Below are 59213 nucleotides of genomic sequence, written 5' to 3' on the forward strand. Positions count from 1 at the left end.
TGTGATGTAAATATTCTTTACAAAAACCTCTTACCGCAACCACCTTCAGGGCTTCCCCTCGGGGTCCAGTGCCCCAGCCCCCCCACACACACACACACACACACATACACACATCCAGTCATGGTAGAGGTCTGGACCCGGCCAGGCCTGGCCAGTGTCTTGGGATCGACGGAGTGGAACTACCTACCATAAGGTTGAGAAGCCTGAGGGCGGTAGTGGGTAAACCGCCATCATCAACATCACTTGGGTGTTGAGGCAAGATAACGGGTCGGCCCAGTAGTTGTGGTGGACCAGCAACTTGCTTCCTGCTACTGCTCCTCCTCCTCCTCCTGCTGCTCCTCCTGCTCCTCCTCCTCCTGCTGCTGCTCCTCCTCCTCCTCCTGCTGCTGCTCCTCCTACTGCTGCTGCTCCTGCTGCTCCTCCTGCTGCTGCTCCTCCTCCTACTGCTCCTGCTCCTGCTCCTGCTGCTCCTCCTACTGCTGCTCCTCCTCCTACTGCTCCTGCTACTGCTCCTAATATAACGCTACTGTTGCTGATTTGATAACCTGCCGGTCTGTATCTCCAGTATTTGTATAACATCCATGAAGTGCCTCCACTAACCACCTCATCAACTCGTTCGAACCACGAACTACCTCGTGAGCTTGCTCTACCCCCTCGTCATCATTCCTCAAACCACCTGTTTCAATACGCCCTCCTGGCAACTTTCACACTTGAGGAGATTTCTTCTGTAAATTCAAACAAATGTAGTTTATTTTGTGGTGATCAATGAAGTGGCTGATGTTCACAGAGAACCTTCTAAATCGTGTGTGTGTGTGTGTGTGTGTGTGTGTGTGTGTGTAATTACCAGTTTGTACAGTACAGGGAGGAGGTTTTGTGGAGGCACTGACTCTCTCTGTAACAGCCTGTACTGTCATATAACTCTGTAATCTTATGTATGTCCCGAGTTACTGTAGTTATTCAGCGTATTCTGTTCATTCACTAATCTACTACAAAAGTCTATATACTTCTAACAAGTTTCTCTTTTCTATTTTCATGCTATGTTCTGTGGTTGTCTTATCCTTCTGTCTTTTGGAGAACTGTTCACAATGTGCGCCGTCAAACTGATCTAAAAATTCAAGCACTGGGCACATACAAAGGCTTTAACATTTCCTATTACTCTGCACTCTTAACTCTAGCACTATCTTTGTCCTCCTCTGGACCTCTATGTGTCACGCCAACGTGAAGTCTGTCTAGGTTCCCTCGTGGGTCGAGACAATCCCCTGGCTTTTAACCTCGGCATCACCTCCACACTAATCCTGGCAGGTCATCATCATCACAGACCAAGAGTAATCGTTCCACGACGAACCTCTGCCTCGTTCTTCTGATAACCTCAGCCACATGTAACCACCAGGACACTTAGTTCTACACACCAGTCTGTCTCCAGCCAGAGGACACGGCTGATGGCCACATCTCACCAGACAGCCGTCACACCCCATCGCTCAGATCCTGACCCCCATCCCTGGGTCATCCAGAGTCCTCCCATCCTGACCCCCATCCCTGGGTCATCCAGAGTCCTCCCATCCTGACCCCCATCCCTGGGTCATCCAGAGTCCTCCCATCCTGACCCCCATCCCTGGGTCATCCAGAGTCCTCCCATCCTGACCCCCATCCCTGGGTCATCCAGAGTCCTCTCCACTTCTACCTCTGCCCCGGATCCCCCCCCCCCCAACACCACCACCAGCGGCGGACAGTAACAGGTCAGTGGATGACACCAGCGTCGGCCTTGGGGGAAGGAGTTCCATGTGTACTGTTAGGTCCGGGGGCAGACCTGCCTGGCTGCCTGCTTCCACGTTACGTGCCTTATCCATGGTCACCATCACCACCATCATCACCATCATTACCACCATCACCATCACCACCATCATCACCATCATTACCACTATCATCATCACCATCATCATCACCATCCTGAGTTCACCATATAATCTTCCGCCATGTTGTACGTCGAGGAACAGTAACAAATGTGTGAGTCTTGTCATCGAAATCATCGTAGTTTTTCACAACTGTAGAAGGCACTACAGAAGCTCTCATTATCAACAAATTAGCCATGTATCAAAGTACATATTCTGTGACTCACATCCTAAATTAATCATTTCAAATTATTACTTCAGATTAACTTTTATGAGTGCGACTTTGATAATTACTAACTTAAAATCAAAACGTGAACGAACCCTTTTAAGTCAAAGAATGATTCAATGTTCGTTGAATCAATTTGAATTACATACGCTAGAGCGCGCAACCGTTGCGATCAACGCCATCTATTGAGTGGTTACGGCTGCTGGAAGCGGTACTGGGACCTCTTGCAGCTGGGTCTGGCACACACGCTCCAGCGAAGCTCACCGCTGACCACAGTTGAGCAGAGAAGGGTTACAGCTTCCCTAGTTGGAGAAGATACCTTCTTTGAATCAGCTTTCTTACTAAGAAGATCCTCTGTTGGTGTTATAGATTGGATTAGTGTTACTGGGTTCAGTGTCGCTTCTGTGTTTATTATTTTGGTTTACAAGGTCAACAAGGCGTTTACTGTGGACGATAGTCATTACAAGTGTTCCTGTACATTAAAAGTTCTTCGTTGTTCTGCAGTAAGAAGGACGGAAAATGGCGGACGGTAAGATAAAACTGTATTGTTAATTATACTTTTGTGTCGGTAAAGGTGTATATATGTGTTTATTGTATAGGATAAGATCATATTTATGGTGTTTTGGAAATTATTATACAGAAATGTCCCTCACATTTCTTCATGTTTCCCTACCTACCGCCTCCTCCTCTTCCTCTACTTAATCGTCTTCCTGTCATTCACTGTCATCATGATCTTCATTTCTCGTCATCATCATCATCATCACCACCCGTCATATTCATGTCTTCCTTGTGTCACCATCACCACCACCAACTTCTTGTGCTCTGACTTGCCCGGTTCTGAGATCGCTCTCACCCGACCTCTCCTACGGCACGGCGCTTGGCCTCCCCCTACGGTACACCCCGTCTCACCCGTGCTCTCTCTCCCTACGGTACACCCGCTCTCACCCGTGCTCTCTCTCCCTACGGTACACCCGCTTTCACCCGTGCTCTCTCCCACAGGGTACGGCAGCTTAGCTCTGGCGGCCAGCCAGTATGGAGGGTACGGCGCACTGGACGGGTGAGTCGACCATACCATACTCCACCATACCATACTCCACTGTACCATACTCCACCATACCATACTCCACCATACCATACTCCACTCTACCATACTCCACCATACCATACTCCACTGTACCATACTCCACTGTACCATACTCCACCATATCATACTCCACCATACCATACTCCACTGTACCATACTCCACCATACCATACTCCACCACACCATACTCCACCATACCATACTCCACTGTACCATACTCCACCATACCATACTCCACCATACCATACTCCACCATACCATACTCCACTTTACCAAAGTAGCTGGCAACGGTTCTCTGGTGCTTGGTTATATTGTATATATCAATTTCCTGGCTAAATAGATAGATAGATAGATGGATTGATTGATTGACAGATAGTGATTAATAAAAACAAAGAAGGACAGAAATATGAATAGATTTATATATATGAATAGATAGATAGACAGCCAGATACGTAGAGAGATTCTCCTGTTCAGAGACAAGAGATGTGGTTATGACCTGAGTTTCCTTCACCCGTACAGGTACGAGAAGACAATAGACTGCAATTCAGCGCTTGGTCTGCTTGGTCTGCTGGGTCTGATAGAACTGCTCAGGGTAAGATGAATAGATGTCCCTTGACTGTACCACGGCCCCTACTGTACAGGCAGGGGTCCTTGTTGGTGTCACCGTCAATTAGTATTCTGTCTCCATCTATAGTGGTGGGTGGGGAGGAGGCTCCTGCTGTACTGTCCTGTCTCCATCTATAGTGGTGTGTGGGGAGGAGCCTCCTGCTGTACTATCCTGTCTCCATCTATAGTGGTGGGTGGGGAGGAGCCTCCTGCTGTACTATCCTGTCTCCATCTATAGTGGTGGGTGGGGAGGAGGCTCCTGCTGTACTGTCCTGTCTCCATCTATAGTGGTGTGTGGGGAGGAGCCTCCTGCTGTACTATCCTGTCTCCATCTATAGTGGTGGGTGGGGAGGAGCCTCCTGCTGTACTATCCTGTCTCCATCTATAGTGGTGGGTGGGGAGGAGCCTCCTGCTGTACTGTCCTGTCTCCATCTATAGTGGTGTGTGGGGAGGAGCCTCCTGCCGTACTATCCTGTCTCCATCTATAGTGGTGGGTGGGGAGGAGCCTCCAGCTGTACTATCCTGTCTCCATCTATAGTGGTGGGTGGGGAGGAGCCTCCAGCTGTACTATCCTGTCTCCATCTATAGTGGTGGGTGGGGAGGAGCCTCCTGCTGTACTGTCCTGTCTCCATCTATAGTGGTGGGTGGGGAGGAGGCTCCTGCTGTACTATCCTGTCTCCATCTATAGTGGTGGGTGGGGAGGAGGCTCCTGCTGTACTATCCTGTCTCCATCTATAGTGGTGGGTGGGGAGGAGGCTCCTGCTGTACTATCCTGTCTCCATCTATAGTGGTGGGTGGGGAGGAGCCTCCAGCTGTACTATCCTGTCTCCATCTATAGTGGTGGGTGGGGAGGAGCCTCCTGCTGTACTGTCCTGTCTCCATCTATAGTGGTGGGTGGGGAGGAGCCTCCTGCTGTACTGTCCTGTCTCCATCTATAGTGGTGGGTGGGGAGGAGCCTCCAGCTGTACTATCCTGTCTCCATCTATAGTGGTGGGTGGGGAGGAGGCTCCTGCTGTACTATCCTGTCTCCATCTATAGTGGTGGGTGGGGAGGAGCCTCCAGCTGTACTATCCTGTCTCCATCTATAGTGGTGGGTGGGGAGGAGCCTCCTGCTGTACTGTCCTGTCTCCATCTATAGTGGTGGGTGGGGAGGAGCCTCCTGCTGTACTGTCCTGTCTCCATCTATAGTGGTGGGTGGGGAGGAGCCTCCAGCTGTACTATCCTGTCTCCATCTATAGTGGTGGGTGGGGAGGAGCCTCCTGCTGTACTGTCCTGTCTCCATCTATAGTGGTGGGTGGGGAGGAGCCTCCTGCTGTACTATCCTGTCTCCATCTATAGTGGTGGGTGGGGAGGAGGCTCCTGCTGTACTATCCTGTCTCCATCTATAGTGGTGGGTGGGGAGGAGCCTCCTGCTGTACTGTCCTGTCTCCATCTATAGTGGTGGGTAGGGAGGAGCCTCCTGCTGTACTATCCTGTCAGGTCTTCCTTTACTTATCTTTTTCATGCGTTTCTATCACAGTGAGTTAACATCATTTATTTAATATTAATAGTAATGATAAAGTTGATAATAGTTAACTATTTCCACAATAAGTGAATACTAAATTTTTCATGATTCAAGAACCAGTCGGGGGTTACACAGGTCAGGTGGTTCTTACCTGAGCGCCACGAACAGTGTGCCTAAATTTCCCTCTGACCAACAGCCAAACATCAGAAAATGGAGTGTCACAGGGATCAGTCATAGGTTAAAAGAAACAGACAATTTAGTTATCATTGGTTTAAGATTAATGATTCTCCCCCTTGCTTAAATTATGTGTTCGCCAAATCAATTGTCCCCAGCACCAGCTGAGCCTCCTCTCCTCCACCAGGATGTGGTGGAGAACGTGGTGGAGGAGGAGGAGGAAGAACGCCGGAAGCGTAGTACAAACAGCGGCGGACCCAGCAACTTCCTTGTAGGCTTCTTCAGAGACGGTGGCGCCGGTCGTCTCCTGCATACGCTGCCTCTTACCCTGCTGCCTCTCCTTGTGGGTACTTCCCCTTCCCTCCCTCTGGTGGCCACTTCCCCTTCCCTCCCTCTGGTGGCCACTTCCCCTTCCCTCCCTCATGATAAATGTTTAAATACATATATATATATATCTATAAAGTCAGGTCAAAGGTCACACCATGATACGGTCCCTGTCCCCCGCAGCATAACTTCGTGGATGTGAACGACGGTTTGGAGAGCCCAGCGTGTCTCGAAAGAAGTATCTGCGAGGCCAACCATGCCCTCGTCAGCGAATCCTCCTCCAGCGACGGCGATGACGCCCTTGGGAGCGCCGTGGGGAGTTTGGTGTCCTCCCTGATGAGCCAGGTGGTCGCTAAGTCCTTCACGAGCGACCGTAAGACCTACCTGAAGGCGATGAAAGCGGCCGAAGTGGGGCGTCGTCGAGCAGCAGCGTGTAGGGAGGTGTTCCACGAGTGTTCAGAGTTGAAACCCCAGCACTCACCATCACCAGGGGCCAACATTACTGATATCCTCCACACTCGCCTCGCACACGCCACTTGAGGGAGAGACACAGAGACCACATGGTCCATGCGAGGTGGTCCGCATTCAACAATACTCAAAAAGATGCAGTAGAAGAAAAGGACAGAAAAGCAAAGGTCTTCACCTGAACATGTAGCGGTAGGGAATAAAGTCTTCAGCAATTTACTCGAGGTTTCTTGATACCTTCAGTCAGACACTACGCATCTTTCACTGTCAAGCCTACTTCAAGACTTGTATGAAACAGAAATTGTTTTCACGAGGATTTAGATTCTTTAACAAATACTTGGAGTAATATACATACATAGGAAAGGGAGCATAAACAAGTTGATGTACCCACATAACATACTGAAGCAAATTCCCACGTGTATCTGTAAGAACATACACGGGACTGTATAGTGACATACAAAAATATCTGAGCATGCCAAGACGGATTCATAAGTACCTACATGGCTTACTTGCACATACATTCATGTATGTTTATACAGAAACAGACACATGCATACATATACAAACATCCGGAGGAAAACGATAATCTCTCTAACTGTACATGAGGTTGACTTCCTAACTCTAACTGAGGTTGATATCCTCCCTAACTTCACATGAATTTCATAACCTCCCTTAACTCCACCTGAGGTTGCTAACCTCCCTCACTCCACCTGAGGTTGCTAACCTCCCTAACTCCACCTGAGGTTGCTAACCTCCCTAACTCCACCTGAGGTTGATGACCTCCCTAACTCTCCCTGAAGTTAATAAAGACAAGAAGTATAATGTCAACACCAGATGGTTTGCCTCACTTGCTCCTGCCAGATCTGCAGATCTCATCATAACACCTCACGTCGAGCTTAGTGCACATGTAAACAGATTAATGGAACAAACGAGGACAAGAGACCTGCCGTGTGCGAGTGATACATTCTGGAAATGTTGAATGAAATGAAAGTTTTCTGAAAATGAGTCTTGGGGGAAAATTATTATTTCATAGGAGGGTGAAAGGAGTGCAAAAAATAGAGTGAATTGGAGCGATGTGGTATACCGGGGTTGACGTGCTGTCAGTGGATTGAATCAAGGCATGTGTATGGGGGTGGGTTGGGCCATTTCTTTCGTCTGTTTCCTCGCGCTACCTCGCAAACGCGGGAGACAGCGACAAAGCAAAAAAAAAAAAAAAAAAAGACAAAGAGAAGAATTGGTACAGATTACTGTGGACATTTTCGGTTACATTCTCTCTCTCTCTCTCTCTCTCTCTCTCTCTCTCTCTCTCTCTCTCTCTCTCTCTCTCTCTCTCTCTCTCAGGTGTAGTGCTGAAGGTTAAGACATGGGGGGCAGGAGGACAGTTACTTGAACCGTTAATTTCTCGTCCTGAGGGCGAGACACGGTTTGAGCAGACCCTCTTCTCTCGTCCTCAGGGTTAAGCGCAGGTCAGGTCGACCCACAACCCCCCCTCCCCCCCCCATCCCCCACCCTCCCACATTAACATAGTTCTCCATTTTCCTTATCATTCAAGCACAATATGTTCTTCCACTAGTCTATAACAACTAACGTTTATTTCTGTCTTCATTTTTTTCAGATAACTTGTGTTTTCTTCCTTTGCTCATCTTCATCTCGATTACTGATATTATGATTACTACTATGATGATTACGACTATATGATTACTACTATATTGATTACTACTATAATGATTACTAATATAATGGTTACTACTATCATTTGGTCATAATTTTCTTTTTCTTGATTCATGTCCTCTGGATTGCGACACAAGGTGCACTGACCTACACCCCGGCCACCTCACTCCTCTGTTGCTTCTGGCTGTGGCAGTCCGTTCTGTGGCTCATCTGTGGTCCAGTGTAGCCTATCTATGGCTCGCCTCGGTACAGTGGCTTGCCTCCGGTCCATTTCCGTTATGTAGCTCTTCTCCAACAGTGGCAGATGGTACCTCTCCTCTCCAACAGTAACTGATCGTACCTCCCTCTCCAACAGTAACAGACGGTACAAGACTCCACCCAAAGAGAAGATACATACGACTGTACATCCTCGCCATCATGTAGCACAACGGTACATCCCAACCACAGTGCCATACAACGGCGCATCCCAGGCACAGTACCGTCAGCAGTACATCCCGACCACGACAAACACTACATAATACAGACAAAATCACTCCCGAAACTCAGCCTCGTCATTTCTTTCACCGTTCCCGACGCTCACAGGTGTCCAGTGTTACCGAGCGTGTAGGCGGGACAGCAGCCTGTGTGCGTGTCACCCTGACACAACACAATGGTGAAGCCCATCAGACACCAACACTGAAATGTTCACACTGTTGATTAACATGAGGGACTTTCCCCAGGGGGAGGAACAGTATGTACTCAAATGCCAGGTTATTTGTGTTTTCTTTTTTCATTTCTTTCCTGATATGTACCGTGTAGTGTGGTGTGTGTACGTATGTACCGTGTAGTGTGGTGTGTGTATGTACCGTGTAGTGTGGTGTGTATATACTGTGTAGTGTGGTGTGTGTATGTACCGTGTAGTGTAGTGTGTGTATGTACCGTGTAGTGTGGTGTGTATATGCTGTGTAGTGTGGTGTGTGTACGTATGTACCGTGTAGTGTGGTGTGTGTATGTACCGTGTAGTGTGGTGTGTATATACCGTGTAGTGTGGTGTGTATATACCGTGTAGTGTGGTGTGTGTATGTACCGTGTAGTGTGGTGTGTATATACCGTGTAGTGTGGTGTGTGTATGTACCGTGTAGTGTGGTGTGTATATACCGTGTAGTGTGGTGTGTATATACTGTGTAGTGTGGTGTGTGTATGTACCGTGTAGTGTGGTGTGTATATACCGTGTAGTGTGGTGTGTGTATGTACCGTGTAGTGTGGTGTGTATATACCGTGTAGTGTGGTGTGTATATACTGTGTAGTGTAGCTTGTGTATGTTCAATGTATGTTTTTCTCGCTCCCAAGAACTAGCTGCTTATTTGCTGCCAGTAGTTTGATAGACCACGTAACAGCGGTTCATAATTACTGTGTGGCGCTTGGCAACACGAGGATGGACCATGTGGTGTTTGCTTCTTGCCCTACACGACTAAGCCACAGAGCTCCTCACCTTCTTGTGTCTCTACCTCTACCTCTATCTCCAGACCTCTCTACCTCTACCTCTATCTCCAGACCTCTCTACCTCTACCTCTATCTCCAGACCTCTCTACCTCTTCCTCTATCTCCAGACCTCTCTACCTCTACCTCTATCTACCTCCTTAGTGTTACTTCGTAATACAACTCTTCTAACGTGTTTACACATTCTATTTCCTAAGACAAGACAAACAGCAACGTATTTCCCGATGTGAGAACTAAACCAAATGTGAATATTTACTCAGCAGAAATTTTCAGTTCTGCCATTAGACTGATGAAGAGGTCAAGATGGTCACTGGAACTACCGTGGGCTACGGACGGGACCACAAGTGCCAGTACTTTTGCTTAAGATATACTTTGCTCAATACTGTTCACTGGCTTAGTATATCTCTTCTAGCGCCATGAACTTGGCTGAGCTCCGCTAGACCTTCTCCAGGAGATCTGTAGTCTTCCCCAAAGTGAGGATAAAAAGCTTTTGAGGTATATTTCAGCTTGGGTCGTATATATGTCGTCTCTTTGGTTGTTTAACACACGACCATAGAGCTCGAAGAAACGACCCTTAAGGACGACGATAGGACGACCCTGGAATACACTGGTAGTGTCCATGGGTATGATGGCCTGGCCTTTGACCTGAGAAAGGCTGGGCCATCATACTCAAGGGTCGTGCCGTCCGTCGTGCTCAAGGTTCATACAGTCGTGCTCACAGATCATAACGTTGTGGTGTTAGTTCGTACCGTTGTGTTCAGTGGTCGTACGGTACGTCGTGCTTGAGGGTTGTACTGTCATGCTCAAGGGTCGTATCGTTATGCTTCGTGGAGTTCATTAAAGACGTGAACAGAGCGAGCAGCATCAGGAACGTCTCAGTCGTTTTCTTTTGAATATTCATCTTTTTTTTTTTCTGTCATGAGAGTTTGCCACGCGTGGGTGGGAGCCGGACACTATGCATCACCTCAACCATTGTGTCGAGAAGAAGAACTCTCCCAGATACTGAACCCGGGAGATACATGACGCTGCACACCTAACATGAGAACACATTTGTGTCTCTCCCAAGCTCGTAACTTTGAGAAGTTCATGGTTGGTCCACACGAGAGAAAAAAGAACTTATATTTCTATCTGCTACCAGCAGAACCAGTTCCTTTACCATGATAATTTTGCATCTTATGATAAAGACAGTAGCAGAGCCTCATCCCACAGTTATATAATTAGATAAGAGACAATAATACAGTTTGTTTCACAAATTGTTAGTTTGAGTTCATGATGACACTCATAACTGTGATAGCAGGGGAGCTGCTGGTCTCAACTTTCATTCTGTCTGTAAATTACTTCTGCCTCTCGTAACTTTTATCATTTTACCTGTGTCCTTGTCTCAGAATTGTTGGATTGTTTAACAGCCAACAGTTATGTTTACTTCATAATAAGATGTGGTTTCTATCCATTCTAAAATTCTGATACATGTTCATGAGCCTTTGGCTGATGACACCGCCAGCTGCACCTGTGGGAGTTACGTACAACTCGCAGCTTCTTCAGGCAGGTATCCGACCAACCAAACGGTATAATCACTGTTTATGGTATGTTTGCATTCGTACTCTTACCTCTACTCTTTCTTCTTTACTTTCATCCATAAATTCATTATTGTCTGGTCTTTTGAATGAGAATACAAAGAAATGTCACCCTATTGTGTTTCTCATTACTTCGTTATTATCTTTTTATTTTCATCTTGCAAAACTCAGTAATAAATCACCCAGGGTAATGTGGTAAAAACTTTACTGTTGCCAGACGTATGATGTAAAAAGCTTTAAAGTTGCCAGACGTATGATCAGGGAAAATCATGATATTCGGTTGTGAATCTGGTAATGATGAATAGATAGTGCTAACTTAAACCAGAATTCTTAAGATGGATATTAGAGATTATTGTGCGAATGAAATGACTTAACAAGCAGTCGGCACTCCAGTACATACAGCATCATATGGTATCATGAAGCTGGCAGCGTCGGGAAGAAAGAGGATATCGTACGGATTAAGCAGCGCTGCCACTACACTCTACCAATCGCAACCACAACAGGCACTTGTCTGGATGACTCGCGCTAAACAACCGTAGTTGAGTCATTAGCACCAATTCACGCTAGTGCGTCGAGCAACGTCACCCTGTGATAAGTGGAGCCTATCATTTTACAAGCAATTGTTGTGGAAGACGTGGCCAAGATGTCTTATGGTAAGGTATTTCTTTTTTTATTTTCCTTTTTAAAGTGATTTAGTATTTTATCTAATGTGATCGTTAGCCTTTTCACCTAAGTCATCTTTCTGCATGATACTGAGGTCACTTTATGTTATTCTGAATATTGATGAGCCCAAAATTCTCGTGGAAAATCATTGTTGTAGTTTTGAATATGGCCATCATCTTACATAGTCAAAGCATCAAGCATTTCTGACTATTTTATTAGCAATTATGCGTTCAGATATGTATCCCAGAAATATGTGTGTGTGTGTGTGTGTGTGTGTGTGTGTGTGTGATCATCGTACAACCAAAACATGGGTGATGTAAAAGGAGTAGCGTCTGGATTTTCTTCATATTATTATTGACTTCAGTGTGAGTATTTTAGTGAACTGCTCATTGTTTAGAATTGCATATTAATGATCTATGTATAAGTACGGTGTGTCGTGTGTGTCGGGGGAGGGGGGGGGCGGCATCGTACCAGACAAGCCTGTCCTGGAACTGGTATAGCGGTCGTGTGTGGCGCTAACGGCAGAACCATCCGTTGTTGCTAGAGGTTGTGTAACCGCACCACTTGCTTACCCATCCTGCTCAACGCCGAGGGCTGAGCTACCTCTCCTGTGTGGTACTGTTAACGGTACCGTTACTGTAGCCCACTGTTCCTCTTTGAGGTTGATCACTCGGCTGTAGAAATACACCTCCTCGCCCTCTTCCCGTTCTCTAGTGTGTGCTAGATTTTCAGTGACACTTTTTCGCCTGCTTCATGTTGACGGAAGGGTCGTAGTACAATAGTTTAACCTTTATGATGTAGTGAAGAAATTATTTACATTTCCTGTTTTATTCTTCAACAACATTGCCAAAGTTAATGGTTTGTAGCGGAGGGGGGGGGAGGGTTACCTCACAGTGAAAAAGGTGAGAGACAATAAGGGAACTTCTTCATGGTTTACGTTCGGAATGACGCACTTTCCAAAGTGGATGTATGTTGATTCAGACCTATTTCGCCGTAGAAATTTCATCAAACGGCCAGTACCGACCGTATGTGTACGTGTCAGGAGGGAGGGAAACAAGATGAAAGACCAAGGACAGCATGGAAAGATGGAGTGAAAGATGCTTTGAGGTCTCGAGGCATGACATGCAGGAGGGTGTGAGACGTGCATAGGACAGCGAATTTGACCGATGTAGTGTACAGGGGGCGTCGTGCTGTCAGTGAGCCTTCAGGTCATGGAAAAGATTTGCGGAGCTTGGCTGGCTCTGGGGTGTCGGTGAAGTAGACATGACTGTTAGACAATATGAGCAAATGAGCCTGATTTTTGCTCCTGGCGCTACTTCGCCAACGGGTGAAACGACAAAAAAGTGTTATAGTTATAATTATTAACATAGATAATGATAATCACGATAATAATGATAATTCCGTGCGTTAGATTTGATATTTTCATAGATGCTCAGAACATAAGACTTTTTCCAAGTTGTTTATACAGGATATGAGAAACACACAAATGATTTCTTCCCTTTACAGAAATGTATTCTAAAAAGATACTAAAAAATCTCCTTCTATATACTTACCAGGACCAATGTGGAGCTACAGGGAAAGCACTTCTTCAGCCAGCGGTTACGGGTCAGTCTTGGTCACGGGTCAGTCTTGGTCACAGGTCAGTCTTGGTCACGGGTCAGTCTTGGTCACGGGTCAATCTTGGACGGAAGTACAAATCGTCCCAGTTTGTTTTGGTAATGTTATTACTAGTTATTCAGGTGCTGTTAGTACCAGATGTTCTCATGACGTAAGTAGAAGACGTTTTATTGGTGAGAATGCCGGATGTTGTAATGATGTAAGTACACGAGGTTCTCGTGTTGTAAGTACCAGATGTCTTCGTATTGTACTTACCGTATATTTAGTAGTGTTTGTACTGAATGTTTCGTTGGTGAAAGTAACATGTTATGGTGACGTAACTACCTGAAGCTTTAATACTGTGTTGTCCTTCTTTATGGACTAAGTACCTGGTTCAGAAATACTGTAAATATTTGATATTTACCTGGTGTTTTGGTAGCGTAAGTACCTGATATTTTTCTGTTTTGATGACTTAAGTACGTGATATATCCTGATGTTTTGATGGCGTAAGTACCTGATGTATTCTGATGTTTTGATGACGTAAGTACCTGACATATCCTGATGCTTTGATGACGTAAGTATTTTGCTTTGATACTGTTTGTACCTGACTTTACCCTAGTGTTAAGGTGGCGTAAGTACTGATTTATTGCCACATTGTGTAAGTACTCCAGTAAACTGTGCAGAGCTCATATCAAGGAGTAGAACAGTTTGTGCGATATGTTCACATATAGGAATAACTATGTTTCATGGAGGGGTTCGAACCTATGTACTAGGGTTACTAGTACACCTAGGCAGTTGGCCTAGTCTACAGTGCTACGTGACTGTACAAGGACCACTTAGTGAGCGGATCAAACACCATCTTTACTTGTACAAGGAACAGATACTGTCTAGACCAGCGCAAACTCGAGGCTCAGCTGGCTTTCACTCGAGGCCCAACCAGCTTACACTCAAAGCCTGGCTACTGACACTCGAGGCAGGTAATCATCTACTCCTCCTCCTCCAACAGGTACTCCAGGTACGTCGACTGCAACTCAGCCTTGGCTCTCCTCGGCTTCATCCTCTTCGTCGACATCTTGAGGGTAAGTAAGACGTGTATATAAGTATTTTCTTGGTGTTGTTTGTTTAGTTTGTGTTGGCGTTTGTAACAATAGTTTCAGATTCATCTGAAATCTTGGCCTGTCTCGGGCATGTGGGGAGGGAGTGGGGGTTAGCTCCCACGTACCTTAATAAAGTGACTTTCCCATGTCAGAACTAATACGTTTGTAAATCTAGTTCTTGTGATTTTGTTTATCATATAAAGATATTCTTAAAGATTTTTAGCGACTCTTCCAGAGGGATAGAAAGACACATGGAAAGTGTATAAGAACAATGAAATCATCTTGATCCTCTTTCTCTTATCGCAACCAGTTGTATGACTTTATAGTATCACTTGACTGTGCGAACCACCTTCCTCAGGACATAGTGGAATACGTAGTCGAGGGCAAAGGCAGGAAGAAGCGCTGGGTGGCGAGAGACGGTTCGTGGGCGGCAGGAGGAGGGCGGCCTGAACCAGATATTCTAACCTTTGTCAGTGAGGGCGGCGTGGAACATTTGTATGACGCCCTACCACACATCCTGGTACCCCTGCTGGTGAGCCTCCAACCACATCTGTACGTATACTGCTGTAATATCTGTACCTCTGTAACATTTGTACCCACAGACCCGAGTAACACAATGTGTTGCTTCTGGTCTCTTGTGTTGCTGACGGTCTCGTGTGTTGCTGACGGTCTCATGTGTTGCTGACGGTCTCGTGTGTTGCTGACGGTCTCATGTGTTGCTGACGGTCTCGTGTGTTGCTGACGGTCTCTTGTGTTGCTGACGGTCTCATGTGTTGCTGACGGTCTCATGTGTTGCTGCCCTCGCGCCCGCACGGAGACCTCTGCCGAGGTTTCTCCTGGGTGGGCACGTGGGTTCAGGCCACCTCTGCCCCACCACACACACGGCGACGTCTGTCGCTTCTGTATAGGTCGACCTCTAGCAACTTCAGTACCCGGGACCTGTGAGCCTGGGGACGCACCCGGGACCTGTGAGCCTGGGGACGCACCCGGGACCTGTGAGCCTGGGGACGCACCCGGGACCTGTGGGCCTGGGGACGCACCCGGGACCTGTGGGCCTGGGGACGCACCCGGGACCTGTGGGCCTGGGGACGCACCCGGGACCTGTGGGCCTGGGGACGCACCCGGGACCTGTGGGCCTGGGGATGCACCCGGGACCTGTGGGCCTGGGGACGCACCCGGGACCTGGGGACGCACCCGGGACCTGGGGACGCACCCGGGGCCTGTGGACTTGGGGAAGGATCTTACCTGGGGAGTTATCCTCCTTGTCTAGGGAATTCTGTAGCATCGCATTCTTGAGTCCCATGGTTCGATTCCCTCCCACTTTATAGGTCATTGTCATTTCATTTATTGTCATAGGTGGAGTTAATGTCCAGTTTGGTGTGTCCACATTACCTGACTCATAACAAGTAGTTCATGTTAACCAGACGAGGGAGATCAATCCACATTAATGTCATTACATAAACTGACCAACATTCCTGTGTTTAGTTCATACAGTAAGACACATCACCAAACCTCACCTCCAGCAATCACGAACACAAAAAAGCAAACCTCAAATATCTGCAATACGGATCACTGAATCTTCAGTATCGGGAATACATAACACAAGACTCTTACTATCTGCAATATGAGACGCCAAACATCCATTGTCTGGACTATATGTTAGTGAACCTCGTTATGTTATAAATTTCACTTCACATGGCCCCATCAGGACTGGAATCTTTCATATTCTAAATACAAGTTCGGAATGTAGATCAAAGACCTCATATCCGGAATTTCAGCGGACATCATTGACCTCGTATGATTAAGTTGATAGTAATTCTACTTACCGTCGTACACTTGAGTGAGGTGCCAAGTCTCCTGCAGGAGGGCTGGTGGGAGCTGAGCGGGCAGGGTCGCCCCCGTCAGTGCCTACAGCAGAGTGTGTGTCAAGCCAACTGGGTCCTGGCCAGGGATTATGGCGTTGCTGGTAGAGTCTTAGCAACGCTGCTTAGGTAAGTTTCCTTCATTTTTGTTATTCATTATTTACTTATACTTATAGCACTATCATAACACTATCTATATACCATAACTCTGTATATCATAACGCTATCAATATATCATAACACAATATATCATAACATGTTAATGTATTTATACTATATATCTCTAACTTCATTATCTCTGGATAAATGTTGATAATTCTACTTTTTTCTGGGGTTCGGTTGGCGATGGTCGATATTATTATGACAAATTTATCAAATTGACCAATATTTCATGTCAAAATTTCAGAGAAGTCTACAGATTTAACATAGCGGTTTTTTTTTTTTTTAACTGTGTAACGTGGAGGAAGTACAAAGATAGAATTACGGTCCACGGCTGGATAGATAGATCTGGATATTATGAAGTAGATAAAGATGTAAACAGGCAAATAACATTAACAAGCTTATGCAGAAAGACAGATAGGATGGTTAGTCTGTAGGTAGGCAACAAAAAATAACTAACGTATTTATAGCTATATCTACCTTAGAGAGAGAGAGAGAGAGAGAGAGAGAGAGAGAGAGAGAGAGAGAGAGTTACCGGTATCCTCCTGCAAGAAGTTACATCGCAATAGAAAAGTCATGTTTAACAAGGCTTTATCACTGGGATCACAGATTCTTGAAAGTATTTCTCACTCCAAAGTAGTCCACATTTCCCTGCTGCTGTAAGTAGATAACGCTAGGCTGCTGGAGCCTCCGGAAAGAGATCCAGGATGATACTGGAACTCTGTGTTTAGAAAGAGGTTCCTGAGGTCATGATAGATGAGGATGAAGTGATAGATGATGAATATATACGTGATATTATTGCATTTCCCGCCTTCACAAGGTAGCATCAGTAACCAATAACGGCACACATCCACTCTCTGGCAGTAATGTACATGTACAAAATGTATATGTGATGTACAGAATCACAGGGTTTACCTGGATTGCTTCACAAGCCCTGGTTCAGTCCACTGACAGCACGTCATCCACCTATATATCACATCACTCCAGTTCATTCTATCCCATTCTTGCTTCTTGCCTACTTGGAAGTTTCGGTCCCGATACCCCAAAGCTTCCCACAGTCTGTCCTTCTATCTCCTTTTCAACCTTCCCCTTGCCCGTGTTCCATATTTTTGTGACAGTTCCCCTAATCAGTCTCTTCACTCATCCTCTCCACATGCCCAAACCATTTCAGAACACACTAATTAACGCTGACAGTCATCCTGCGGTTAGTGCCACACACTTCCCTCACAGTATCATTCTTTACATGATGAACCCACCGCACACAACAGACTGGTCGACAGAAGTAACCAGGCGGGCAGGTGGGCGAGATGATTAACTAGATGTTACTTGTACTGCAGCAACGTAGGAAGTCGGGCCTTCCCTGGGGAGGAGGACGACCTGACGGAGGAGGCTCTGGTGGCGGCCAGGACGGGGCGCCGAGGACAGGTGTGTGAGGCTGCCTTCCCTGCATGCCCCAACCTCCACCCCAGCCACAGCCAACCTCTCTACCACAACGCCTCCCATGTTGACGCCGTCCACAACCCTGCCCACAACCCCGCTTATAAAATCCAGGATCAGCACCACAGACACGACGCTGTCTCTGTGGAGGCAACAGTCCAGGAAAGGCTTCACAGTAATGACGTGTCAGATGATGTATAAAGGTTTACCCTGACCCTTTATAAACATCTAGACTGACAAGCTACGAATTATCTGTGATAAGTTTTTATCTTAGATTATCTGTGATAAGGAAGTTTATATCTTAGGTTATTAAGATTTACATTTAAGTTCGACTGTACTTATCTCAAAGTTGATCATTTATGGAGCTGTCCCCATCTATGCCATCGTGTTTCCTGTACATAAATGATTTAGTTTTCCTGTGGTAGACTCTCCATGATTTATGTATATACGTTCTATCTTCTTCTCTCTGAAAGGAATTCTACAGTAATTTGGTGAAACACTGATTTTGTTTAATCCCAGCACGGTACAGCTTGAACAGTGGTATTCAATTGCTGACCTTCGTGTTTCCCATACAGAAACATCACCATTCACGTTAAGTGTAGATGAAAGTATATCTGAATCGTAACAATAGCATACACACGGCACTGGCTACAATGTGTGAGTAACTGACAATAAACTCAGGCCAGCATGTATACACGCATGATTCACAGGTACCTGGCGTCTTCTGACTAAGAGCAAAAGTTTCTTCCTGGTATCCAGAGTGTACACATACAAGGTTGCTAATGGCTCAGTAGTGTGCAAGATGCTGATGATGCAACACGTATATGTGTTGACCAAGACAATAAGATATTGTATTAAATAGTGTAAGTAAACACTCATATAATGTTTGCAGACATTCGTGCGTGAAAGATTGGCATTAGTTAAGAATAAGATTAGTGTTTGTTGAAATGTTTACAGTCGTCTTTAGACAACACTATATATAATGTGACTGAGAGCAAAACATGTCATGTCTAAGTTTTAAGGTGATTACGGTTTGAGAATTTATAATCATTCTTAGGATTTCCATTCATCCTTATGTTTTCCATAAGTTTATCATGTCTTTTCGAATAATGTATCAAAACACAGCTGGGAGATGGGTAAGACATGATGACATACAAGTTCAACCCAATAGATAGCGGCACACTGGAAAGTAATTCGTCTCTTATTCCACTTTAAGTCGTCCCTGGGGTGTTGCAGTACACTGGAAACTGATTCCTATGCTGCAGTACCAATGTCAAAATGCTGCACTTTATGATGGAACAAACATGAGAGGAAACTGGGCTGGTTATTTTCCTGCCTTGGTACATCCAGTAACGGATTGCTCCACCAATAAAACTGGTTCATTATTGTTCATGTTTCATTTTCCCTGGCAGAAAACACAGCAATATTAAACACGTTTGGTGTGTTCGCATTTCCTTTTATGCCGGAATTCTTGGTCTTCCACTCCTGGGCACATTAGGTCTTCAAACCGCTCTGATATTTTCCTCCATAGGTGGCACTACTCAGGCAATCTATTTAGTTTCGATGGTTTTCCTGTACAGAAGAGACCATTTCCAAGATCTATTTACCTATTGTTCTGATGGAGATTTTCTTCAATGGATGACATTACCCAGGAGACTGTTCAGTTTTTGTGTTGATGTAGGATCTCAACATATGGCACAACTCGAGGATGTGTTTAGTTACTCTTCTGATGTAAATTCTCCCCAACACTTGGAAACTACTTTAGTGATCTCATCGACTGATAACATGGACAACCAGTAAGTGTTAGACATTTGGGTTTTTGAGTATATCTTTTTCTACCTGTGCTTTGTCTGTCTGTCTATATTTTCATTGTGTATGTGATATGTATTACAAGGAGAGTTTTACACTCATAACCCCATCTCTTAACCTTGATTATATACCAAGTCTACTTCTATGTGTGTATACACAGAAGCACAGCCTGAGCCACGTGCCCATTTATCAAACACCTGGTTTGGGTGTTGGCTGACTGCCCTGCTTCCCATTCGAACCGTTGCACTAGACCACGGAGGCCCGTGTCTGTATATGTCTGTGTGAAGGGCACACTTAAAGACAGATGTATGGATTACATAGAATTAGTAAATCATAGCAACGGACAGACATACACATTCAGAGAGACAGTATGTATATCGCCGGAATTACAGAATGAAACTTACATATAAAGAAACAATATGACAGTTTATATCAATATCCGTCTACATGACACAGACAACAGAACCCGACTCCTGCAAGCCCATGGAAGCATGAATTCTGGGTTCACATTCCCTATAACGGCTTGCGGCCCTAATACAGGAGGGGGAGACTCTGGCCCACGGGGGGAGGAGGTGGGGTGTGCGTGACTTGCTGGACCCTCTGGTGGTAGGTGTGAGTGAGGATCTTGACAGTGACAGTACCGCAGCGGATGCTCTCTGGTCCACACCACACAGCCCTCGAGGGAGTCGTAACACTGTCAAAGTGTGGTGGGTGGTAACTTTGTGTTCATCTCTGTTTGTAACACTGTTTGGCGGTTTGGTGGTAACAGTGGTGTGGTAGATGGTGACGCAGTGTTATAATGAATGGTAGGTCGGTAACGTTGTGGTGGTTTTTGAGCTTGGTAACATTGTTTTTGGTAAGCTGTGATGTGGTAAGGCTGTGTTATGGCTGTTGATGAGGTGGTAACATTGTGCTATGGCGAGTAGTGATGTGGTAACACTGTTCTATGGTGGTAGGTGAGGTGTTAACTCTATTATGGAGGGTGGTGAGGTAGCAACACTGCTATGGTGCGTAACACCGTGCTATGGTAGGTGATAAGGTGATAACACTGTGCTCTATTGGGTGGTGATACGGTAACATTGTGCTATGTTAGATGGTGAGGTCATAACGCTGTGCTATATTGGGTGGTGAGATGTTAACACTGTGCTATGTTAGGTGGTGGGGTGATAACATTGCTATGGTGGGGTGAGTTGGTAACATTGTACTATGGTGTATGGTAATATAGTAAACTTTGCTATGGTGGGTGGTGAGTTTGTAACACTGTGCTATGGTGGGTAGTGAGTTTGTAACACTGTGCTATGGTGGGTGGTGAATTTGTAACACTGTGCTGTGGTGGGTGGTGAGTTGGTAATACTACATATTGATAAGTATTTGTTTTTCCCTTATCTCCAGGGATTTATTAAGGGATGACTTTCCCTTATCTCCAGGGATTTATTAAGGGATGACTTGAAATACTTTAAGTGAAACTCAAATTCAGTTAATTGCCATTGATTAAGGAACACTGATACAAAGGGCACAGATGAAAAAGCTAATTGCTTGATTTTTCTGTTCAGCAAAGTAGTGGTGGACGCACACACATAAACCTTGGATTCTACCTGATGATAAAGAAGAGGAGGGTTTAAAGTTTCTGAAGATTAAGATGTTTAGGAATGATACAATTTCAGCCACTGCTCGTGATGGGTAAGTTAAAAATTATTCTGACTTGTTTCAGATAAAAATTTGTATGAAGCATGAATATGATGAATTATGACTAATTCATATCTACTCTATATCTCTTCGGCCCTCCTCTTGAAAATAACTGTAGGTACGGTCATTTATCCTGAAAATATAAAGAAAGAGGCAGGGGGTCAAGAGAAAGGTGCAAGAGGTGAAAAAGAGGGCAAACGAGAGTTGGGGTGAGAGAGTATCATTAAATTTTAGGGAGAATAAAAAGATGTTTTGGAAGGAGGTAAATAAAGTGCGTAAGACGAGGGAACAAATGGGAACTTCAGTGAAGGGGGCTAATGGGGAGGTGATAACAAGTAGTGGTGATGTGAGAAGGAGATGGAGTGAGTATTTTGAAGGTTTGTTGAATGTGTTTGATGATAGAGTGATGATAGGGTTTTATGGTCGAGGTGGTGTGCAAAGTGAGAGGGTTAGGGAAAATGATTTGGTAAACAGAGAAGAGGTAGTAAAAGCTTTGCGGAAGATGAAAGCCGGCAAGGCAGCAGGTTTGGATGGTATTGCAGTGGAATCTATTTAAAAAAGGGGGTGACTGTATTGTTGACTGGTTGGTAAGGTTATTTAATGTATGTATGACTCACGGTGAGGTGCCTGAGGATTGGCGGAATGCTTGCATAGTGCCATTGTACAAAGGCAAAGGGGATAAGAGTGAGTGCTCAAATTACATAGGTATAAGTTTGTTGAGTATTCCTGGTGAATTATATAGGAGGGTATTGATTGAGAGGGTGAAGGCATGTACAGAGCATCAGATTGGGGAAGAGCAGTGTGGTTTCAGAAGTGGTAGAGGATGTGTGGATCAGGTGTTTGCTTTGAAGAGTGTATGTGAGAAATACTTAGAAAAGCAAATGGATTTGTATGTAGCATTTATGGATCTGGAGAAGGCATATGATAAGAGTTGATAGAGATGCTCTGTGGAAGGTATTAAGAGTATATGGTGTGGGAGGCAAGTTGTTAGAAGCAGTGAAAAGCTTTTATCGAGGATGTAAGGCATGTGTACGCGTAAGAAGAGAGGAAAGTGATTGGTTCTCAGTGAATGTAGGTTTGCGGCAGGGGTGTGTGATGTATCCATGGTTGTTTAATTTGTTTATGGATGGGGTTGTTAGGGAGGTGAATGCAAGAGTTTTGGAAAGAGGGGCAAGTATGCAGTCTGTTGTGGATGAGAGCTTGGGAAGTGAGTCAGTTGTTGTTTGCTGATGATACAGCGCTGGTGGCTGATTCATTTGAGAAACTGCAGAAGCTAGTGATTGGGGTTGGTAAACTGTGTGAAAGAAGAAAGTTGAGAGTAAATGTGAATAAGAGTAAGGTTATTAGGTACAGTAGGGTTGAGGGTCAAGTAAATTGGGAGGTAAGTTTGAATGGAGAAAAACTGGAGGAAGTGAAGTGTTTTAGATATCTGTGAGTGGATTTGGCAGCGGATGGAACCATGGAAGCGGAAGTGAATCATAGTGTGGGGGAGGGGGCAAAAGTTCTGGGAGCCTTGAAGAATGTTTGGAAGTCGAGAACATTATCTCGGAAAGCAAAAATGGGTATGTTTGAAGGAATAGTGGTTCCAACAATGTTGTATGGTTGCGAGGCGTGGGCTATGGATAGAGTTGTGCGCAGGAGGGTGGATGTGCTGGAAATGAGATGTTTGAGGACAATATGTGGTGTGAGGTGGTTTGATCGAGTAAGTAATGATAGGGTAAGAGAGATATGTGGTAATAAAAAGAGTGTGGTTGAGAAAGCAGAAGAGGGTGTTTTGAAATGGTTTGGTCACATGGAGAGGATGAGTGAGGAAAGATTGACCAAGAGGATATATGTGTCAGAGGTGGAGGGGGGGGGAACGAGGAGAAGTGAGAGACCAAATTGGAGGTGGAAAGATGGAGTGAAAAAGATTTTGAGTGATCGGAGCCTGAACAAGCAGGAGGGTGAAAGGCATGCAAGGAATAGAGTGAATTGGAACGATGTCGTATACCAGGGTTGACATGCTGTCAATGGATTGAACCAGGGCATGTGAAGCGTCTGGGGTAAACCACGGAAATTTCTTTGGGGCCTGGATGTGGAAAGGGAGCTGTGGTTTTGGTGCATTATTACATGACAGCTAGAGACTGAGTGTGAACAAATTGGGCCTTTGTTGGTTTTTTTCTAGCGCTACCTCGCACACATGAGGGGGAGGGTGTTGTTATTCCATGTGTGGCGGGATGGCGATGGGAATGAATAAAGGCAGACAGTATGAGTTATGTACATGGGTATATATGTATATGTCTGTGTGTGTATATATATGTATACATTGAGATGTATAGGTATGTGTATGTGCTGTGTGTGGATGTGTATGTATATACATGTGTATGTGGGTGGGTTGGGCCATTCTTTCGTCTGTTTCCTTGCGCTACCTCGCTAACACGGGAGACAGCGACAAACCAAAATAGAAAATAAAATAAAATAAAGAAACATTAAGGTTCACTTAAGTTGTTTTGGAAATTATCATAAAAATTATCACTATCTTCATTAATAGTACTTATCACTCAGGTCACATTTGTTCCTGCTGAGGTTTATCTTCTCTAATCAATGCTGTGTATGTGTATCTGACAAGGTCCACATTCAGTTCAAGATATGGCTGTCCAATATAGTTCTCATGAGTTCAGATTCTCTATAGATTTCCATACCTAAAAATGCCTCAAGCTATGCTAAATATTCAGTAAAAAGTTCTCTATAAGCATCCCTGGGCTGAATGTCCTGCATGGAATGAGCTCTCAACATTATTTCCTACCTTGAGCTATACTAATATATTTATATGGGAAAATCATACATTCTGTCCTACCAAGGCCTGTCTTAACTAATTTGCAGGAGGAAACTCAAAATTTTAGCCTTTCTAGGGATGCACAGCCATGCCTTACCAGGCATTACACTGTACTCCTGTACACAGCTTACACGCTCACGGGAATGTCTCCTATAAATTTCTACTGTTTTCAGGTATGAGAAATTTGACTGTGCCCATGCAGTGGCTCTCATTGCCTTCATTGGACTCTTATCTAACTTTCAGGTTGGTCATCTCAAGTTTCTGTCTTATGCTGAACATAGTGTTGTCAGTCAAACTGGTTAAGCACTAGTAGAGCTTAATATCAAAACCTCTGGAGTACACATGTTTCTCCTACCCAATGTACAAATTATGAGACATCTAACAGTGAACAAAAAAAATCCATAGAATACATAGTCTCATGTTATAACAAAACCCATTACCTTTATACCAGGACATCATAGATGAATTCACCAACATTAGGAAAAAACGACGCAGGCGCAGAAGTGATATTGGTGAAGTTCCATACCTCCATCTGCCTCAGTACTTTCACTTGGCTGATTTAATGAGTGGAGCCCAGTGGTAGGTGAATCATGTTATCATTATTTATTATTGCCCCAGAACTCCTTTTTAAGAGAGGGTCCTGGTGCTATCCAGGATCTCTCTTCCAGAGGCTCCTGCAGCCTAAAGCTGTGCTATTTGCAGTAAAAGGGAAATGATGAATTCCTTTGGAGTAAGAAGTTCTTTTATTAGACTGAACTCTCAGCGATAAAGCCTCCTTAATGGTAACTTTCCACTGGCAGTGTGATAACACCTGTGAATCATTTTTTTTTTTTTTTTTTTTATACCTCGTCGCTGTCTCCCGCGGTTGCGAGGTAGCGCAAGGAAACAGACGAAAGAAATGGCCCAACCCCCCCCATACACATGTACATACACACGTCCACACACGCAAATATACATACCTACACAGCTTTCCATGGTTTACCCCGGACGCTTCACATGCCTTGATTCAATCCACTGACAGCACGTCAACCCCTGTATACCACATCGCTCCAATTCACTCTATTCCTTGCCCTCCTTTCACCCTCCTGCATGTTCAGGCCCCGATCACACAAAATCCTTTTCACTCCATCTTTCCACCTCCAATTTGGTCTCCCTCTTCTCCTCGTTCCCTCCACCTCCGACACATATATCCTCTTGGTCAATCTTTCCTCACTCATTCTCTCCATGTGCCCAAACCATTTCAAAACACCCTCTTCTGCTCTCTCAACCACGCTCTTTTTATTTCCACACATCTCTCTTACCCTTACGTTACTTACTCGATCAAACCACCTCACACCACACATTGTCCTCAAACATCTCATTTCCAGCACATCCATCCTCCTGCGCACAACTCTATCCATAGCCCACGCCTCGCAACCATACAACATTGTTGGAACCACTATTCCTTCAAACATACCCATTTTTGCTTTCCGAGATAATGTTCTCGACTTCCACACATTTTTCAAGGCTCCCAAAATTTTCGCCCCCTCCCCCACCCTATGATCCACTTCCGCTTCCATGGTTCCATCCGCTGACAGATCCACTCCCAGATATCTAAAACACTTCACTTCCTCCAGTTTTTCTCCATTCAAACTCACCTCCCAATTGACTTGACCCTCAACCCTACTGTACCTAATAACCTTGCTCTTATTCACATTTACTCTTAACTTTCTTCTTCCACACACTTTACCAAACTCCGTCACCAGCTTCTGCAGTTTCTCACATGAATCCGCCACCAGCGCTGTATCATCAGCGAACAACAACTGACTCACTTCCCAAGCTCTCTCATCCCCAACAGACTTCATACTTGCCCCTCTTTCCAAGACTCTTGCATTTACCTCCCTAACAACCCCGTCCATAAACAAATTAAACAACCATGGAGACATCACACACCCCTGCCGCAAACCTACATTCACTGAGAACCAATCACTTTCCTCTCTTCCTACACGTACACATGCCTTACATCCTCGATAAAAACTTTTCACTGCTTCTAACAACTTGCCTCCCACACCATATATTCTTAATACCTTCCACAGAGCATCTCTATCAACTCTATCATATGCCTTCTCCAGATCCATAAATGCTACATACAAATCCATTTGCTTTTCTAAGTATTTCTCACATACATTCTTCAAAGCAAACACCTGATCCACACATCCTCTACCACTTCTGAAACCACACTGCTCTTCCCCAATCTGATGCTCTGTGCCTGCCTTCACCCTCTCAATCAATACCCTCCCATATAATTTACCAGGAATACTCAACAAACTTGTACCTCTGTAATTTGAGCACTCACTCTTATCCCCTTTGCCTTTGTACAATGGCACTATGCACGCATTCCGCCAATCCTCAGGCACCTCACCATGAGTCATACATACATTAAATAACCTTACCAACCAGTCAACAATACAGTCACCCCCTTTTTTAATAAATTCCACTGCAATACCATCCAAACCTGCTGCCTTGCCGGCTTTCATCTTCCGCAAAGCTTTTACTACCTCTTCTCTGTTTACCAAATCATTTTCCCTAACCCTCTCACTTTGCACACCACCTCGACCCAAACACCCTATATCTGCCACTCTGTCATCAGACACATTCAACAAACCTTCAAAATACTCATTCCATCTCCTTCTCACATCACCACTACTTGTTATCACCTCCCCATTTACGCTCTTCACTGAAGTTCCCATTTGCTCCCTTGTCTTACGCACCTTATTTACCTCCTTCCAGAACATCTTTTTATTCTCCCTAAAATTTACTGATAGTCTCTCACCCCAACTCTCATTTGCCCTTTTTTTCACCTCTTGCACCTTTCTCTTGACCTCCTGTCTCTTTCTTTTATACTTCTCCCACTCAATTGCATTTTTTCCCTGCAAAAATCGTCCAAATGCCTCTCTCTTCTCTTTCACTAATACTCTTACTTCTTCATCCCACCACTCACTACCCTTTCTAAACAGCCCACCTCCCACTCTTCTCATGCCACAAGCATCTTTTGCGCAATCCATCACTGATTCCCTAAATACATCCCATTCCTCCCCCACTCCCCTTACTTCCATTGTTCTCACCTTTTTCCATTCTGTACACAGTCTCTCCTGATACTTCCTCACACAGGTCTCCTTCCCAAGCTCACTTACTCTCACCACCTTCTTCACCCCAACATTCACTCTTCTTTTCTGAAAACCCATACTAATCTTCACCTTAGCCTCCACAAGATAATGATCAGACATCCCTCCAGTTGCACCTCTCAGCACATTGACATCCAAAAGTCTCTCTTTCTCACGCCTGTCAATTAACACGTAATCCAATAACGCTCTCTGGCCATCTCTCCTACTTACATAAGTATACTTATGTATATCTCGCTTTTTAAACCAGGTATTCCCAATCATCAGTCCTTTTTCAGCACATAAATCTACAAGCTCCTCACCATTTCCATTTACAACACTGAACACCCCATGCACACCAATTATTCCCTCAACTGCCACATTACTCACCTTTGCATTCAAATCACCCATCACTATAACCCGGTCTCGTGCATCAAAACCGCTAACACACTCATTTAGCTGCTCCCAAAACACTTGCCTCTCATGATCTTTCTTCTCATGCCCAGGTGCATATGCACCAATAATCACCCACCTCTCTCCATCAACTTTCAATTTTACCCATATTAATCGAGAATTTACTTTCTTACATTCTATCACATACTCCCACAACTCCTGTTTCAGGAGTATTGCTACTCCTTCCCTTGCTCTTGTCCTCTCACTAACCCCTGACTTCACTCCCCAGACATTTCCAAACCACTCTTCCCCTTTACCCTTGAGCTTCGTTTCACTCAGAGCCAAAACATCCAGGTTCCTTTCCTCAAACATACTACCTATCTCTCCTTTTTTCACATCTTGGTTACATCCACACACATTTAGGCACCCCACTCTGAGCCTTCGAGGAGGATGAGCACTCCCCGCGTGACTCCTTCTTCTGTTTCCCATTTTAGAAAGTTAATACAAGGAGGGGAGGATTTCCGGCCCCCCGCTCCCGTCCCCTCTAGTCGCTTTCTACGACACGCGAGGAATACGTGGGAAGTATTCTTCATATTAACACCAATTTGCCTTTCCATCAGTTATCAATATAATTAAATAATGTGGCATCACCAAGTTCAAATTTAGCAGAGACTGACCTTGTCATACTAAAGTCAAGCTGTACTGTTCAGGTCAAGCAGTCACATAAGGTCAATTAAATCAGTCAGGTGTAAGTATACTGAAGATTTTAGATGAATGCAGGCTGAAATAGCTAGTGATTTCAAAAAAAAATTTCTTTATTCATCTTTTTGTGTGAATTAATCTTTTGAAGTCTCTAAGTATATAGTACAGCTTGCTGAGTACTGTACACAAGAAGCATCATCAAAACTGCGTAAATGGTAACAGTAGAAATATTAATCAGAATACATGAAAATGTGTTCTGTTTTGAATAACAATGTGATCATACTGTAATTGGGTTTAACTGTGTTATGTTGCAAGGTGACAACCATTACCCAGCTGATGTTTGAAGGATCAATTATCAAGGCATAATTTCATATGGTTTTTATTGCCTAAGTATGCATTTCACTGTAAATAAGATGTTGCCATTTCTCCATAAAACAATTACACAAATTTTAGAATTAGTTGTACTTTCAAGTTTTGGACCTTAACAAAAATTCTACTTGTGAATGTGACTGTGGTTCACAAATACATCCAGGGGGTTTCCCAATATCATGGAACATCTTTTTTGGTGAAGATGGCCAAGCTATTCGTAGTCTTCATATGAAAAGTGATCAGCTTTGAAAACAACAGGTAAAAATACCTTAATAACCCTGCCAAGTCAGAGGATAAAACAGACCTAAAACACTCATATATTCATCCCCAATCCACAACTGGCTCTCTAGCAAACAATGAAATAAACCTAAATTGGAGCTGTGCACAATGGTTATGCTTACATTGTATCATTTAAATCTCTATCTACCTAAAGATAAATAACTAATGACTAAAGGTTGCTAAAAAAAATTTGCAACTGTACAAAATGGTACGTTCCTCAAATTCTCAACTACAAAACACAGAAGCGTTTTAAAACCATTTGCTGCAAGGTAACAAAACATACTACACAAAAGGAAAAGGCCCTCATAGATCTTATTCTTCAAACATTGTCACAAGTTTCTAGTATGAAAGTAAACAATAATTACAACCCCCTACTCCATACACTTATCCTCTTACTAATAAACTAAATGGTTGTTAATGCAAGACAAAACATTCACTGACCAAAGAGATTTAGATGCCATGTCACTCAAGAAAAACTACCATGTGACTTGCAATGTTTTATTATTGCCTGTAGCACTGTGCCAGTAATTAACACCTTAAACAGATGATTTTTAAATCATCATAAGTATTTTTTGATGAAAGATAGTGAGTAAATATGAGTATTTATGGAAAGGAAGCAAGTATATAGGAATGAAATGTGGCATGATATCTGGGCTATTCATTGTTCTGGATGATGGAAGTATACTAAAAAGAGATGGACAATGAGACATATTTTTATTTAGGTTAAATTTTCTTTGAGTAGGGAGGACATGGTCCATCCTACACCAAAAACACTTCAATGGGCAGCAGAAGGAATGCAAGCAACAGCAGAAGAGGATATAACTGGAGAAGATGTCACGAATGAAAGCAATGAGACAGGTGATACAGTGGAAGACACAGCTAGAAAGAGAAGTGGAACAAAATATGAAAATCTTGAAGAAGACAGTGATGAGATTTTCATTACACAAAACCTCACAGGTATGAGAAAAGCATCTTGTGTAAATTTATTGAAAGCCTCTACATAAATATTGCCCAGATCATTAAATATAAAACTCCTGAATCACATGATATTATTGAAATTTTTTAAGTTTAATTCTTACAAGCAGGCAGCGTCATGATACAAAGTAATTATTATGTATAAAAGAAAATCTTGAACCACCTTGAGTGATGTGACTTTTTTATTATGATACACTGACTTCTAATTGATTCTGTATGTGACCCCAGGTGATTCAAACTATGGCCTTGCAGAGGACAGTAATCTGAGCTCTGATGTGGGAAGGAAATCAAGCCTCTTGACTGACTTAGCCCACATTGGTCTTCAATTAGCGGTTAGTAACACTCCCATTTCTTAATCCTGTGGCTTGCAAAAATTGGTCACAATGTGCCAACTATCCACATACTCTATAAACTGAATCTTTCTCAATAAATCATGGATGTACTCTTAATTCTCAAAAGTTGTACAATCCAATCAGCCAATGCTTTTCACTATGATCTTGTAACTATGACCTCTGATACAGCTAGAGCAAATTACAAGGCTAATCACTGCTACAAGTTATAGTTTTTTAAACAATGTTACTAACATAGGAACAGATTAAAAGATAGACTTAAGAGACTAATGTTATGCTCATGGCAGAGCAAAAGTTACATGAGATAGCATTCAAAAGAACATTCATTCATTGCAACCAATAATTATAAATATTCAGGCACATGAGCCATAGGATAGTGTTTTAATGATCAGAAAGGGGTTTATTTCAGATGTGGTTAGTTGACACCAGTGATGGTAGAGTGTCATTTGAAGCTGGGCATTCAGGTATATGCAGGGCCACCCAAACCCTGGCCAAAAGCCATGGCTGGATTGGATCTGTTGCTGCAAATCTCCTAAGGTATGAAAATCACTACCACAGTTAATTTTGCTGGCCTCAGAAGACCAAACTTTGGAACTCTTTATGCATCTTCCATGTCCAACATTGTTTTCTTTTGAAGTGGTAAGAATATCACTCACGTAGTCACTTAAGTGAATTTAGCAATCAAGCTTTAATAATGGAAGGAGTGCACGTGTGTTTGAAGATAGGTGATAGTGCAAGCAGTTTGAAACAAATGTGAGAATGTGTCAAGACTGTTTTATGTCACCTTTATTATCTAATGATTTCATAGATGGGGCATTTCATAAGAATGGAATTTACCACAATTACTATATGCAGTTCATGCTGTCTTGTTAGCTAAACTACAGGAAGATTTAGATAGAATGGTGAATTTCAGTAAGATATGAGTGAGGATCCTCAAAGTACATGCAAATAAAACTAAGAGTAATTTGTGAAAAGGAATTTTTTTTTTTTTTTTGCTGTCTCCCGCGTTTGCGAGGTAGCGCAAGGAAACAGACGAAAGAAATGGCCCAACCCACCCCCATACACATGTATATACATACGTCCACACACGCAAATATACATACCTCCACAGCTTTCCATGGTTTACCCCAGGCGCTTCACATGCCTTGATTCAGTCCGCTGACAGCACGTCAACCCCGGTATACCACATCGCTCCAATTCACTCTATTCCTTGCCCTCCTTTCACCCTCCTGCATGTTCAGGCCCCGATCACACAAAATCTTTTTCACTCCATCTTTCCACCTCCAATTTGGTCTCCCTCTTCTCCTCGTTCCCTCCACCTCCGACATATATATCCTCTTGGTCAATCTTTCCTCACTCATTCTCTCCATGTGCCCAAACCATTTCAAAACACCCTCTTCTGCTCTCTCAACCACGCTCATTTTATTTCCACACATCTCTCTTACCCTTACGTTACTTACTCGATCAAACCACCTCACACCACACATTGTCCTCAAACATCTCATTTCCAGCACATCCATCCTCCTGCGCACAACTCTATCCATAGCCCACGCCTCGCAACCATACAACATTGTTGGAACCACTATTCCTTGTGAAAGGGATGAGAAACCATATTAGATATTTAGGAGTGAAGTTCAGCAGGGATGACAGTAGTAAAAGCTTAAGTTGTGAGTAGCATCAGAGAAAAATTGATAGTACCCAGAAAGTTCTAACGAATACAAAAATCAAGCAAAAAAAAAACAAGAGGCTTATGTAAAGAAGGTGTCCAAGCTCTGATGTGTGGATGTGAAACCCAAGGTGTTTATACATCAGGATTAGTAAAATAAAAATATTACCAACACAAATGATGTAATCTGCATAGTAAACGTGGAATTCAGATGATAGATAGTCCAAAGAGTAATCATATGAGAAGGACATGTGATGCAAAGAAATAAAAACAAATGTACATGGATGAAAGTTTGTTATGATGGTCTGGCCATGTAAAACATATAGCAAATGACAGGAATTTCAAAATGTATATAGTGGTATAGTCAAAGATACACAAAGGGGGGAATACAATTGAGGAGATGGATAAACACAGCAAAAGTACTGACTAGGGGTAGGGATATTCTGAATGAAGATACTAAAGGAGTGATTGGGGATAGAATGTAAATGAAGCACTTGTGTGTAAATGTCATGAGAAAGAAGTCACTGGTCTTTGCAAATTAATCAACTATGGCAATTTTATAGTGGAAACTCAGAATGAAGAGGTTTACATGTAATTTCAGAGGCTGTATATACTGGATCCATGTCAGAAAATTGATGTGATATATTGATAGTCAGATAAAGAGAAATCTATCATCTGATGACTGAAAACACATCTTAATTTTTTCACCAGGCCCATTCTTCATTTGAGCAATAATGCCTTACGTTAAGGCTTCTTGTGGAAAGAAGGGAGAGTATGCAATCTGTTGGGGATGAGAGAGCATGGGAAGTGAGTCAGTTGTTGTTCACCAATGATACAGCTCTAGTGGCTGATTCAGGTAAGAAACTGCAGGAGTTGGTGACTGTGTGTGAAAGGAGAAGGTTGAGAGTAAATGTGAAGAAGAGCAAGGTTATTAGGTTCAGTAGGGTTGAGGGACAAGTTATTTGGGATGCAAGTTTGAATGGAGAAAAATTGTAGGAAGTGAAGTGTCTTAGATATCTGGGAGTGGAGTTAGCAGCGAAGGTTCTGGGAGCAATGAAGAATGTGTGGAAGGAGAGAACATTATCTCAGAGAGAAAATGGGTATGTTTGAAGGAATAGTAGTTCCAACAGTGTTATATGGTTATATGCAAGGCATGGGCTATGGTTAGGGTTGTACGGAGGAGGGTTGATGTGTTGGAAATTAAATATTTAAAGACAATATGTGGTGTGAGGTGGTTTGATTGAATAAGTGATGAAAGGGTAAAAGAGATGTGTGGAAATAAAGAGAGTGTGGTTGAAAGAGCAGAGCAGAAGATGGTGTATGGAAATGGTTTGGTCATATGAAGAGAATGAGTGAGGAAAGATTGACAAAGAGGATATATGTGTCAGAGGTGGGGGAACAAGGAGAAGGTGGAGACCAAATTAGAGGTGAAAGGATGGAGTGAAAAAAATTTTGAGCAACTGGAGCATAATGTCCTTAAAACATTAATTTCCAACACATCCACCCTCCTCCATACAATCCTATCTAGAGCCCATGCCTTGCAACCATATAACATTGTTGGAACTACTATTCCTTCAAATACACCCATATTTGCTCTCTGAGATAAATTCCTCTCCTTCCACACATTCATTATATTTAACATCTGTTTCCCACATCAGCGGGGTAGTGCCAGGAAACAGACGAAGAGTGGCCCATCCACACATTTACACACATATATACATAAACGCCCATACACAGACATTTTAACTTTCTAAAAGGGGAAACACAAGGAGGAGTCACGTGGGGAGTGCTCATCCTCCTCAAAGGCTCAGATTGGGGTGTCTAAATGTGTGTGGATGTAACCAAGATAAGAAAAAAGGAGAGATAGGTAGTATGCTTGAGGAAAGGAACCTGGAAGTTTTGGCTCTGAGGGGAACGAAGCTCAAGGGTAAAGGGGAAGAGTGGTTTGGGAATGTCTTCAGAGTAAAGTCAGGGGTTAGTGAGAGGATAAGAGCAAGGGAAGGAGTAGCACTACTCCTGAAACAGGAGTTGTGGGAGTAAGTGATAGAGTGTAAGAAAGTAAATTCTAGATTGATATGGGTAAAACCGAAAGTTGATGGAGAGAGATGGGTGATTATTGGTGCATATGCACCTGGGCATGAGAAGAAAGATCATGACAGGCAAGTGTTTTGGGAACAGCTGAATGAGTGTGTTACTGGTTTTAATGCACGAGACCGGGTTATAGTGATGGGTGATTTGAATGCAAAGGTGAGTAATGTGGCAGTTGAGGGAATAATTGGTATACATGGGGTGTTCAGTGTTGTAAATGGAAATGGTGAAGAGCTTGTAGATTTATGTGCTGAAAAAGGATTGGTGATTGGGAATACCTGGTTTAAAAAGCGAGATATACATAAGTATACGTATGTAAGTAGGAGAGAATGCCAGAGAGCTTTATTGGATTATGTGTTAATTGATAGGCGCGTGAAAGAGAGACTTTTGGATGTTAATGTGCTGAGAGGTGCAACTGGAGGGATGTCTGATCATTATCTTGTGGAGGCGAAGGTGAAGATTTGTAGGGGTTTTCAGAAAAGAAGAGAGAATGTTGGGGTGAAGAGAGTAGTGAGAGTAAGTGAGCTTGGGAAGGAGACTTGTGTGAGGAAGTACCAGGAGAGACTGAGTACAGAATGGAAAAAGGTGAGAACAAAGGAGGTAAGGGGAGTGGGGGAGGAATGGGATGTATTTTAGGGAAGCAGTGATGGCTTGCGCAAAAGATGCTTGTGGCATGAGAAGCATGGGAGATGGGTTGATTAGAAAGGGTAGGGAGTGGTGGGATGAAGAAGTAAGATTATTAGTGAAAGAGAAGAGAGAGGCATTTGGAAGATTTTTGCAGGGAAACAATGCAAATGAGTGGGAGATGTATAAAAGAAAGAGGCAGGAGGTCAAATGAGAGTTGGGGTGAGAGAGTATCATTAAATTTTAGGGAGAATAAAAAGATGTTTTGGAAGGAGGTAAATAAAGTGCATAAGACAAGGGAGCAAATGGGAACTTCAGTGAAGGGGGCTAATGGGGAGGTGATAACAAGTAGTGGTGATGTGAGAAGGAGATGGAGTGAGTATTTTGAAGGTTTGTTGAATGTGTTTGATGATAGAGTGCAGATATAGGGTGTTTTGGTCGAGGTGGTGTGCAAAGTGAGAGGGTTAGGGAAAATGATTTGGTAAACAGAGAAGAGGTAGTAAAAGCTTTGCTGAAGATGAAAGCCGGCAAGGCAGCAGGTTTGGATGGTATTGCAGTGGAATCTATTAAAAAAGGGGGTGACTGTATTGTTGACTGGTTGGTAAGGTTATTTAATGTATGTATGATTCATGGTGAGGTGCCTGAGGATTGGTGGAATGCTTGCATAGTGCCATTGTACAAAGGCAAAGGGGATAAGAGTGAGTGCTCAAATTACAGAGGTATAAGTTTGTTGAGTATTCCTGGGAAATTATATGGGAGGGTATTGATTGAGAGGTGAAGGCATGTACAGAGCATCAGATTGAGGAAGAGCAGTGTGGTTTCAGAAGTGGTAGAGGATGTGTGGATCAGGTGTTTGCTTTGAAGAGTGTATGTGAGAAATACTTAGAAAAGCAAATGGATTTGTATGTAGCATTTATGGATCTGGATAAGGCATATGATAGAGTTGATAGAGATGCTCTGTGGAAGGTATTAGAATATATGGTGTGGGAGGCAAGTTGTTAGAAGCAGTGAAAAGCTTTTATCGAGGATGTAAGGCATGTGTACGAGTGATTGGTTCTCAGTGAATGTAGGTTTGCGGCAGGGGTGTGTGATGTATCCATGGTTGTTTAATTTGTTTATGGATGGGGTTGTTAGGGAGGTGAATGCAAGAGTTTTGGAAAGAGGGGCAAGTATGCAGTCTGTTGTGGATGAGAGAGCTTGGGAAGTGAGTCAGTTGTTGTTTGCTGATGATACAGCGCTGGTGGCTGATTCATTTGAGAAACTGCAGAAGCTAGTGATTGGGTTTGGTAAACTGTGTGAAAGAAGAAAGTTGAGAGTAAATGTGAATAAGAGTAAGGTTATTAGGTACAGTAGGGTTGAGGGTCAAGTAAATTGGGAGGTAAGTTTGAATGGAGAAAAACTGGAGGAAGTGAAGTGTTTTAGATATCTGTGAGTGGATTTGGCAGCGGATGGAACCATGGAAGCGGAAGTGAATCATAGTGTGGGGGAGGGGGCAAAAGTTCTGGGAGCCTTGAAGAATGTTTGGAAGTCGAGAACATTATCTCGGAAAGCAAAAATGGGTATGTTTGAAGGAATAGTGGTTCCAACAATGTTGTATGGTTGCGAGGCGTGGGCTATGGATAGAGTTGTGCGCAGGAGGGTGGATGTGCTGGAAATGAGATGTTTGAGGACAATATGTGGTGTGAGGTGGTTTGATCGAGTAAGTAATGATAGGGTAAGAGAGATATGTGGTAATAAAAAGAGTGTGGTTGAGAAAGCAGAAGAGGGTGTTTTGAAGTGGTTTGGTCACATGGAGAGGATGAGTGAGGAAAGATTGACCAAGAGGATATATGTGTCAGAGGTGGAGGGGGGGGAACGAGGAGAAGTGAGAGACCAAATTGGAGGTGGAAAGATGGAGTGAAAAAGATTTTGAGTGATCGGAGCCTGAACAAGCAGGAGGGTGAAAGGCATGCAAGGAATAGAGTGAATTGGAACGATGTCGTATACCAGGGTTGACATGCTGTCAATGGATTGAACCAGGGCATGTGAAGCGTCTGGGGTAAACCACGGAAATTTCTTTGGGGCCTGGATGTGGAAAGGGAGCTGTGGTTTTGGTGCATTATTACATGACAGCTAGAGACTGAGTGTGAACAAATTGGGCCTTTGTTGGTTTTTTTCTAGCGCTACCTCGCACACATGAGGGGGAGGGTGTTGTTATTCCATGTGTGGCGGGATGGCGATGGAATGAATAAAGGCAGACAGTATGAGTTATGTACATGGGTATATATGTATATGTCTGTGTGTGTATATATATGTATACATTGAGATGTATAGGTATGTGTATGTGCTGTGTGTGGATGTGTATGTATATACATGTGTATGTGGGTGGGTTGGGCCATTCTTTCGTCTGTTTCCTTGCGCTACCTCGCTAACACGGGAGACAGCGACAAACCAAAATAGAAAATAAAATAAAATAAAGAAACATTAAGGTTCACTTAAGTTGTTTTGGAAATTATCATAAAAATTATCACTATCTTCATTAATAGTACTTATCACTCAGGTCACATTTGTTCCTGCTGAGGTTTATCTTCTCTAATCAATGCTGTGTATGTGTATCTGACAAGGTCCACATTCAGTTCAAGATATGGCTGTCCAATATAGTTCTCATGAGTTCAGATTCTCTATAGATTTCCATACCTAAAAATGCCTCAAGCTATGCTAAATATTCAGTAAAAAGTTCTCTATAAGCATCCCTGGGCTGAATGTCCTGCATGGAATGAGCTCTCAACATTATTTCCTACCTTGAGCTATACTAATATATTTATATGGGAAAATCATACATTCTGTCCTACCAAGGCCTGTCTTAACTAATTTGCAGGAGGAAACTCAAAATTTTAGCCTTTCTAGGGATGCACAGCCATGCCTTACCAGGCATTACACTGTACTCCTGTACACAGCTTACACGCTCACGGGAATGTCTCCTATAAATTTCTACTGTTTTCAGGTATGAGAAATTTGACTGTGCCCATGCAGTGGCTCTCATTGCCTTCATTGGACTCTTATCTAACTTTCAGGTTGGTCATCTCAAGTTTCTGTCTTATGCTGAACATAGTGTTGTCAGTCAAACTGGTTAAGCACTAGTAGAGCTTAATATCAAAACCTCTGGAGTACACATGTTTCTCCTACCCAATGTACAAATTATGAGACATCTAACAGTGAACAAAAAAAATCCATAGAATACATAGTCTCATGTTATAACAAAACCCATTACCTTTATACCAGGACATCATAGATGAATTCACCAACATTAGGAAAAAAACGACGCAGGCGCAGAAGTGATATTGGTGAAGTTCCATACCTCCATCTGCCTCAGTACTTTCACTTGGCTGATTTAATGAGTGGAGCCCAGTGGTAGGTGAATCATGTTATCATTATTTATTATTGCCCCAGAACTCCTTTTTAAGAGAGGGTCCTGGTGCTATCCAGGATCTCTCTTCCAGAGGCTCCTGCAGCCTAAAGCTGTGCTATTTGCAGTAAAAGGGAAATGATGAATTCCTTTGGAGTAAGAAGTTCTTTTATTAGACTGAACTCTCAGCGATAAAGCCTCCTTAATGGTAACTTTCCACTGGCAGTGTGATAACACCTGTGAATCATTTTTTTTTTTTTTTTTTTATACCTCGTCGCTGTCTCCCGCGGTTGCGAGGTAGCGCAAGGAAACAGACGAAAGAAATGGCCCAACCCCCCCCCCATACACATGTACATACACACGTCCACACACGCAAATATACATACCTACACAGCTTTCCATGGTTTACCCCGGACGCTTCACATGCCTTGATTCAATCCACTGACAGCACGTCAACCCCTGTATACCACATCGCTCCAATTCACTCTATTCCTTGCCCTCCTTTCACCCTCCTGCATGTTCAGGCCCCGATCACACAAAATCCTTTTCACTCCATCTTTCCACCTCCAATTTGGTCTCCCTCTTCTCCTCGTTCCCTCCACCTCCGACACATATATCCTCTTGGTCAATCTTTCCTCACTCATTCTCTCCATGTGCCCAAACCATTTCAAAACACCCTCTTCTGCTCTCTCAACCACGCTCTTTTTATTTCCACACATCTCTCTTACCCTTACGTTACTTACTCGATCAAACCACCTCACACCACACATTGTCCTCAAACATCTCATTTCCAGCACATCCATCCTCCTGCGCACAACTCTATCCATAGCCCACGCCTCGCAACCATACAACATTGTTGGAACCACTATTCCTTCAAACATACCCATTTTTGCTTTCCGAGATAATGTTCTCGACTTCCACACATTTTTCAAGGCTCCCAAAATTTTCGCCCCCTCCCCCACCCTATGATCCACTTCCGCTTCCATGGTTCCATCCGCTGACAGATCCACTCCCAGATATCTAAAACACTTCACTTCCTCCAGTTTTTCTCCATTCAAACTCACCTCCCAATTGACTTGACCCTCAACCCTACTGTACCTAATAACCTTGCTCTTATTCACATTTACTCTTAACTTTCTTCTTCCACACACTTTACCAAACTCCGTCACCAGCTTCTGCAGTTTCTCACATGAATCCGCCACCAGCGCTGTATCATCAGCGAACAACAACTGACTCACTTCCCAAGCTCTCTCATCCCCAACAGACTTCATACTTGCCCCTCTTTCCAAGACTCTTGCATTTACCTCCCTAACAACCCCGTCCATAAACAAATTAAACAACCATGGAGACATCACACACCCCTGCCGCAAACCTACATTCACTGAGAACCAATCACTTTCCTCTCTTCCTACACGTACACATGCCTTACATCCTCGATAAAAACTTTTCACTGCTTCTAACAACTTGCCTCCCACACCATATATTCTTAATACCTTCCACAGAGCATCTCTATCAACTCTATCATATGCCTTCTCCAGATCCATAAATGCTACATACAAATCCATTTGCTTTTCTAAGTATTTCTCACATACATTCTTCAAAGCAAACACCTGATCCACACATCCTCTACCACTTCTGAAACCACACTGCTCTTCCCCAATCTGATGCTCTGTGCCTGCCTTCACCCTCTCAATCAATACCCTCCCATATAATTTACCAGGAATACTCAACAAACTTGTACCTCTGTAATTTGAGCACTCACTCTTATCCCCTTTGCCTTTGTACAATGGCACTATGCACGCATTCCGCCAATCCTCAGGCACCTCACCATGAGTCATACATACATTAAATAACCTTACCAACCAGTCAACAATACAGTCACCCCCTTTTTTAATAAATTCCACTGCAATACCATCCAAACCTGCTGCCTTGCCGGCTTTCATCTTCCGCAAAGCTTTTACTACCTCTTCTCTGTTTACCAAATCATTTTCCCTAACCCTCTCACTTTGCACACCACCTCGACCCAAACACCCTATATCTGCCACTCTGTCATCAGACACATTCAACAAACCTTCAAAATACTCATTCCATCTCCTTCTCACATCACCACTACTTGTTATCACCTCCCCATTTACGCTCTTCACTGAAGTTCCCATTTGCTCCCTTGTCTTACGCACCTTATTTACCTCCTTCCAGAACATCTTTTTATTCTCCCTAAAATTTACTGATAGTCTCTCACCCCAACTCTCATTTGCCCTTTTTTTCACCTCTTGCACCTTTCTCTTGACCTCCTGTCTCTTTCTTTTATACTTCTCCCACTCAATTGCATTTTTTCCCTGCAAAAATCGTCCAAATGCCTCTCTCTTCTCTTTCACTAATACTCTTACTTCTTCATCCCACCACTCACTACCCTTTCTAAACAGCCCACCTCCCACTCTTCTCATGCCACAAGCATCTTTTGCGCAATCCATCACTGATTCCCTAAATACATCCCATTCCTCCCCCACTCCCCTTACTTCCATTGTTCTCACCTTTTTCCATTCTGTACACAGTCTCTCCTGATACTTCCTCACACAGGTCTCCTTCCCAAGCTCACTTACTCTCACCACCTTCTTCACCCCAACATTCACTCTTCTTTTCTGAAAACCCATACTAATCTTCACCTTAGCCTCCACAAGATAATGATCAGACATCCCTCCAGTTGCACCTCTCAGCACATTGACATCCAAAAGTCTCTCTTTCGCACGCCTGTCAATTAACACGTAATCCAATAACGCTCTCTGGCCATCTCTCCTACTTACATAAGTATACTTATGTATATCTCGCTTTTTAAACCAGGTATTCCCAATCATCAGTCCTTTTTCAGCACATAAATCTACAAGCTCCTCACCATTTCCATTTACAACACTGAACACCCCATGCACACCAATTATTCCCTCAACTGCCACATTACTCACCTTTGCATTCAAATCACCCATCACTATAACCCGGTCTCGTGCATCAAAACCGCTAACACACTCATTTAGCTGCTCCCAAAACACTTGCCTCTCATGATCTTTCTTCTCATGCCCAGGTGCATATGCACCAATAATCACCCACCTCTCTCCATCAACTTTCAATTTTACCCATATTAATCGAGAATTTACTTTCTTACATTCTATCACATACTCCCACAACTCCTGTTTCAGGAGTATTGCTACTCCTTCCCTTGCTCTTGTCCTCTCACTAACCCCTGACTTCACTCCCCAGACATTTCCAAACCACTCTTCCCCTTTACCCTTGAGCTTCGTTTCACTCAGAGCCAAAACATCCAGGTTCCTTTCCTCAAACATACTACCTATCTCTCCTTTTTTCACATCTTGGTTACATCCACACACATTTAGGCACCCCACTCTGAGCCTTCGAGGAGGATGAGCACTCCCCGCGTGACTCCTTCTTCTGTTTCCCATTTTAGAAAGTTAATACAAGGAGGGGAGGATTTCCGGCCCCCCGCTCCCGTCCCCTCTAGTCGCTTTCTACGACACGCGAGGAATACGTGGGAAGTATTCTTCATATTAACACCAATTTGCCTTTCCATCAGTTATCAATATAATTAAATAATGTGGCATCACCAAGTTCAAATTTAGCAGAGACTGACCTTGTCATACTAAAGTCAAGCTGTACTGTTCAGGTCAAGCAGTCACATAAGGTCAATTAAATCAGTCAGGTGTAAGTATACTGAAGATTTTAGATGAATGCAGGCTGAAATAGCTAGTGATTTCAAAAAAAAATTTCTTTATTCATCTTTTTGTGTGAATTAATCTTTTGAAGTCTCTAAGTATATAGTACAGCTTGCTGAGTACTGTACACAAGAAGCATCATCAAAACTGCGTAAATGGTAACAGTAGAAATATTAATCAGAATACATGAAAATGTGTTCTGTTTTGAATAACAATGTGATCATACTGTAATTGGGTTTAACTGTGTTATGTTGCAAGGTGACAACCATTACCCAGCTGATGTTTGAAGGATCAATTATCAAGGCATAATTTCATATGGTTTTTATTGCCTAAGTATGCATTTCACTGTAAATAAGATGTTGCCATTTCTCCATAAAACAATTACACAAATTTTAGAATTAGTTGTACTTTCAAGTTTTGGACCTTAACAAAAATTCTACTTGTGAATGTGACTGTGGTTCACAAATACATCCAGGGGGTTTCCCAATATCATGGAACATCTTTTTTGGTGAAGATGGCCAAGCTATTCGTAGTCTTCATATGAAAAGTGATCAGCTTTGAAAACAACAGGTAAAAATACCTTAATAACCCTGCCAAGTCAGAGGATAAAACAGACCTAAAACACTCATATATTCATCCCCAATCCACAACTGGCTCTCTAGCAAACAATGAAATAAACCTAAATTGGAGCTGTGCACAATGGTTATGCTTACATTGTATCATTTAAATCTCTATCTACCTAAAGATAAATAACTAATGACTAAAGGTTGCTAAAAAAAATTTGCAACTGTACAAAATGGTACGTTCCTCAAATTCTCAACTACAAAACACAGAAGCGTTTTAAAACCATTTGCTGCAAGGTAACAAAACATACTACACAAAAGGAAAAGGCCCTCATAGATCTTATTCTTCAACCATTGTCACAAGTTTCTAGTATGAAAGTAAACAATAATTACAACCCCCTACTCCATACACTTATCCTCTTACTAATAAACTAAATGGTTGTTAATGCAAGACAAAACATTCACTGACCAAAGAGATTTAGATGCCATGTCACTCAAGAAAAACTACCATGTGACTTGCAATGTTTTATTATTGCCTGTAGCACTGTGCCAGTAATTAACACCTTAAACAGATGATTTTTAAATCATCATAAGTATTTTTTGATGAAAGATAGTGAGTAAACATGAGTATTTATGGAAAGGAAGCAAGTATATAGGAATGAAATGTGGCATGATATCTGGGCTATTCATTGTTCTGGATGATGGAAGTATACTAAAAAGAGATGGACAATGAGACATATTTTTATTTAGGTTAAATTTTCTTTGAGTAGGGAGGACATGGTCCATCCTACACCAAAAACACTTCAATGGGCAGCAGAAGGAATGCAAGCAACAGCAGAAGAGGATATAACTGGAGAAGATGTCACGAATGAAAGCAATGAGACAGGTGATACAGTGGAAGACACAGCTAGAAAGAGAAGTGGAACAAAATATGAAAATCTTGAAGAAGACAGTGATGAGATTTTCATTACACAAAACCTCACAGGTATGAGAAAAGCATCTTGTGTAAATTTATTGAAAGCCTCTACATAAATATTGCCCAGATCATTAAATATAAAACTCCTGAATCACATGATATTATTGAAATTTTTTAAGTTTAATTCTTACAAGCAGGCAGCGTCATGATACAAAGTAATTATTATGTATAAAAGAAAATCTTGAACCACCTTGAGTGATGTGACTTTTTTATTATGATACACTGACTTCTAATTGATTCTGTATGTGACCCCAGGTGATTCAAACTATGGCCTTGCAGAGGACAGTAATCTGAGCTCTGATGTGGGAAGGAAATCAAGCCTCTTGACTGACTTAGCCCACATTGGTCTTCAATTAGCGGTTAGTAACACTCCCATTTCTTAATCCTGTGGCTTGCAAAAATTGGTCACAATGTGCCAACTATCCACATACTCTATAAACTGAATCTTTCTCAATAAATCATGGATGTACTCTTAATTCTCAAAAGTTGTACAATCCAATCAGCCAATGCTTTTCACTATGATCTTGTAACTATGACCTCTGATACAGCTAGAGCAAATTACAAGGCTAATCACTGCTACAAGTTATAGTTTTTTAAACAATGTTACTAACATAGGAACAGATTAAAAGATAGACTTAAGAGACTAATGTTATGCTCATGGCAGAGCAAAAGTTACATGAGATAGCATTCAAAAGAACATTCATTCATTGCAACCAATAATTATAAATATTCAGGCACATGAGCCATAGGATAGTGTTTTAATGATCAGAAAGGGGTTTATTTCAGATGTGGTTAGTTGACACCAGTGATGGTAGAGTGTCATTTGAAGCTGGGCATTCAGGTATATGCAGGGCCACCCAAACCCTGGCCAAAAGCCATGGCTGGATTGGATCTGTTGCTGCAAATCTCCTAAGGTATGAAAATCACTACCACAGTTAATTTTGCTGGCCTCAGAAGACCAAACTTTGGAACTCTTTATGCATCTTCCATGTCCAACATTGTTTTCTTTTGAAGTGGTAAGAATATCACTCACGTAGTCACTTAAGTGAATTTAGCAATCAAGCTTTAATAATGGAAGGAGTGCACGTGTGTTTGAAGATAGGTGATAGTGCAAGCAGTTTGAAACAAATGTGAGAATGTGTCAAGACTGTTTTATGTCACCTTTATTATCTAATGATTTCATAGATGGGGCATTTCATAAGAATGGAATTTACCACAATTACTATATGCAGTTCATGCTGTCTTGTTAGCTAAACTACAGGAAGATTTAGATAGAATGGTGAATTTCAGTAAGATATGAGTGAGGATCCTCAAAGTACATGCAAATAAAACTAAGAGTAATTTGTGAAAAGGAATTTTTTTTTTTTTTTGCTGTCTCCCGCGTTTGCGAGGTAGCGCAAGGAAACAGACGAAAGAAATGGCCCAACCCACCCCCATACACATGTATATACATACGTCCACACACGCAAATATACATACCTCCACAGCTTTCCATGGTTTACCCCAGGCGCTTCACATGCCTTGATTCAGTCCGCTGACAGCACGTCAACCCCGGTATACCACATCGCTCCAATTCACTCTATTCCTTGCCCTCCTTTCACCCTCCTGCATGTTCAGGCCCCGATCACACAAAATCTTTTTCACTCCATCTTTCCACCTCCAATTTGGTCTCCCTCTTCTCCTCGTTCCCTCCACCTCCGACATATATATCCTCTTGGTCAATCTTTCCTCACTCATTCTCTCCATGTGCCCAAACCATTTCAAAACACCCTCTTCTGCTCTCTCAACCACGCTCATTTTATTTCCACACATCTCTCTTACCCTTACGTTACTTACTCGATCAAACCACCTCACACCACACACTGTCCTCAAACATCTCATTTCCAGCACATCCATCCTCCTGCGCACAACTCTATCCATAGCCCACGCCTCGCAACCATACAACATTGTTGGAACCACTATTCCTTGTGAAAGGGATGAGAAACCATATTAGATATTTAGGAGTGAAGTTCAGCAGGGATGACAGTAGTAAAAGCTTAAGTTGTGAGTAGCATCAGAGAAAAATTGATAGTACCCAGAAAGTTCTAACGAATACAAAAATCAAGCAAAAAAAAACAAGAGGCTTATGTAAAGAAGGTGTCCAAGCTCTGATGTGTGGATGTGAAACCCAAGGTGTTTATACATCAGGATTAGTAAAATAAAAATATTACCAACACAAATGATGTAATCTGCATAGTAAACGTGGAATTCAGATGATAGATAGTCCAAAGAGTAATCATATGAGAAGGACATGTGATGCAAAGAAATAAAAACAAATGTACATGGATGAAAGTTTGTTATGATGGTCTGGCCATGTAAAACATATAGCAAATGACAGGAATTTCAAAATGTATATAGTGGTATAGTCAAAGATACACAAAGGGGGGAATACAATTGAGGAGATGGATAAACACAGCAAAAGTACTGACTAGGGGTAGGGATATTCTGAATGAAGATACTAAAGGAGTGATTGGGGATAGAATGTAAATGAAGCACTTGTGTGTAAATGTCATGAGAAAGAAGTCACTGGTCTTTGCAAATTAATCAACTATGGCAATTTTATAGTGGAAACTCAGAATGAAAGGTTTACATGTAATTTCAGAGGCTGTATATACTGGATCCATGTCAGAAAATTGATGTGATATATTGGTAGTCAGATAAAGAGAAATCTATCATCTGATGACTGAAAACACATCTTAATTTTTTCACCAGGCCCATTCTTCATTTGAGCAATAATGCCTTACGTTAAGGCTTCTTGTGGAGAGAAGGGAGAGTATGCAATCTGTTGGGGATGAGAGAGCATGGGAAGTGAGTCAGTTGTTGTTCACCAATGATACAGCTCTAGTGGCTGATTCAGGTAAGAAACTGCAGGAGTTGGTGACTGTGTGTGAAAGGAGAAGGTTGAGAGTAAATGTGAAGAAGAGCAAGGTTATTAGGTTCAGTAGGGTTGAGGGACAAGTTATTTGGGATGCAAGTTTGAATGGAGAAAAATTGTAGGAAGTGAAGTGTCTTAGATATCTGGGAGTGGAGTTAGCAGCGAAGGTTCTGGGAGCAATGAAGAATGTGTGGAAGGAGAGAACATTATCTCAGAGAGAAAATGGGTATGTTTGAAGGAATAGTAGTTCCAACAGTGTTATATGGTTGCACGGCATGGGCTATGGTTAGGGTTGTACGGAGGAGGGTTGATGTGTTGGAAATTAAATATTTAAAGACAATATGTGGTGTGAGGTGGTTTGATTGAATAAGTGATGAAAGGGTAAAAGAGATGTGTGGAAATAAAGAGAGTGTGGTTGAAAGAGCAGAGCAGAAGATGGTGTATGGAAATGGTTTGGTCATATGAAGAGAATGAGTGAGGAAAGATTGACAAAGAGGATATATGTGTCAGAGGTGGGGGAACAAGGAGAAGGTGGAGACCAAATTAGAGGTGAAAGGATGGAGTGAAAAAAATTTTGAGCAACTGGAGCATAATGTCCTTAAAACATTAATTTCCAACACATCCACCCTCCTCCATACAATCCTATCTAGAGCCCATGCCTTGCAACCATATAACATTGTTGGAACTACTATTCCTTCAAATACACCCATATTTGCTCTCTGAGATAAATTCCTCTCCTTCCACACATTCATTATATTTAACATCTGTTTCCCACATCAGCGGGGTAGTGCCAGGAAACAGACGAAGAGTGGCCCATCCACACATTTACACACATATATACATAAACGCCCATACACAGACATTTTAACTTTCTAAAAGGGGAAACACAAGGAAGAGTCACGTGGGGAGTGCTCATCCTCCTCAAAGGCTCAGATTGGGGTGTCTAAATGTGTGTGGATGTAACCAAGATAAGAAAAAAGGAGAGATAGGTAGTATGCTTGAGGAAAGGAACCTGGATGTTTTGGCTCTGAGGGGAACGAAGCTCAAGGGTAAAGGGGAAGAGTGGTTTGGGAATGTCTTCAGAGTAAAGTCAGGGGTTAGTGAGAGGATAAGAGCAAGGGAAGGAGTAGCACTACTCCTGAAACAGGAGTTGTGGGAGTAAGTGATAGAGTGTAAGAAAGTAAATTCTAGATTGATATGGGTAAAACCGAAAGTTGATGGAGAGAGATGGGTGATTATTGGTGCATATGCACCTGGGCATGAGAAGAAAGATCATGACAGGCAAGTGTTTTGGGAGCAGCTGAATGAGTGTGTTACTGGTTTTAATGCACGAGACCGGGTTATAGTGATGGGTGATTTGAATGCAAAGGTGAGTAATGTGGCAGTTGAGGGAATAATTGGTATACATGGGGTGTTCAGTGTTGTAAATGGAAATGGTGAAGAGCTTGTAGATTTATGTGCTGAAAAAGGATTGGTGATTGGGAATACCTGGTTTAAAAAGCGAGATATACATAAGTATACGTATGTAAGTAGGAGAGAATGCCAGAGAGCTTTATTGGATTATGTGTTAATTGATAGGCGCGTGAAAGAGAGACTTTTGGATGTTAATGTGCTGAGAGGTGCAACTGGAGGGATGTCTGATCATTATCTTGTGGAGGCGAAGGTGAAGATTTGTAGGGGTTTTCAGAAAAGAAGAGAGAATGTTGGGGTGAAGAGAGTAGTGAGAGTAAGTGAGCTTGGGAAGGAGACTTGTGTGAGGAAGTACCAGGAGAGACTGAGTACAGAATGGAAAAAGGTGAGAACAAAGGAGGTAAGGGGAGTGGGGGAGGAATGGGATGTATTTTAGGGAAGCAGTGATGGCTTGCGCAAAAGATGCTTGTGGCATGAGAAGCATGGGAGATGGGTTGATTAGAAAGGGTAGGGAGTGGTGGGATGAAGAAGTAAGATTATTAGTGAAAGAGAAGAGAGAGGCATTTGGAAGATTTTTGCAGGGAAACAATGCAAATGAGTGGGAGATGTATAAAAGAAAGAGGCAGGAGGTCAAATGAGAGTTGGGGTGAGAGAGTATCATTAAATTTTAGGGAGAATAAAAAGATGTTTTGGAAGGAGGTAAATAAAGTGCATAAGACAAGGGAGCAAATGGGAACTTCAGTGAAGGGGGCTAATGGGGAGGTGATAACAAGTAGTGGTGATGTGAGAAGGAGATGGAGTGAGTCTTTTGAAGGTTTGTTGAATGTGTTTGATGATAGAGTGGCAGATATAGGGTGTTTTGGTCGAGGTGGTGTGCAAAGTGAGAGGGTTAGGGAAAATGATTTGGTAAACAGAGAAGAGGTAGTAAAAGCTTTGCTGAAGATGAAAGCCGGTAAGGCAGCAGGTTTGGATGGTATTGCAGTGGAATCTATTAAAAAAGGGGGTGACTGTATTGTTGACTGGTTGGTAAGGTTATTTAATGTATGTATGATTCATGGTGAGGTGCCTGAGGATTGGTGGAATGCTTGCATAGAGCCATTGTACAAAGGCAAAGGGGATAAGAGTGAGTGCTCAAATTACAGAGGTATAAGTTTGTTGAGTATTCCTGGGAAATTATATGGGAGGGTATTGATTGAAAGCGTGAAGGCATGTACAGAGCATCAGATTGAGGAAGAGCAGTGTGGTTTCAGAAGTGGTAGAGGATGTGTGGATCAGGTGTTTGCTTTGAAGAATGTATGTGAGAAATACTTAGAAAAGCAAATGGATTTGTATGTAGCATTTATGGATCTGGAGAAGGCATACGATAGAGTTGACAGAGATGCTCTGCGGAAGGTATCTAGAATATAAGGTGTGGGAGGCAAGTTGTTAGAAGCAGTGAAGAGTTTTTATCGAGGATGTAAGGCATTTGTACATGTAGGAAGAGAGGAAAGTGATTGGTTCTCAGTGAATGTAGGTTTGTGGCAGGGGTGTGTGATGTCTCCATGGTTGTTTAATTTGTTTATGGATGGGGTTGTTAGGGAGGTGAATGCAAGAGTTTTGGAAAGAGGGGCAGGTATGCAGTCTGTTGTGGATGAGAGAGCTTGGGAAGTGAGTCAGTTGTTGTTCGCTGATGATACAGCGCTGGTGGCTGATTCATGTGAGAAACTGCAGAAGCTGGTGACTGAGTTTGGTAAAGTGTGTGAAAGAAGAAAGTTAAGAGTAAATGCGAATAAGAGCAAGGTTATTAGGTACAGTAGGGTTGAGGGTCAAGTCAATTGGGAGGTAAGTTTGAATGGAGAAAAACTGGAGGAAGTAAAGTGTTTTAGATATCTGAGAGTGGATCTGGCAGCAGATGGAACCATGGAAGCGGAAGTGAATCATAGGGTGGGGGAGGGGGCGCGAATTCTGAGAGCCTTGAAGAATGTTTGGAAGTCGAGAACAGTATCTCGGAAAGCAAAAATGGGTATGTTTGAAGGAATAGTGGTTCCAACAATGTTGTATGGCTGCGAGGCATGGGCTATGGATAGAGTTGTGCGCAGGAGGGTGGATGTGCTGGAAATGAGATATTTGAGGACGAAAGAACGGCCCAACCCACCCACATACACATGTATATACATACATGTCCACACATGCAAATGTACATACCTATACATCTCAACGTATACAAATATATACACACACAAACATATACATATATACACATGTACATAATTCATACTGTCTGCATTTATTCATTCCCATCGCCACCCCGCCACACATGAAATAAAAATCCCCCTACCCCTCATGTATGCGAGGTAGCGCTAGGAAAAGACAACAAAGGCCACATTCGTTCACACTTAGTCTCTAGCTGTCATGTACTAATGCACTGAAACCACAGCTCCCTTTCCACATCCAGGCCCCAAAGAACTTTCCATGGTTTACCCCAGACGCTTCACATGCCCTGGTTCAATCCATTGACAGCACGTCGACCCTGGTATACCACATCGTTCCAATTCACTCTCTTCCTTGCATGCCTTTCACCCTCCTGCATGTTCAGGCCCCAATCACTCAAAATCTTTTTCACTCCATCTTTCCACCTCCAATTTGATCTCCCACTTCTATTCGTTCCCTCTACCTCTGACACATATATCCTCTTGGTCAATCTTTCCACACTCATTCTCTCCATGTGACCAAACCATTTCAAAACACCCTCCTCTGCTCTCTCAACCACACTCTTTTTATTACCACACATCTCTCTTACCCTATTATTACTTACTTGATCAAACCACCTCACACCACATATTGTCTCAAACATCTCATTTCCAGCACATCCACCCTCCTCCGCACAACTCTATCTATAGCCCACACCTCGCAACCAATAAACATTGTTGGAACCACTATTCCTTCAAACTTACCCATTTTTGCTTTCCGAGATAATGTTCTCGACTTCCACACATTCTTCAACGCTCCCAGAACTTTTGCCCCCTCCCCCACCCTATGATTCACTTCTGCTTCCATGGTTCCATCCGCTGCCAAATCCACTCCCAGATATCTAAAACACTTCACTTCCTCCAGTTTTTCTCCATTCAAACTTACCTCCCAATCGACTTGTCCCTCAACCCTACTGTACCTAATAACCTTGCTCTTATTCACATTTACTCTCAGCTTTGTTCTTTCACACACTTTACCAAACTCAGTCACCAGCTTCTGCAGTTTCTCACACGAATCAGCCACCAGCGCTGTATCATCAGCGAACAACAACTGACTCACTTCCCAAGCTCTCTCATCCACAGCAGACTGCATACATGCCCCTCTTTCCAAAACTCTTGCATTCACCTCCCTAACAACCCCATCCATAAATATACACTTTAACGTATACATATATATATACATACACAGACATATACATATATACACATGTACATATCCATACTTGCTGCCTTCATCCGTTCCCGTCGCCACCCTGCCACACATGAAATAGCATCCCCTCCAAGGAACATAGAAAAAAGCCATTTTTTAGCTGTTGTCTGTAATGCACTTGAAACCACATCTCTCTATTCACAACTAGGCACCACAGACCTTCCATGGTTTACCCCAGATGCTTCACATGCACTGGTTCAGTCATTTATGTATTCATTTTTGTTTGCAATTTCTCATACTAGCGAGGTAGTGTGAGGAACAGATGTAGAAAAAGGCCCCATTTACTCGCATCCATTCCCTAGCTGTCAAGTGTAAGATATTGAAACCACAGCCCCCACACATATAAAAATGTGTATCATAATCACCAACACTATGAAGGTACACAAACTTTAGCAATGAATCTGATTGATTATGATTCATCATTGTTCCATGTTATCATCAGATAAAATGGTTAAGTTTTACAAATGTCAAATGTGAAAGTAATCACAAATTACAAGTTCTGTTTATATCACTGACTTTCGTTCCCTTTGGGAACTCCCTTGGGTTGCCACTACAAAACAGTCTCCATAACTAGTGAACTTCAGTGTTGCTTTGCCTTTAGTGCCTCACCCTTAACAGGCCACTGGCAGAGGGCAACTCTAGCACAGCATTTTCAGAGGCTTCTACCTAATGCTACTGCATAATGTTCCAAGCTATTACTTTTACTTAATGTTCCCACCTAATGTTCTTACCTACTACAACTACGTAATACTACTACTGAATTTTTCCACCTACTACTCTTATCTATTGCTCCAACAATTTTGCCAGAAGGCCAGGCTAGTGCATATAGCTCACCACAGGAATTTCTAGTTATGAAGAATGAGTTGTATGAGTGATGTCAAGTGTTATGTAAGACATGGATAGAAAAGACAGTTACCTGGGTCTGAATTAAAAGCTCAGTTAATGAGACAGATTACTAAACTTAAACATAAAACCTGAAAGATAAGGGTAGTTTTAACAGGTGTAAATTTCCAGTACATTAACATTATGTCATGAAACAGAGCCAAAAAATAAGTGATAGTTACACAAGATACCCTACTTTTTAAGACTGGACACAGCTACTTCAGCAAGTATTTTAAGAGATAAATGATCCACCTATGGCCATTCATACCAATACAGTATTGAAGTTTATATTCACAAAATTCAGTATGCTTATGCTTTAACTTGTTGATTAATCACTTCACCATTGCCTAACCCCACAGAAGAACATTAGCAGATGCCCTTGCCAAGCATGAACCCACCAGAATTCTTCTGCAGAGTGCAGGTATGGCTGGAAAAGCATTGGTATGTCAAGAGTTTTAAAACCTGATACTAAATGCAAAGGAACCATCAACACAAAATCTTTCTTCTTCTATATGTGCTAACCTTACTGCCTAAGTAAAGCAGCATTAGGAACAGAACCTTCAAGGAAAAAGCCTCTTTTTTCCTGCTTCTGAAAAGACTTTGTAGAGGAGGGGAGGATTTCAAGCTCCCCCACATCTTCCACTTCTTTTAATCACTTACAATGTGCAGGAGATACATGGGTAGTATTTTTTCATCCCTAAATTATGGGTAGAATATAAGTTTGATGAATAAACTTTGAGAAATCAACTAATTCAACTGAAAGGTTGCATCAGCATACAGTGTATGAAACTAATTCTAGACAGAGATGTTGTACTTTTAACATAGTGAAACATTTGTGTATCAAACTAAAAAAGAAAAGTGAATATACAGAGCATCACTCTCCTCGTCATTGTCATCCATGATTTACTCTACTGCTCCATGATTTTCGAATCGACTCCACTGTGCACTTACTAAAGAATATCAAACCAAGTTTACTGTGATTTGGCACACTGTATAAATCTAAAATTCATGCCAACCCTCAACAATGAGCCTCAGTCATTGTTTGAAACCATTTCACAGGCTCAGTCCTCTGTTCTTAACGCTACCTCACTAATGCGGGAAGTGGTGAATATGTACATGTGTATATATGTCTCTGTGTATGTATATGTATGTATATGTCGATACATATATATATATATATATATATATTTCTTTCTTTCATACTATTCGCCATTTCCCGCGATAGCGAGGTAGCGTTAAGAACAGAGGACTGGGCCTTTGAGGGAATATCCTCACCTGACCCCCTTCTCTGTTCCTTCTTTTGGGAAAAAAAAAAAAAAAAAAAAAGAGGGGAGGATTTCCAGCCCCCCGCTCCCTATATATATATATATATATATATATATATATATATATATATATATATATATATATTATTTATTTATTTTTTATTATACTTTGTCGCTGTCTCCCGCGTTTGCGAGGTAGCGCAAGAAAACAGGCGAAAGAAATGGCCCAACCCCCCCCATACACATGAATATACATACGTCCACACACGCAAATATACATACCTACACAGCTTTCCATGGTTTACCCCAGACGCTTCACATGCCTTGATTCAATCCACTGACAGCACGTCACCCCCGGTATAAAACATCGCTCCAATTCACTCTATTCCTTGCCCTCCTTTCACCCTCCTGCATGTTCAGGCCCCGATCACACAAAATCCTTTTCACTCCATCTTTCCACCTCCAATTTGGTCTCCCTCTTCTCCTCGTTCCCTCCACCTCCGACACATATATCCTCTTGGTCAATCTTTCCTCACTCATTCTCTCCATGTGCCCAAACCACTTCAAAACACCCTCTTCTGCTCTCTCAACCACGCTCTTTTTATTTCCACACATCTCTCTTACCCTTACGTTACTTACTCGATCAAACCACCTCACACCACACATTGTCCTCAAACATCTCATTTCCAGCACATCCATCCTACTGCGCACAACTCTATCCATAGCCCACGCCTCGCAACCATACAACATTGTTGGAACCACTATTCCTTCAAACATACCCATTTTTGCTTTCCGAGATAATGTTCTCGACTTCCACACATTCTTCAAGGCCCCCAGAATTTTCGCCCCCTCCCCCACCCTATGATCCACTTCCGCTTCCATGGTTCCATCCGCTGCCAGATCCACTCCCAGATATCTAAAACACTTCACTTCCTCCAGTTTTTCTCCATTCAAACTCACCTCCCAATTGACTTGACCCTCAACCCTACTGTACCTAATAACCTTGCTCTTATTCACATTTACTCTTAACTTTCTTCTTCCACACACTTTACCAAACTCAGTCACCAGCTTCTGCAGTTTCTCACATGAATCAGCCACCAGCGCTGTATCATCAGCGAACAACAACTGACTCACTTCCCAAGCTCTCTCATCCCCAACAGACTTCATACTTGCCCCTCTTTCCAAAACTCTTGCATTTACCTCCCTAACAACCCCATCCATAAACAAATTAAACAACCATGGAGACATCACACACCCCTGCCACAAACCTACATTCACCGAGAACCAATCACTTTCCTCTCTTCCTACACGTACACATGCCTTACATCCTCGATAAAAACTTTTCACTGCTTCTAACAACTTTCCTCCCACACCATATATTCTTAATACCTTCCACAGAGCATCTCTATCAACTCTATCATATGCCTTCTCCAGATCCATAAATGCTACATACAAATCCATTTGCTTTTCCAAGTATTTCTCACATACATTCTTCAAAGCAAACACCTGATCCACACATCCTCTACCACTTCTGAAACCACACTGCTCCTCCCCAATCTGATGCTCTGTACATGCCTTCACCCTCTCAATCAATACCCTCCCATATAATTTACCAGGAATACTCAACAAACTTATACCTCTGTAATTTGAGCACTCACTCTTATCCCCTTTGCCTTTGTACAATGGCACTATGCACGCATTCCGCCAATCCTCAGGCACCTCACCATGAGTCATACATACATTAAATAACCTTACCAACCAGTCAACAATACAGTCACCCCCTTTTTTAATAAATTCCACTGCAATACCATCCAAACCTGCTGCCTTGCCGGCTTTCATCTTCCGCAAAGCTTTCACTACCTCTTCTCTGTTTACCAAATCATTTTCCCCAACCCTCTCACTTTGCACACCACCTCGACCAAAACACCCTATATCTGCCACTCTATCATCAAACACATTCAACAAACCTTCAAAATACTCACTCCATCTCCTTCTCACATCACCACTACTTGTTATCACCTCCCCATTTGCGCCCTTCACTGAAGTTCCCATTTGCTCCCTTGTCTTACGCACTTTATTTACCTCCTTCCAGAACATCTTTTTATTCTCCCTAAAATTTAATGATACTCTCTCATACTATTCGCCATTTCCCACGATAGCGAGGTAGCGTTAAGAACAGAAGACTGGGCCTTTGAGGGAATATCCTCACCTGGCCCCCTTCTCTGTTCCTTCTTTTGGAAAATTAAAAAAAAAAAACGAGAGGGGAGGATTTCCAGCCCCCCGCTCCCTTCCCTTTTATTCGCCTTCTATGACACACAGGGAATACGTGGGAAGTATTCTTTCTCCCCTATCCCCAGGGAAATATATATATATATATATATATATATATATATATATATATATATATATATATATATATATATATATATACTCACAATGGCATCACATCTAAAATACAAAGTTTACAATGGAGCTCCCGAAGGAGCAGTTATTTCTCCAACTCTTTAATCTATTCCCACATGACCTCCCATTACATGAAGGTCCTGTTGGTATGTTGATGACCTCACAGCTGCATCATACCATCCTTAAACCACAGTGGCAACATAAAACATCCAGCATATTACACAATTAGAACAAAGGCTTACTCACAACAATATGTGTACATCTCCACAGAAGTTTTCAGTCGTTCGATTAACCTCAACCTGACATGAATCCAGCTCACACCTTCCAGTCACCTTGAATCTACAGCCTCTTCCACGGAGCAAAACACCAACCATTCTAGGCATCACATACGACACATACAACATTTGATCCCCATACCCAAAAAAACACACATAGTAAATGCCATCAAGAACATATATATATATATATATATATATATATATATATATATATATATATATATATTTTTTTTTTTTTTTTTTTTTTTTTTCATACTATTCGCCATTTCCCGCGATAGCGAGGTAGCGTTAAGAACAGAGGACTGGGCCTTTGAGGGAATACCCTCACCTGGCCCCCTTCTCTGTTCCTTCTTTTGGAAAAAAAAAAAAAAAAAAAAAAAAAAAAATATATATATATATATATATATATATATATATATATATATATATATATATATATATATATATATATGTTCTTGATGGCATTTACTATGTGTGTTTTTTTGGGTATGGGGATCAAATGTTGTATGTGTTGTATGTGATGCCTAGAATGGTTGGTGTTTTGCTCCGTGGAAGAGGCTGTAGATTCAAGGTGACTGGAAGGTGTGAGCTGGATTCATGTCAGGTTGAGGTTAATCGAACAACTGAAAACTTCTATATATATATATATATATATATATATATATATATATATGTATTTTTTTTTTTTCTTTTGCTTTGTCGCTGTCTCCCGCGTTTGCGAGGTAGCGCAAGGAAACAGACGAAAGAAATGGCCCAACCCACCCCCATACACATGTATATACATACGTCCATACACGCAAATATACATACATACACAGCTTTCCATGGTTTACCCCAGACGCCTCACATGCCCCGATTCAATCCGCTGACAGCACGTCAACCCCGGTATACCACATCGCTCCAATTCACTCTATTTCTTGCCCTCCTTTCACCCTCCTGCATGTTCAGGCCCCGATCACACAAAATCTTTTTCACTCCATCTTTCCACCTCCAATTTGGTCTCCCTCTTCTCCTCGTTCCCTCCACCTCCGACACATATATCCTCTTGGTCAATCTTTCCTCACTCATTCTCTCCATGTGCCCAAACCATTTCAAAACACCCTCTTCTGCTCTCTCAACCACGCTCTTTTTATTTCCACACATCTCTCTTACCCATACGTTACTTACTCGATCAAACCACCTCACACCACACATTGTCCTCATACATCTCATTTCCAGCACATCCAACCTCCTGCGCACAACTCTATCCATAGCCCACGCTTCGCAACCATACAACATTGTTGGAACCACTATTCCTTCAAACATACACATTTTTGCTTTCCGAGACAATGTTCTCGACTTCCACACATTCTTCAAGGCTCCCAGAATTTTCGCCCCCTCCCCCACCCTATGATCCACTTCCGCTTCCATGGTTCCATCCGCTGCCAGATCCACTCCCAGATATCTAAAACACTTCACTTCCTCCAGTTTTTCTCCATTCAAACTCACCTCCCAGTTGACTTGACCCTCAACCCTACTGTACCTAATAACCTTGCTCTTATTCACATTTAGTCTTAACTTTCTTCTTTCACACACTTTACCAAACTCAGTCACCAGCTTCTGCAGTTTCTCACATGAATCAGCCACCAGCGCTGTATCATCAGCGAACAACAACCGACTCACTTCCCAAGCTCTCTCATCCCCAACAGACTTCATACTTGCCCTTCTTTCCAAAACTCTTGCATTCACCTCCCTAACAACCCCATCCATAAACAAATTAAACAACCATGGAGACATCACACATCCCTGCCGCAAACCTACATTCACTGAGAACCAATCACTTTCCTCTCTTCTTACACGTACACATGCCTTACATCCTCGATAAAAACTTTTCACTGCTTCTAACAACTTGCCTCCCACACCATATATTCTTAATACCTTCCACAGAGCATCTCTATCAACTCTATCATATGCCTTCTCCAGATCCATAAATGCTACATACAAATCCATTTGCTTTTCTAAGTATTTCTCACATACATCAAAGCAAACACCTGATCCACACATCCTCTACCACTTCTGAAACCACACTGCTCTTCCCCAATCTGATGCTCTGTATATATGTATATATGTGAATAAGAGCATACTGAAAGTTGATGGAGAGAGATGGGTGATTATTGGTGCATATGCACCTGGACATGAGAAGAAAGATCATGAGAGGCAAGTGTTTTGGGAGCAGCTGAATGAGTGTGTTAGTGGTTTTGATGCACGAGACCGGGTTATAGTGATGGGTGATTTGAATGCAAAGGTGAGTAATGTGGCATTTGAGGGAATAATTGGTATACATGGGGTGTTCAGTGTTGTAAATGGAAATGGTGAAGAGCTTGTAGATTTATGTGCTGAAAAAGGACTAGTGATTGGGAATACCTGGTTTAAAAAGCGAGATATACATAAGTATACGTATGTAAGTAGGAGAGATGGCTAGAGAGTGTTATTGGATTACGTGTTAATTGACAGGCGCGCGAAAGAGAGGCTTTTGGATGTTAATGTGCTGAGAGGTGCAACTGGAGGGATGTCTGATCATTATCTTGTGGAGGCTAAGGTGAAGATTTGTATGGGTTTTCAGAAAAGAAGAGTGAATGTTGGGGTGAAGAGGGTGGTGAGAGTAAGTGAGCTTGGGAAGGAGACTTGTGTGAGGAAGTACCAGGAGAGACTGAGTACAGAATGGAAAAAGGTGAGAACAATGGAAGTAAGGGGACTGGGGGAGGAATGGGATGTATTTAGGGAGTCAGTGATGGAGTGCGCAAAAGATGCTTGTGGCATGAGAAGAGTGGGAGGTGGGTTGATTAGAAAGGGTAGTGAGTGGTGGGATGAAGAAGTAAGATTATTAGTAAAAGAGAAGAGAGAGGCATTTGGACGATTTTTGCAGGGAAAAAATGCAATTGAGTGGGAGATGTATTAAAGAAAGAGACAGGTCAAGAGAAAGGTGCAAGAGGTGAAAAAGAGGGCAAATGAGAGTTGGGGTGAGAGAATATCATTAAATTTTAGGGAGAAAAAAAAGATGTTCTGGAAGGAGGTAAATAAAGTGCGTAAGACAAGGGAGCAAATGGGAACTTCAGTGAAGGGCGCAAATGGGGAGGTGATAACAAGTAGTGGTGATGTGAGAAGGAGATGGAGTGAGTATTTTGAAGGTTTGTTGAATGTGTTTGATGATAGAGTGGCAGATATAGGGTGTTTTGGTCGAGGTGGTGTGCAAAGTGAGAGGGTTAGGGAAAATGATTTGGTAAACAGAGAAGAG

The 59213-nt window shown here is 42.6% G+C and overlaps 4 protein-coding genes across 5 annotated transcripts; all 4 read left to right on the forward strand.

Moving 5' to 3' along the window:
• Positions 1-2359: 2359 nt before the first annotated feature.
• On the forward strand, positions 2360-6491 carry LOC139759282 (uncharacterized). Of its 2 annotated transcripts, XM_071681425.1 has the most exons (5): positions 2369-2644; positions 3115-3172; positions 3719-3791; positions 5671-5826; positions 5991-6491. In XM_071681425.1, exons 1-5 carry the CDS (start codon positions 2635-2637, stop codon positions 6345-6347), a joined length of 654 nt encoding a protein of 217 aa, XP_071537526.1. In that variant the 5' UTR covers positions 2369-2634; the 3' UTR covers positions 6348-6491. The 2 variants fall into 2 exon arrangements, with proteins under 2 accessions (XP_071537527.1, XP_071537526.1); XM_071681426.1 differs by lacking the exon at positions 5671-5826 and having other exon boundaries at positions 2360-2644.
• Positions 6492-11460: 4969 nt separating this feature from the next.
• Positions 11461-19197, forward strand: LOC139758957 (uncharacterized). Its single transcript, XM_071680787.1, has 6 exons — positions 11461-11649; positions 13216-13264; positions 14262-14334; positions 14711-14884; positions 16216-16343; positions 17711-19197. Exons 1-6 carry the CDS (start codon positions 11640-11642, stop codon positions 18009-18011), a joined length of 735 nt encoding a protein of 244 aa, XP_071536888.1. The 5' UTR covers positions 11461-11639; the 3' UTR covers positions 18012-19197.
• Positions 19198-20190: 993 nt separating this feature from the next.
• Positions 20191-35498, forward strand: LOC139758958 (uncharacterized). The gene is made up of 7 exons (XM_071680788.1): positions 20191-20326; positions 21173-21299; positions 24294-24363; positions 24572-24699; positions 29746-29960; positions 30207-30310; positions 30738-35498. Exons 2-7 carry the CDS (start codon positions 21259-21261, stop codon positions 30888-30890), a joined length of 711 nt encoding a protein of 236 aa, XP_071536889.1. The 5' UTR covers positions 20191-20326; positions 21173-21258; the 3' UTR covers positions 30891-35498.
• Positions 35499-37977: 2479 nt separating this feature from the next.
• LOC139758939 (uncharacterized) lies at positions 37978-53121 on the forward strand. Its single transcript, XM_071680754.1, has 5 exons — positions 37978-38096; positions 43144-43358; positions 43605-43708; positions 44136-44263; positions 52353-53121. The coding sequence occupies exons 1-5, from the start codon at positions 37978-37980 to the stop codon at positions 52450-52452; spliced, it is 666 nt and encodes a 221-aa protein (XP_071536855.1). The 3' UTR covers positions 52453-53121.
• Positions 53122-59213: the final 6092 nt, after the last annotated feature.

Source organism: Panulirus ornatus, chromosome 32 (genome assembly GCF_036320965.1).
Source record: "Panulirus ornatus isolate Po-2019 chromosome 32, ASM3632096v1, whole genome shotgun sequence".
Classification (NCBI taxonomy): Eukaryota; Metazoa; Arthropoda; class Malacostraca; order Decapoda; family Palinuridae; genus Panulirus; species Panulirus ornatus.

Coding starts and splice junctions, on each gene's coding strand:
- LOC139758957 (XM_071680787.1), top strand. Junction 14,885..16,215: donor ACATCCTGGTACCCCTGCTG/GTGAGCCTCCAA, acceptor AGTCTCCTGCAG/GAGGGCTGGTGGGAGCTGAG. Junction 16,344..17,710: donor GTCTTAGCAACGCTGCTTAG/GTAAGTTTCCTT, acceptor CTTGTACTGCAG/CAACGTAGGAAGTCGGGCCT.
- LOC139758958 (XM_071680788.1), top strand. CDS start 21,259: ATGTTTAGGAATGATACAATTTCAGCCACTGCTCGTGATGG. Junction 24,364..24,571: donor GACTCTTATCTAACTTTCAG/GTTGGTCATCTC, acceptor CCTTTATACCAG/GACATCATAGATGAATTCAC. Junction 30,311..30,737: donor ACATTGGTCTTCAATTAGCG/GTTAGTAACACT, acceptor GGTTTATTTCAG/ATGTGGTTAGTTGACACCAG.
- LOC139759282 (XM_071681425.1), top strand. Junction 3,792..5,670: donor GTCTGATAGAACTGCTCAGG/GTAAGATGAATA, acceptor CTCCTCCACCAG/GATGTGGTGGAGAACGTGGT. Junction 5,827..5,990: donor TTACCCTGCTGCCTCTCCTT/GTGGGTACTTCC, acceptor TGTCCCCCGCAG/CATAACTTCGTGGATGTGAA.
- LOC139758939 (XM_071680754.1), top strand. CDS start 37,978: ATGAATTCACCAACATTAGGAAAAAAACGACGCAGGCGCAGAAGTGAT. Junction 38,097..43,143: donor TTAATGAGTGGAGCCCAGTG/GTAGGTGAATCA, acceptor TTCTTTGAGTAG/GGAGGACATGGTCCATCCTA. Junction 43,709..44,135: donor ACATTGGTCTTCAATTAGCG/GTTAGTAACACT, acceptor GGTTTATTTCAG/ATGTGGTTAGTTGACACCAG.